The sequence below is a fragment of the Diorhabda sublineata genome, chromosome 7 (assembly GCF_026230105.1).
Source record: "Diorhabda sublineata isolate icDioSubl1.1 chromosome 7, icDioSubl1.1, whole genome shotgun sequence".
Taxonomy (NCBI): domain Eukaryota; kingdom Metazoa; phylum Arthropoda; class Insecta; order Coleoptera; family Chrysomelidae; genus Diorhabda; species Diorhabda sublineata.
This window is the reverse complement of record NC_079480.1, coordinates 27,885,027-27,957,115: the sequence shown is the minus strand read 5'-3', so window position 1 is coordinate 27,957,115 and position 72,089 is coordinate 27,885,027. Positions and strand designations below refer to the sequence as shown.

The 72,089-nt window shown below is 33.0% G+C and overlaps 4 protein-coding genes across 4 annotated transcripts in view; 2 read left to right on the top strand and 2 right to left on the bottom strand.

Moving 5' to 3' along the window:
• LOC130446669 (two pore potassium channel protein sup-9) overlaps positions 1-5,371 on the top strand; it is a 23,898-nt gene extending 18,527 nt beyond the window's left edge. Inside the window, exon 7 of the mRNA XM_056783045.1 lies at positions 5,118-5,371. Coding sequence (XP_056639023.1) covers positions 5,118-5,250 — 133 coding nt within the window. The 3' untranslated portion in view covers positions 5,251-5,371. The remainder of the gene's footprint in view (positions 1-5,117) is intronic.
• Positions 5,372-29,949: 24,578 nt separating this feature from the next.
• Positions 29,950-60,528, bottom strand: LOC130446298 (hemocyte protein-glutamine gamma-glutamyltransferase-like). The gene is made up of 12 exons (XM_056782458.1): positions 60,481-60,528; positions 54,595-54,806; positions 51,856-51,992; positions 48,488-48,623; positions 44,447-44,630; positions 42,183-42,403; positions 41,884-42,090; positions 41,322-41,541; positions 37,764-37,971; positions 35,755-35,932; positions 30,500-30,660; positions 29,950-30,387 (listed from the first exon to the last, which is right to left on the bottom strand). The coding sequence occupies exons 2-12, from the start codon at positions 54,785-54,787 to the stop codon at positions 30,100-30,102; spliced, it is 2,133 nt and encodes a 710-aa protein (XP_056638436.1). The 5' UTR covers positions 54,788-54,806; positions 60,481-60,528; the 3' UTR covers positions 29,950-30,099.
• Positions 60,529-64,434: 3,906 nt separating this feature from the next.
• LOC130447119 (4-aminobutyrate aminotransferase, mitochondrial-like) lies at positions 64,435-65,961 on the bottom strand. Its single transcript, XM_056783775.1, has one exon. It carries the CDS (start codon positions 65,959-65,961, stop codon positions 64,435-64,437), a length of 1,527 nt encoding a protein of 508 aa, XP_056639753.1.
• Positions 65,962-71,082: 5,121 nt separating this feature from the next.
• Positions 71,083-72,089, top strand: part of LOC130446977 (lysosomal aspartic protease-like) — a 9,008-nt gene continuing 8,001 nt past the window's right edge. The window contains exon 1 of the mRNA XM_056783557.1: positions 71,083-71,277. Within this exon, the coding sequence (XP_056639535.1) occupies positions 71,210-71,277 (68 nt within the window). The 5' untranslated portion in view covers positions 71,083-71,209. The remainder of the gene's footprint in view (positions 71,278-72,089) is intronic.

Below are 72,089 nucleotides of genomic sequence, written 5' to 3'. Positions count from 1 at the left end.
TTTGTCACGTGATCTTGTCTATACTCCCGATACAAAATACTTTGTTATAATCCATAATATCCTCTATAAATACCGACTTACAAATGAAAACACAAAAATATCACGAAAACAAAAAGCAGTACATCCGTCAAAAAGAATAACAACATTTTTAGGTTAACGGCAGCAATGTCAAGTTTATGAATAGGGAGTAGAATTTGCTAGGGCAAACGTCACTCGCGAAAGACAACGGCAAACGGAAAGTCAAGTTTATGAATCGACCTTAATTCAACAAATCATGTAAGATGTTAGTTGTTGTCCAATCGTAGGTACATTAAACGAAATAGTCCGAATATCTTAACTAGAATGACATTGGAATTTTCATTTAAACACTTAGAATTTGAAAATAAGGAGTAGCTTTTAAGATTTAGATCCTACCATCAACGTACAGGGTGTAAATTTGAAAATGTACTACCCGCTATAGCACCCGGGACTAACGGGAAAAGAGTCGGAAGCGTATAGCTTGAACCAAAATAATGTTAGCACTTCATATACTGATTTCTTCAATACAGGCCCTTGTTTTTGAATTATAGTCCCCCAGTGTTTGAAGTCTTCTTCTTCTTCTTCTCTAGATTCCTTTATTCGTTTTCGAGCGTCAGAGTATTGGGGTCTTAGTAGTTTTCATTCTCCTTTTCCATCCATTTTTCCACTCTTTCTAATCCTTTGCTACTTCATTCATCTGCTATATTGTTCTCCCTTGTCTTCCCCCTTTCCTGTGCTATTTGTTTTAACCAAGTTTTCTTGGGTCTTTCTCATCTTCTTTTCTCATAATTTTTTGCTTGTGTCACATTTCTTTAGTAGGCTTTTGTGGTGTCCCTCTATGATCCGTACCAGTTCAAACATATTTTAAATATTTTGGTTCCTATTTGAGTTTTTCTAAAACTATATCATTTCTTATCTTATCCATCCTCGTTTTTCCTGCTATTTTTCTCAGTTCATCTCCGCTACTTTATATCCTTTTGTTCATCTAAGTTTCACTACCATATATTAACGTGGGTACAGTTATCGAGTTGTATACTTTTGTCTTTTTTCCCGAAATTTGTCTTATTATGAGAATAGTATATTTCATTTGCTTTTGTTACTCTGTTTGCTATCGCTATATTTCTGTGAAAATTATAGATATTCAGAAGTGGTCACTCTGTTTTTGCCCTTTCATCATTAAATATTCCTCATGCTGTCTTTTTGGATTTACCACCATCCTTCTGCATTTCTTGATATCCACTTTCATTCTCAGGTCTTTTATTTTCTTTATCCATACGCATGCTTTTTCTTTCTTGAATGTATCAACTACGATCACTATATCGTCTGCATATACTAAACCCGTTTATTTTTACTGGTTCTAGGTTTTTGTAGCTAATTATTATCTCTAGTTCATACTTCTTCTTTTTTATTGTTTTTATCATCCTATCTATGACAAGTATGAATTAGAAGATGACTAGGACTATCTCCTTGTTTTATTTCCATTTCCATCCTCAACTTCGTCGATCCTCTCCTGTCTACTTCTCTCTTACGTTTTCATATATTTCGTTTATTATCTCTGTCATTTTTCTAATGATTCCTATTTCCTCAAACTGCCTCATACCCTTTTTGTAACTATTGAGTCGAATGTAGTTTTAAAATCGATGAATGTAATACGTAATTCTTCTCTCTGTTCTAATTTCCTTTCTATTGAGCATATATATTTATATATGTTTCTAAGCCAACTGAAGATAAACATATTGCGCTGTAATTTTCGCACATTCGGTCGTCTCTTTTTTTCTGAAGTGGTATCAATTGATTTATTTCCGGTCTCTGTGTATTTTGGTTGTATTCCATGCTAAGTTGAATATCTTTAGTATCCTTCCCTGACCCATTCCTCCTAAATATTTTATCATATCCGCTCACATGTTGTTTTATCCACATGCTCTTCTTATTTTGATTTTTACTATTGCTGTTGCCTCTTCCTCTTCTGTGATTTCCTCTGTTGTCCTTCTATCGTTAAATAATTCCCCTTTATCCTCGAATTCTTCTTTTCTTGTTAACATTCTACCTCTGCGGCTTAATTTTTCTTAAAAACATTTCTTCCATGTTTCTAATATGTCTTTCGTGTTTACTTTTATATTGTTTTTATTATCAGTTTGAAGTCTAATTTCGTTTCATTATTTTTTTTTCGTCTTCATAAAATTTTCAGCATATTTATAATGTATGTTTATAGTTATATGGTAGGGTATAGATTCACACTATTGCCTTGAAGCCAAGGACGTACTACTAGTAATGATTTTTGTAGGGATAATGATGATAATGAAATTATCTAACATAACTTTTTCACACCTAAAGCTAACAAAAATGTTCTTTTTAATAAAATTTCTGCATTATATATTTCAAAACTCATTGGTTTTTAATTAAGGTGCAGCCTCGCTGGCACACGTGTCTTTTTGCTTTCACTACCCATTATTTTGCTTTGCATTACCAAACGAAGAAGATACTACTTTACAGGGTTGCGAATCATATGACCAAAATAATCTAATTTACGTTTTTTTATAATGTTGATTATTTGGTTTATTAATAGGCTCGATGTTTGTAGTAACTTATCTTTAGCATTCGGCGATAAACTTTTGTCTCAAACGTTTTGAGCATATTTTAAGTGAGCGTCCATGCCTTTGTGTCGTATAAGAGGTTGCAAAAACAATGCTTCACACATACTCCAAATTTGTCGATTATCTTCAAAAATGTTTTTAATACGTCGTTCATAAAGCTTATAGTTCTAGTGTCACTGCATTTTGGACTCAACCAATCTGGGGGAATAATGGCAGTTTCATAAATATTATTTAACAAGTTCTTTAGTACTTTTATACCATTTTCACCGAGTAGCTTCTGTGGTTTTGGATGCATATCTTCTACTCCTACTGTATTTCCGTTTTTTACGCAGTTTATGGCTCTGAGCTCTTCATCTTCAAAAATAGAAAGATCAGTTGTTGCCCTTATATTTTCTTAATCTTATCTACTTTAATCTAATAGCTCTAGTATATACACTAGTGTAGCTACCACCAGAAACGAAGTCCTTCTCTCACCTTCAAACTCTCTTATAAAAACTAAAAACTCTATGATGTAATTCCACGCGGAAAAATTAGCTTGCTATTATTTAATAAATGAAAATTTATACAGAGTGTCCTACGACGAGTTAAAACTATCTGTATATGGCAAAATACTTATAGTAGAATCATGAAAATTTCTACGTTTGGGTTTTCGAATACGATCTATTCAACTAATATATTATCAAAGATGGCCGACTTCCAGTATAACCGGTATAACCGGAAGTCGACTGTAACTTTGTTATTTTGTTTGAACACCCTATGTATTAATGCATTTTTTACATCTTACTTTGTGAGTTATTAATTTTTTTGTAAAAAATTTGACCATTGTAGACCTTTATAAATTATTTTTTTACGAGGATACCCTTAAAGATATGAAAGTAATTTCTTCTCGGTTGCTTTTAGTTGAGTGACACGTACTTGAATCTATGTTAAAAAAATTTTTATTGTATACAGGGTATGTATAAAAAGTGTTCAAAGTTTAACGTCATAAATATCAGATTTCTTTATTTTAAATAGAACCACCCGGTTTTTTCTATTATAATGCATTCAGGGGTAAAAAATAAGGCAAATTTATGTATACTTTCCTATACCTAAACTTTACCGTTATTCACATACTAATAGTTTTCTGTAAATTTTTAGAGATGCAGGTGTGGTCTAAATTTTAATTATTCGTTATTAAATTGAGATGAAGCCAAATTAACGATTCTTTGAAGTATCAACAATGGACTAATGATAGTTAAATGAGTGTCGGCCTACTTAAAAAGTATACATGAAAAATTAAACCTTGATAAAAAATACAATAATAATTTGAAACCTCAAATATCTCGGAAACTAAAAGTTGGAATAGGATTAGTAAATACAATTTGATTTAATTTTTTTTTACAGACCTTGACAAGATTAAGAAGAATAATTTCTTTATTTTTATTTCTTAGTGTTTGTATCGACGGGTCAAAATAAATTTATACTACACCTGCAGCTCTAAAAAAATTTATAGAAAACATTTAATATCTGGATAACGGTAAGGATTAGGTATAGGAAAGTATACATCAACTTGCCTTATTTTTTATCCCTGAATGCATTTAAATAGAAAAAACCGAGTGGTTTTATTAAAAAAAAGAAATTTGATTTATGAAGATGACTTTTGAACACTTTTTATACACACCTTGTATAAAATACAAAATTATTCAACATAGAATCAAATACCTCTGACCTTTCTTAAGGAATCTGAATAAAAATCATTTTCATATCTTTAAGGGCATACTCGTAAAAAAATAATTTATAAAGGTCTGCAACGGTAAATTTTTTTCCAAAAAAATTAATAACTCAAAAAGTATGCATTTATCGAAAAAAGGTTTAAGACAAAATTTAATAAAATTTTACGTAGGTTTCAGAAATGTATTATTATACAGAATGTTCTATTAAAAACAACAAAGTTACAGCCGGTAGAACCAGAAAGTCGGCCATCTTTGAAAAATTATCTAGTTAAGAAGATCGTATCCGAAAACCCAAACGTAGAAATTTTCATGATTTTACTATAAGTATTTTGCCATATACAGATAGTTTTAATTCGTCGTGGGACACCCCGTATAACAGCACAGCAGGCCTGGTTTGTAGCCTCTTTTCTGCTTTACTGCTTTCCTCCAACTTTTCATCATGGCTGCGTTGCGCCAGTTCGCTATTCCCAACTTCTATATGTAGTTCTCACACGCATCTAGATATTTCCTACGTGGACGTCCTATTCTTTTTTTAGCGCCCTCCCCACTTTTCATTCAACTGTTTTTTTTTACATTCTGGCTATGCTTCCAAACCAACGCAATCTTTTTGTCCTCACCAGATATCTGATCTCTGCCTGACCATATAAACTTTCAATCTACATATTTTCGGTTTTTCACCAATCGTATCAATTTCTTAGGTACTCCAACCCGCCTTGATACTCCCCTATTTATTCGGCCATAACTTAACTGATTACTTTCTAATATTTTTATAATAATTCTATAACAATTCCAGATTTAAAATACGAAGATCATCATTGCAAATGAAACATCTACTTCCTGTTATTCCGATGAATGAGCTTCATCCCCCGAAAGGACCAGGACTACCACCACCAGCAATATACCCGAATCACAGAGCTTCGATATAACATTATTTCGAAAGGTTTATAAGCCTACATTAATCATTGTGATATAGTAACTGAACTACAATCGATTAATTAATAAGATTTGGTAATCGATATATATGTATATATATATACATACATATATATATATATATATATATATATATATATATATATATATATAAGAATGATTTTATATCATCATCAATCTAGTATGACGTAACCCTGATTTAAACATACGAGATGTGATGAAAAAATTCGGTGAATTCAAATGGAAATAAAGAAGGTAATTTAAAATTTGTCCTATTTCGAAAAAAAAAACCTTTTCAATACTAAGAACGTAGCGATCAAAAAGCACCTTGTGATAGTTCATAATATCACGATGAAGAAGAAACCGGTTGATCAATTTTTCCGGTTCTTTTCATAGTTAAGTTATTGAGTAATTAAACGACTGTTTGAAGGAACAAGTATGCTGTTATGAGAATCGATTTAGCGTATTTTTTCATCACACCTCGTATATATTGAGTAGTATAAAGCACCGTATCCTATGTTCATCGAAAGATACGTTTTATTTCAACTAACACGTAACGTATACATAGAAAAAATTCAAAATAAACTTATATCTTTTCCATCACCGGACAACGCACCGTCATTAAACGGCTATCCTTGTATACATATATTTTTTTACCGGATGGGTGGTACCTAGGAAAGCTGTCTTACCTGCGCTAGTTAACTCATTCAATACGGCAGCCATTTTCATAGATTATCACTGAGTACGGGGCTCTTTGAGATAAACCTTTGGCTCTGACGGAAAGGTTTTTTGATAAAAATTATTTAATCTAATATTAATTTGATTTGAAAAAATTGTCCTATTTCTGATAATTAAGCGGATGCGTATCGGCACGTTCTCCGTCAGTGGTAAAGGGATCAGTTCACCTGTGTAGCGGGTAGCCTACTTCGTGACTTACCTTGCAACTAATTCGTTGTTGGTTCCAAGACCGAGAAATTGAACTAACATTAAAAAAAATCAAAAACGACATTTCCAAAAAAATGTAGTTGTGCATATTGATTACGTTAATGATTACTTAAAATCATACACATATTTTATCTTTTTTTTTTGATTGTCAATCAAATAAAATTGTTGTAGTAAATATAATAAATAAACAACCTTTTACATTTCTTTAATAAAACGTTCATTATATGTACAAGTTTTCAAAAACCTACTTTTTAACTGAAAGTAACATAAGAAAATTTATATAAGTTAAATTAAAATTATATTTACAATTAACAGTAGACTTATTTAATAAAATTTATATAAATTCAATTGATATATTTACAAACAATACACTTATGTACTACAATTACAACTCCATGTTTTCATAATAAATTATGAAACAGTCAACTAAGTATAAGGGGGGTTTATTTGGACAGGCCAGGCCGGGGTTTTTCTCTGAGGGATGTTCATGATTATATCGTATTCTAACTTCTAAATGTCGATTAAAAAAATGAACAAAAATACACTGTGAGAAATATAGAATCAATATTGTTTTTAAAAGTTAGAATGGGATAAAGTGAAGTCAGAAAAAATAAAAACAGAATTTTTTATGGAGAAATATATCCCAAAATTTGGAAAATAACTAAAAAAATAAAACAAAGAATTTAAAAATGATTATAATTCTAAAAAGGGTCTCAACAATATATATTTCGTCTAATTTACAAGAATCTTGATAAACAACTTGCGATGTTATGTATCAAAAATAATTTTATAAAATGGACTGAACGAAATATTGAGATTAAATATTTTTAATTAGAAAAAATGTCAACTTATGTTAACGATTTAGTTATTTAGTTGTCATATTTGTTTTTTAACATGATTTTACTTATATACAGAAGAAATTTAAAAATTAATAGCTATAACAAAAGCAAAATCTATGAAAAATATATTTCTTTTACCTGAAATTCAATTTAAAAAAAGGCACACTTTCATATGTCCAATTTTAAAACAGTGTACGGCGTATTATACACTATTTCTTCGAGAATCACGGGAGTACAAAGCTGAGTTCTTTGGTTGAAACGATTAGTTTGGTGTCGAGTTGTAAAGTGAAGGAAAATGAGCTCGTCGGCACGCTCGCCGTCATTGGTAAAAGGAAATGAGAGCGTGCCGGCACGCGCACCGTCAGTGGGTAAGGAATCGAAGAGCGCGCCGGCACGTTCTCCGTTTGAATGGGTTAATAGTTTTGAACTGATAGTCAGAGATTAGACACGTGTGAAATGAATAATAAGAAAAAAACTTGTATTGGTATACCATTTGTACAAGAATAATCAAAAAGAAATAGAAGAAGGTAAAAGGTCATCATAAACAATTCCATGTCAATAACAGCCATATTTAAAAGAACGACGGCACTCCATTTGCAGAAAACAGGTAATACGTCCGGCAGCGTCAACACGATAATCTGGCGTGGATGACCGCACTTTCTCACACCGGAACAGTGTCCGTCGCACCGAGGGGAAGCTGTGGTGCATCCGGCTTAATGAAATTCATTGTATCTTCTGGGTTTCATTAATTATTTTGATCTGAAATTTTTTCTCCAAATAACTTTATTTTATTGAAGTATAATAAACTGGTAGACATGAAAGATAGATAAGTTGTAAGCCTTAGATAGACTGATAATAAATATAATTCAATTTGAAAATTTCTTTTCCCTGGTTCTGGTCTGAGCAGAAATGTCGATTACATCACCATAATTAATTTCGTGGACTAGTTGAGTATTAATAGACAGTAATGCAAATTTATCTTGGCCCATTCTTGGGCGTTAATATTTTTAGAGTGGAAAAATATCTTCCTCCTGAGTAATATGTAGTGGGACTACTCAAAAAAATTGCCAAAATTTACCCAATTTCTACATTCGGTTAAACATCTCGAAGACTCTTCCGTTTTTGCTAAGGAATCTTTGAGTTGATAATGGAAACCAATATATTCTTTGCCTAAAGTCTCTTCTAAAACGTCAGAATTCTTACTGTTTGGTTTTTCGGCAAGATTTTTCGACTTATTTGTATCTGTTTCAGATAGATTATTAAAAAAATTGAAATTTTCGAGACGTTTTCCACATGCACTTTTACGTCTCGCTAATTGTACGCTCAGAGTTTCTAGAATAGGGTAATAAACATTTGTGCCAACATTTTCTTGTCCAGAGAAAGGTGGTCTCTCATTTACTTTAAGTCATCTGGTAAAATTTTTCTGTACTTTTTTGCGACGATTATCATATCGATAATAATCGTGAAGTTTAAATAGCGCCTTAGCTTTTTTTTGTATTCAGAAAATTATCTGTCTCTAATGTTTTGGCTTGAGATTCTCTAAGCTTCTTACTAGCAGCATTGATATATGAAAATTATATTCCAAATGACTAGGATAACTATTCCTAAATTTTGTAATTTTCACTGTTATCTCGTAGCATCAGATCACTTTGGTCAGTTTCTCATCTCTGCTTTTGGAAATTAATTCCAGTGTATCAATTATTGCAGACCACTCTTTTTCTAATGCTTATCATGCATAATGTCAAGCAAACTAACCTGTTTGAGAAAGATTCCTAACTCTTAAATTTGTACGCTGGCTGCACCAAGACGTCCCAACGACGTGTGGATATAATGAAGAAATTGTATAGATTTTGTAAAGTAGAAAAGAAATCAAATGTTGCCGATTCTACCAAAAAAGTAAAGAGATTATTGAGATTATATTGATTTATTAAAAACTTAACATTTTACCCACAGATTAACAAGTAAGTTAAAGAATTGAATTATGATACACCGAAAAAACTGTTAACTTCATTGAAGGAAAAAAATCTCTAAACAAGAAAACCATTTTTAAAAAAAGAAAAAATACTTAAACTAAAAATTATTCAGTTAACTATTTTTTCAGTGTAAATTCCATAGAAAAATTTTTTATAAAAATTAATCTAAACCAATGTTTGAAATGGAATAGTTCTACTTTTTTTGTCTCTAAAATGATATTTCAGATAAATATAATTATAATTTACTGAAAGGGGGGATAAAGAATTTCTGGTTTTAGGCTGACAGTTACATTTATTGTTGTGTCTAAACAGGTTAAGTTAGGTTGTATAGTAAGAATGAACATGTTTCTCTGTGTGGTCGTTGGTTAATCATATTCTAACAGTTGACATCCAGCAATCAAACGCTACTACATAGAGGCTCTATCATTTCTCTGGACCTTTTGTTATATTTATGGTGAATATACAGTAAAAAGTCAACAAAGAAATATAAGAGATTTTGTGAAGGAGGTTTTTTGCTTACTTAAAATTGATACCTAATGATTAAGACAAAGCATGTGTTCCTCATAAGGTGTGCAGAAGATGTGAGGAAGATCTGGGTTTTTGATTTAAGGGTAAGAAGACTACATTTCGTTTTGACATTCCTATGATATGGCGTGAACAAAAAAATCACACAACCTACTGCTATATCTATCCTGTGGACGTGAAGACATTTAATGCGAAAAATAAGAAGACAATATCAAACCTCAACTTTGATTCAACTCTCCGTCCAGTGTCACATAGCTGTGAAATACCAGTTTGGCAACCACCTTTTAATTCAGATGACATCTTGAGTGATGCAGAGGAGTCAGAAATGTTTGCTCCCCAGAGCAAATCTGGCTCAGATTTTCTCGGATTGAGCTGAATTAATCGGCTATAGACTTGGGTCTTTAACAGATGCGGCCGCATGGCTCGATTGAAGGCTACAAAAGAAGAACCTTCCATCAACTGGTATCTCCTTTTCCTGGTACAGACATCAAGAGAGAGAATTCACTCAGTATTGGGCTCACGAAATGCTTTGAAATGGAATATGATTTATCAAAATGGCGCTAATTCATTGATTCATCCAAAACTATCCTCAATGCTCTCTTGCTGGAAATGTATTTGCATCTCTCCTAATGGGACTCAATTCATATGGAAGAAAGCTACAACGACATCAATGAATGGTTTGTATAGATTTCGAAATACTAACAATGTTGTTAGGTCAACAGTCAGCTTAGTAGAGCCAAAGAGCTATATTGGACAATAACTGACTGGACACCACGACACAGTTTAACCCTTTCATATTAAATTGGGGCTAATTAAGCACCTTGAATAGTCATTTAAAAAAAATATTGATTGTTTTAGATATATATGTTCCAAGTGCCCAAATTTATTTGAAGGAAAGTTATAAGAAGTACTCTTCACTGGCTCCGACATAAGAAAACTTTTGTCGGAGTCCCTCTTTCCTGAATCTATGGGAGAATTCAAAATAGAAGCATGGGACTCTTTAAAAAATGTTTTTGGGCAAAACCAAGGATGTCAAATATAAAACTATAGTACAGTGCATGCTGACACCGTATAAAGCTCATAGGTGTAAGCTGAGCTTAACTTTTTACACTCCCATATTGAATATTTCTCTGAAAACTTGGGTGCCTACAGTGAAGAATAAGGCGTAAGATTTAACCAGGTTGAACGTGAAGTTAATTTTGCAATAAGCATATCTTAAAACATATAAATCAGCAAAAATATCTCAAACTGAAAAAAATCTTTTTTTTGCAGACCTGTGTTATCGGAGGGGATGATCTCAAAATTTTACAGCTATTAAGTGGAATTTCTGGAACCGTTGATGATATTCATACTGAATTTTTCACTGCCACTACACCAACACTATCTGAAGCTCGTTTCTATAACCAAGTTATCGTCTTCAGAGACCTGAATTTTCTCACCAATAAATTTTCTCTTGCGGAAATTAATTTCAGCAGGAAAACGCTGTTGGCGGAAATCTTCACATTTATTCCTTGACTACTATAATATAGAGTGGGCTGTAAGAAATTGGCCCTTTCTCTTTATTCAAGCTTTTCTTATATTTAGCAAAATGTAATCCCACTCTATAGTTTAGCTGTCAAGAAATAAATGTGAAGATTTTCCCTCTGGAATTAATTTTCGCAGGAGAAGGTTTATTGGTAAGAAAATTCAGTATAAATCAGGTGAGTGAAGTTATTAGGTTTTGGTTTACCTTTAGTCTTTGAAGACGATAACTTGGTTATCGAAACACGCCCCAGACAGTGTAATTGTGAGTGTGTTGGTATAGTGGTAGTCTAAACAGTGTATTCAGTATGGCAGCTTTTGTTTCAAATCTACTTCTTTAACAGCAAATGTATAAATGTGGTTGTGATCGTCAGATCGGGGACGTATTGTACGATAGTATATTATTTGAAGTGTGACAATCAATCAATAAAATTCCAACTAAAATTAACTATTCACATAATTTCTAAATTTCAATAAAACTGGGTAATTTTGATATTATCAGAAGAAGGATACGGTGTTTTTTCTACATTCCAATAACATATACCAGTTTTTACGAGGAAAAATTTAATTTTACAAATATGCATTCACTGCAATAGATCATTCAATTAAATATAAATCTATTAAAGTGACACAATTCTGACACTAACATTTTTTTACGACTGCTATGAAAGGGGTATTTATATGACGTACTTGGTGATATATTCCTTATATTATTATATCAATATTTTTTTCATTTTAATGGCCTTTTTTTTAAAATTCTATACCTCCAAAAGAAAAAAACAAAAAACCGGAGCCTTTATAAGATCAGTTTAATATCCGTCCGGTTGTCTCCACTTCATATAGGCTGGAACACATATCATACACACTTTCAATCCGATAGTGTCCCCCGAAAGTGGATCGCTGCGGAGTTGTAGCCTGAACACACTTGTCATACACCACTCGTATCCTACTATCGTCCAATTTTGCTTAAAAGAATTGATCGGTGTGGTATCTATCGATCACACATGTACCACACGCTTTCGGGTTCTTTCCGATTAGCAACTCAGGCTCGATACATTCGCCACTTTCGTCTCGAATCAATTGAAATCGTGATGTGTTCTGTGCGCAAAATGCTCAAACATTTCAGAAACTGCGATTTAAACATGATGATAGGCATCTGGACAATTTTATTCAAAATAACGAAGGCTGCAATCTGCGTGAACTGTCTGACAGTACTGATACGATTTATATGATCGTAGTTAGATCGAAAGATGCATGACAGGTGTACCGGCCTTTAGTATAATTGAGCACCCTTATCATACAAGCTTACAGCTCATGTTCGATTTTCGGTTACACTCTCCACAACTATTACCAGTTTTGATTCGAGCAAATTCGCGAATTGTCTTATGCTGCGAAAATGTTTGAAATTAATTATGAGTCATGATCTCAAAACTTCAGTCGAGAATAGTAGTTTTTGGAAAACCAGATCTACAGAAGGAGAGTATTCCACTCTCTGACCTGATCTGCTGGACGATAAGACATTTTTCCTGAATTTTGAGGATGCCGCATCGTTAAGAAAAATGCTCAATGAGACGCGTTTCATGATGCAACGAATAGGCTGCACATGGGAGATGAGTGGGGGGCGGTTCTGAGACGTACTGGAAAAGTGTGAACTACACCGCTTGAACTCAAGCACCAATTCACCACTCACCCGACTGTACGATTGGTGTCCGATCGAAAATATGTATGATATATGTGGCCCAGCCTTAATATCGGGAACGCGTGGTGGTATGTGGAATTAAAATCATATTTTTAGGTCTGTAGTCCCTTAAACCTTTTAAGCTGACAAAAATACGACCGTTTATTTCGTAAAAAACGTGTAATTTTATACTCTTAACGAAATTGAAAGATGTAGGGTATTCTCTATTGATTTGGAATTATGGAAGTTGGCAAAATATTGATTTTACCACAATTATTAGAAATAATATGAAAACTCTACATTTGTAATTGAACCATAAAAGAATATAGCCATTATTTGAAGTTACAATTTTTTAATCTGCACAGAGAAAAATCTGAAAAGCGTAAACTTTTTACTAAAGTACAAAAAAGCAGGGTTTAGGAATGGCTTTTTAACTATTGTATTGAAGTGACCGTATCACGTTTTTTTTTATTAATTTTTGAAACGAAATGTTAAAAACATAAATATTGGGTCACAATCGGATGCTGATAGTAATAATATAACTGATTGAAGAACCCTTCACTCCACACAACAATCAAATTTATTAGTTTCTAGCGTTATTGCAAAAAATTACAGAAAATAATTAGAAATGAGAAGAAATATATCTGAACTAGCAAATAAGATAACAAAGAACAAGAGGAGAAAGTCACGAAATTTGACAAAGAACAAACAAGTATGGGAGTATAATTCGTAGTAATATGGTAGAAGCAGATATTTCAATATCAGGGAAACTGCTAAAAAGTATGACGACGTGTTTATGTGGATTTTGAAGATATTCAGTGAGTTATACGAGAGTTGCTACTCAGGTTTTGAGGTTGGAAAATAAAAACAAATATTTATAATTCAAACGTTTCTTCAAACAATTTATTTTCGATTTGCGGAAATAAAATGAAATGAAATACGGCGGATGAACCATTATTCCGTTTCGACTGTTCAAAAACGTTTTGTTTGAACTGAGCGAGAGCTCGCATTGTCATGGTGGAGAATGATTCGAACATTTCTGTCAAATAAATGCTAGTGTACCATTCTACGTTGCTCTAATGGAATGCTGGCGACATTTCCGAGAAAACAGGTGACTATTTGCTTAAAAGTACTGGAGGTGGTTGTTACTCCTTTTTCTGTGGGGGTTGACATAGCTACAGCTTTGGTATCGTTTTCAGTCAATAAACATGACCTGGTCGATTATTTAATTGCAACCTTTGTTGTAAATATGGCTAGGTCAATTATCATTGTCTTTATCAAGCATTTCAAAATTGGGGTTTAGTTCTGCTTTAATCATCCCTTGACCTCTGGCATATGACAACCCTGATTTCCACAATAGCCCGTATTTTCTGATGTCATAGCTCAGCATACTTGAATGCAACAGTTCTTGGATCATTGATAGTCAAAGGATGTGTCTACATGTTTTTTATATGCTTGCTCGATCTTTGTCTGCACTAAAGGTTGAAGAAGCAATATAAAGTTTCATCCCGTAATTCCAAGGCTTTTTTCAAATTGTCTTCACTCCGGGCACACCAACTAGCAACCGTATTCGGTTTGCATTGATTAGACATCTGCGGAAAATATTTAAGATTAAAAATCAATCAGAATGACCACATTATTTTTGCGACCAATTAATAAATTAACCCTCTAACTTAAACAGAACGTTTGATTAAAAAATAATGTTGAATTTTCTATTATATAAGGGGTAACCAATGCGAACAAATCTTTTTGATAGTCAAATATTCAAACAAAATTGAATAGTTGCGAGTGGAACTATTAACAAGTATGTTTTATGGTACAACAGCCGATTTTGGATGATTTTCACGGAATTTAACATATAGGGAAGTACGAACGCGGTTGAATTCTGAAAACCAGCGAAACACGGTTGGTCAACGTAATTCTTCATCGCCAAAAGTCAAAGCTAGTTGATTGGTACATTGCTGTTGGTTTAATTCCCGTAGAAAGTATGAATGCCAAGATGAATGCTTCAAGTTTTTGTGAACAACTCAAATAGCACAAATAGTATGAAAACACGTTCACCATTAAAAATGTCTAGCTTTATGATGGCAGTGTCAAATTTGACATAATCACATTAGTGTTGCCATATCTCAAGACATAAGTAGAAACCCTCGTACACTTGCTTTGTTAGGAAAGACCAAGCCACCAATAAAAAATTCGTGTCATTACAACAATTTTATAGGCATCGGATATTATTACAGCTCGTTCACAAGTGAGTTTGAATTGGAAACATCAATTAAAGATGGAAAAGAGAATTTATGTTTTCTCAATAATTATGAGTCAATGTAACCAACATGGTGTAGTCGCAGAAAAAAAGTTAAAATGAATTATGAAACTTTGTCTCTTTCTAGCGTTGGTATGAATGAAAAATGTCAAACTGACACGTTATTCCTCATTGGATACCTAATCTCCAACTACTTATCAATAAGAAAGGAATGGTGAAAAAATTTTTAAAGGTATTTGAAATTTCCGTACATTTTCAAGATATATATTTTCAATATAGTTCCTCATACAAACTGTGCCCCTATTAGAAAGTAAAATATTTTTCTAGGGAGTGTATATACAAGTTTATTGATGTAGAAGCTTCTTCAAATCCATATTCTGAATTCCAATTCCAATTTTAAAATAGTTTTGGAATTTCATAAGTATTTGCCACTTTAATATATACAACCAATGGTGGAATCACATTCCAGTCTATAAAATGAGACTATGAAGAATGAAATAAATTCATTACCAATCAAATTGAAAATAGGATAGGAATATCCCGAGGTAGATCGAGTTTTCGATAATATTTCCTTATTTTTAAACGGAATAATAAATACACCGTAAGAACAACCTTTAAGGGAAGACGACAAGGTTTTATATGGACGAAATCCTTCCTTAACATATTTTTATTAATATACTGTCTTTGATAACATCAACAGTTCAAAGTGACAGCGATACTTAAAGACATGGAAGTGACTGAGAAGCTTGATAATGATGTCTATGGAAAATTCTAATCACAAGTTGAAATAGATACCAACTAAGTGAACCATTCCAGATCATTGAAGGGGTGGCTCAAGGTGATGAACTATCAGCAACTCAGCTTAAAGTTACTCTCCACCCTCTCTTAAAGCATTTCAACCAATGAGTTATAATATTAAACAAGTCCAAATGAATGTGCCTATATTGCTAACATCGCACTGATAGCGAGAAGCAAAACTAGACTTGTAGTGTTTTGTTTGAGAACACATAGAAGAGAAAGCTAGAGAGATCGGGCTCATAATTAATGGAAAAGTAACTTCCAACACGGTAGACCTTGCATTAGAAAACAGAACCTTCTAGAAAGTAACAGCTCTCATATATCTGGAAAATCTGATAGACAAGAATGCAAACTCCTCTACAAACATCAAAGAGCAAATACAATCTGAATTCAGGGCCTACTATGCAAATATTAGCCCGCAGCATCAAAATGCAGATCTACATAACTCTAATTTGCCCAGTAGTCTTATTCTTCTCCTGCTATTCATTAATGGATGTTTGCGATCACTTCTGACCATTTTTTCCTCTTTCTACTGATATGAATTAATTCCCCTGTGGTTCTTATACCTGCCCAGTTATTTATATTGTGGAGCCACGACATCCTTTTCCTGTCCAATCCCCTCCTTCCTTCTATCTCTCCTCCTATCTAGAGTTGAAGCAAATGGTATCTCTCGCGTCGTATCACATTTCTCAGGTATGCAGTTTTTATACGTTTTATCGTGCCCAGCAATTTACGTTTTCTTCCTATTCTCCTAAGAATTTCTTCGTTGGTTTTTCTTGCCGTCTATGGAGTTTTCAAAATTCTTAAGTACATCCACATCTCATATGCCTCCAATCTTTCAGTGTCCAGCCTTCCATACCGTACAACAGCACGGACTATTCGTTGCATTTTGTGGATTTTATTCTGAGGTTGACGCAAAGTCAAAGTTCGTAAACACGTCTTTGAATTGCTGCTTGTTTGCTGGCTTTTTCGATCTGGCACTTGATCTCTACACATCTGATGATCAGTCTTGACATAACCAAGTTCCAAGATATGTAAATTTCACCCGTTCAATCTCTTCCCTACATTCTGGAACTCATCTAATATGTAGGTGACTGTGTATTCCAATTATGTCCAGTAGTTTTTGAAAGCCATTCATGTCATTTGCTGTCAGGACTGTCTCATCGGCATTTCATATATTACTGACTCTACTTTAAAGATGGTGAATGGAAGTTAAACAGGAGTGAGAAGAGGACATATCCTTGCCTTCTTTGTCAACTCTAACTCCATCTGATTGGTTCCAATACAAGGTTTTCAATGCAGCATATATCTTTCTAGTCTATGTTAAGTCGCCTCAGTATTTGAGCGAGTTCATGGTGTTGCAATCTGTCAAAAGCTTTTTCGTAATCTATAGAACACATAACTATATCTTTCTTCTGGTCTTAGCAGTTTTGTACCAATACTTGGGTTGCAGCTAGTATCTTTATCGTACCAAGACCCAAGACCCAAAACATCTTGTAAGGTTGTTCTTTTTTGGCAGTGGGATGGAAAGCGATGTGAACCATTTGGTTGGGAAATTTCCTGTATCGTAAATTTGTTTAAAAAGCATTCAAAGCCTTTTGCAACATAAGTTGTCTAATAATTCGAGCAGTTCAGCAGGCACTAGATCTAGCTTACCGATTGTTGTGATTGACAGCCCAGATAAACCATCTTCCAGGTTATTTTCTAATTGAGGTCTTTTATCTGCAAATAGATTGCAAATATATTGTTCTCTGCTAGCTTTTCTCTGTTCGTTGTCCTGTGTCATTTGCCCTTGTTCATTCTGTATCTTAGAGAAGGTTTGTCTTCTATATAATCCAAATGTTTATTTCACTGTTTCTTCAATCATTTATTTTTGGCCTCTCTATTTGTTCTTATTATAGTATTTTGGTACTATACAGCGGATGAAGAAGGATGCTGATAAAGTACGACAAAAAAAGATTGAGAAGATTAAAAAAAAAGTCGTCAGACAGATATGTGGAGGAGTAATAGTGAGAGATGAATGGAGAATGCGATATAACTTTAGACATATTCAACGTATAGAAGACCATGGAAAAAATTCTGAATGCTAAGGTGTACAATACGAGAAAAAGAGGGAAGTCAAAAATGTCACGGATTAGAGTCAACAGATTGTTGAGAAGACCAAGGTCTACCCAGGGCTGTAATCCCGCGTGGTAACGTAATTATGCATGTAACGGGATTATGTTACCTCTGGGGATTGATATAAGACTTAAATAAAACCGCAGAATCAAAAATGGATATTATTTAGTCATGTTATTGACTGACATTTTTGAATATAATGTTTTCATAACCAGTTTTATGAAAAACTTTCTGCTTCTGCTAACAATTGAACAACAGTCTCGGAATAGTTCCAACTTTATATTTTTTGGGATGGTTTGAAAACGCACAAAAACAATTCCAAAATCATTGGTTGGAAGTGAGGAAAAAACAATTAACAGTTTTATTAGACGGATTTGAATATGAAATATATGTCCAATAGAAATTTCATTATAATTATATATTTTAGGATTTATTTGGATTGAACAATGATGATTTTGTTATTGCAAAATGGATTTGAAGAAGAAAAAATTATGTGAGGATCGATTTTATATTGATTCAGTGAAATTTTGGGATCAAATAAGTATTATAGTAGTCAATTTGTTGACTTAAGTATCTCCATCATTTCCACTGATCTTCTTCCGAATGTGTAACCAATATTTAAAGATGTTAGCGATTTTCACTGCGTATAGAATTCTAAACTTAATAATTAATGTATATTATCAATCTATAAAATGCCAGAAATCTATTAGAATGATTCTTTAACGCTTATTCATTTTTATCTAAAACGGTTTCATACATATCTTTTCGTAAAATTAGTTATACTGTTACTTTTTCCAGAACTAGTCCTCGAAAAACATACAATATTTTAACTAGTGTTTAATAGCAAAAGCAACGGAAGGATTGAAAGAAAACAAACTTAATGTGTGCAATATATCAATACAACTATAACTCGATTTACATCTATGGGACTGGGGCCAAAAAATCCGTACAAACTGTTTGTTTTAATTTAATTATTTGTACTTTACTTTCACTATAATTACAAACATCCTACATAACTGAATCAGCAACTAGTCGGCTCTCTTTCCTAATTTTTCTTTCTAAATGTTGCATTTAATTATGAATTTGGCGTGTGCCGGAGTTTGCTCAAAACTCTTCTTTTTAATTCTTCAAGTGAATTTACTGCCTAACCTTCAGGGTATACGTTTTTTTTTCAAATTTCGACAAAAACGTTAAATTGGCATCAATTATGGTACATTAGGAACAATTCTAGACTTCTCGATAAAGGGAATATTCAAAACTCTGCAAAAGCTCCCACAATGTTCTTTGCGTAATGAGCAGATGCCATATCTGGCCAAAACACATAATTTTCGGCATTTCTTTCTATGAACTGCATTGATCTAGATCTAGGACACTGTTTTCGTATATTTTGACGGAATTTCAAGATAAAAGTATGCTGAAGAGCAACTACGAGTACATATCGCCAACCATACCAAAACTTTCGAGGTGAATTTTTTGTGTCTGTTGAAATACACTTCTGACTTCACTTCCACGCCTTTCTGACAATAATAATTCTTATCATTAGCCGTTTCACCCCCGTCAAGAGTAAAATATGACTCGTCGTCGATAATGATTTCCAAACTTTTAGTGGCGAAAACTCTATTCCTTTTGTCGACTCTCGAAATATTTGAGTGACGATTTTCTTGATTTTTGAACCACATTCTGCTCTGTTAAGTACACAATTGTTGTTGACTCTGATTTTTCTGCCCAATTTTTGCAAAATGACTCCAGTTTTCTATGAGCTGCTTTAACCAAAGCTTTTCTTTTCAATTCTGGCAAGTTTTTTGCTTTTATGCCTGATCTTGAATTTCTTTCCATCGAAATACCTGTCTTAACACGCCGGCAGATATTGTAAATTGTTTGTCTGACTATTCCCATGCTTACAAAGTGATTAACCGATTTCTTCAGATCTCCATTTTGTTCATAAAACATGGCAATTATTTTACGTCGTTCGTTTACTTATAAATTTTCCATACTTGGAACTGAGCTCCTAACAGAGACATAATGTTTCTACTTGTGATATTTGACAACTGCCAAATTACAAGAAACAATATCATTTTCAGTCAACGCCCAGTTTAATTGCTAAGCTGTTTAAAAATGTAAGGATTTTTTGTCCTCAAACCCTTAGTTTACATGACTTCGCTTTTACACGGTTTAAAAATTACAATTACAACGAATTGTGGAAAACTGCTAAATGTTTATATTTGGATGCATATACAACTCATTAAAACATTTTCGAGTCTCAGTTATGTGGCAACACAGATGGCAATAATGAGGGATTCCCCTTCCCGTATTATAAATTACAATACAAATACTTTTCGGGAACGATATCTGAAATGTACATAGGCAAAGATAAGTTGTTCATGTGGAATCAAAACAATTCTTAGGCAAGGTTCGCTAAAATATCTATTATAAATTATACAATGTCAAATTATTTCAATTGTACCGATCTGCTCTTGCCAAGCCAGTAGTAACTCGATTAGAATTATCTCAAAGTATTTTTTCTTCTGTTCTACAGGTATGCTGGTATATTAACTGATTAGCATATCTTTATACCAGACAAGAATTATTGTTTACTTCATCTAGGAATTACTATTACATATATTTTAGCTACTTTCATTACTTCGAAACACCGCTGCTCAACGACTTATTTTATTATGACATAAGCCATATATTATTAACAATTGGTCCTGCTACTCCGTGTGTGGTTTTGTTGAGAATAAGCTGGAGTACCATCATTTCTAGTTTTCATTTGAGAATAATAAATGAAGCACGATCTTCGTTTATTTTCTCCCTACGCAAGTTATACAGAGCCGTTCCTTTTTGAACTTATTATTATTATTTATCTTTCCTGTACTTGCTTCGCCATAAACTTCCACATCACTTTAACTACTTATTTTTCGTAATTTTCAGCTTCTCACCTATTTAAAGCTCGATCTCTCAATATAGATACTATCATTTAAGTGGTAATTGATTTTTCTTCCATAAACGTAAAAAGTTATTTCCATAGGTCCTTTTTTCTTATCCCTGTATAAATTTTATTATATTACTTCTTTGGCTAGGCCCTTTCCGTTCTTTATGTTTGTAATAAATTAATTCTTAGATATAGAAGACCCTTTGCGTCTGGTCTTGATGTATCAAAATTATCTGCTACAAAAAGTCTTTATTCGGTACCAATACTTTATGGCTGCTGAAATTTTCGAAATTTTGTCCTGTATAAACCAACCTATTTCCTCTTGGATCACACAATTTGGAAACTTTTACATCATAACGATGGCGTTTATTTGGAATGTATATTATGAAGGGAATCATAGCCTTTTCTACATCTAGATTTTTACCTGAAATAACTATTATTGAGCTCCAACTGACACTTTGATATCATATTCTTGATATAATACAGTCTGTCACTCGTGTATAAAGTGTCTTTATTGAAACTTGAATTCTATTTCGATAATCAAACATTTCACTATAAGCCTATATAGATAACAAAACCAAAAAACTTTGTAGGATACCAAACACTAATTCTAGCTGAACATTCTGGTAGGTCGCATTTTTAATTTTCTTCAAAACACAAACAAAAATATACAGGGTGTCCCACGACGAGTTAAAACTATCTGTATATGGCAAAATACTTATAGTAAAATCATGAAAACTTCTACGTTTGGGTTTTCGGATACGATCTTTTCAACTAAAATATTTTCCAAGATGACCGACTATAACTTTGTTATTTTAAAAGGAATATCCTGTATATTAATACATTTTTGAAATCTACGTAAAATTTTAGACGTTTGTCTAAAAACTTTTTGAGTTATTAATTTTTTTGTAAAACATTTGACCGTTGCAGACCCTTATAAATTATTTTTTTACGAATATACCCTTAAAGATATGAGATAATTGAGGCATTCCATACATAAAACTCACTCTGTATACACGAGGAAAAGTTCAACGGCGAATCATTTACTTTGAATAAAGGAAATTCCAATTGATAGTTTACAACGGTCATTTGACGGGTCCTGGTAGGAATAGTGTTCATATTGATAGCACTTGTGGTTGAATATTTCTATTTGATTAACAAAAAAAAATGATTTATGAAATAACAGACAGACTTATGCAGATTCTGTAACTACTATTATTTTACATTAACTATGGTTACGTCGTTGAAAACATTAAGGTTGTTGGATCAATCAAAATTAAAGACAATTGATATCTTTGAGGGTAAATTAGCTTGAATGAGCCATACACGGTTTACGGGAGAGATCACCTGTATATGTTTACCTGCGCAAGCAAACGAATGTTATTACGTAGAAAAAACTATTTCAATTAATATTCCGGCTTTTCTGAAGATTTCAGTGAACTTTAATGAGTGTAGTAACTATTTTATGAAAAATATGAGTTGAATATTAGCAATAACACCTGCTATTTTTGACATGTAATTGGTTAGATTTTTAGGAGATAGTCGATGAGATAAATGGTTTTACTTAAATTCCATATTAATTTTTCTTAGACGAGATCGCGACTTATGTTTTTGGGTTATTTCTTGAGTAAATTTTTATAAAATTTCAATCTGAACATATGATTGGTGAAAAGCATGTATATACATAAACAGACTGTATTGTACATACCTAATACTAAAATAGTAAAATTCGTCTACTTTTCAAAAGATATGAGTAATCAGGAAATGACTATTGAAGTTATTAGAATTGAAATTGTTTTAAATTTTAGAATCTATTAAAATTAAGTTGACCATCGCTTAAGTTTGCGGACATAGTGTGAAAAAGAAAAAATATTTCGATAGAGTTGAACATCAAAGCCAGAATACAAACTAAATTTGTTGCTTTATAAACAATAGAAAGTGTTATTTAAAATTTCAGTCTAAATAGTAAAATTTTCTGTAAAAGAAGCAACCACATATCCATAAGGTGCACTTCGAAAACAATAAACACTTGACAGAAGGTGATAAATTTCTGTTTTAGTGGCCAATAAAATTCTTGTGCACTTTTTTGGTAGTTTCGGGTCTTTCTCTAGTACTTACATGAACAAATCCATTTCCAATCTTTAACTACATTTCAGATTAATTGTAATCTAATGATTACAATTTTGATTAATGATTTTGGATTTGTTCCTTCTAGGCCACACAATACTATACTCTTATGTTCCGCTTTAAAAACCGCTTTACCTTCTTTCAGTGGTCTGCTTCTGACTCCAATGTGATGTTAAAAGGGGTTATTTCAATTTGTGTCATTCACATCACAAAAATAAAGAAAATGCTACCAAAATAACTGAAAACATTTAAGTATCAAACACCTTTACATATTGTATTGCTCACCGCTGTAGAAGTTAAATTTAACGCCATCTAGTGACACGTGATCTTCGTCAATAAACTTTCAGCAATTGAAATTGTATCGTGATTTACGTGGAATTTATCAACGTTCCCAATCGATTAAAGCGTTGTTTTTCTCCTTTGGTTAATACAAAAACTAAATAAATTTCTGGAACAAATCTTTTGGAAAGTAGATTTCCATTCCATTTGAGGTATTAAATTGATATAATTTGATCAAGAAGTATTTAGGAATTGCTGAATTTATATATCTATAAAATGTACATAGACCAATTCACAAATGGATATTTGAAATTTTAGATACGCGTACATTTTTCTTTCGTTTGATGTGATGAATGAGTGCAAGAAAAGCATTTTAATTATAGTTGGACGAAAAATGTTAGTACACCATATCATTTCGAATGTCTAATAATTATGATAACAAACTTATTTTTAAAAAGGTACTGCATTTGGGTACAAATAGTATATGAAACACGTTAAGTTGAAATTTTTTTTATTGTGCTACCGTAGAGTCCATATTAAAACATAATCAGGTAATATTCCATTCATATACGAGGATGGTCCCATAAGTACCTGGCCCTATAAAGGAAAAACAAAATCTTTTTATTTTTCACCGTAAACTGTTTTAGCTCCATACACAATGATGTTCAATTAGTTCGATACTCTTTTTATAATAAGAATCATCAAAGTCCTCCAAATAGCCATTAACTACCGACAAGCCATTTTTTCAAGTTTGGGGACAGAAAATAATCGAGGGGGCTAAATCTGGAGAATAGGGTGCATGAGGTAATTTTTTCCATTACAATAACATTGATTGTTTCACTCAAACGTTGCAATTAATTCGCATAATACTCAACGTTGATAGTTTTTTCTTTTTCAATATAGTCCAAGAAAATTATCCCAGTCACACTCTAAAATAGCGACTCCAGGACCTTTCCTGCAGACAGAACGCACAGTTTTGGAGCCGGTTCTACCTTTTCAGCCCATTGTTTTGAATGATGTTTTGTTTCGGGTGTGAAGTAATGAACCCAAGTTTTATCCATGGTTATGAAACGATGCAAATCAGCTCTATTTCTGTGAAACGACAAAATATTTTTAATTCGGTGGCTATGGTACGGTTACTTTTGTCTAGACTATGAAGACTTACAATTAATGCACGAGTTTCAACCGATAGTTTCTTAGTTTCACCCATTTTAAAATTCATAAGTTTCAATTTGCTAGAACGAAAACAATCGTATACGAATTTCACAAAAAGATATTTTGGTCCAAAAAGTATAAATCACAACACGTTCTTGCGTATCCACTAAGACTAACCATAATCATAAACACCAAAGAAAGAAAGTAAACAAATAACTGAAATTTATTTTTAGTTTGTAAGATATAATTTCGACCTTTGCTAGACAATATGAAAGAGAAATATGTTGAATTGTATTATTTTGAAATTTAATCAATAGATGATGATGATGTAGGTAAAAAATTTGACCGGTAGTATACATTTTAGTTGATTTCACTCTTTTACGTCCAGGCGTTAGGCCTTAAGCTTTAATTGACAAGATTAAATCTTTCACAAATCAAAAGACAAAGTTTTATTAAATTGTTAGTTAGCACAAGACTAAATAAGCTGCTACGAGGTATTCTTCAGTGGTACGACGAGAAATTTTATTTCATAAATTGATTCACATCTATAATCTTGACGTAGAAATTGAGAATTTTTGTTTAATAATACATTAGTTTTGTTTACGTGGCTTCATTTCCCTAGTGATTGATATCATTAAAACATTTTGATTAATACGATTGAAATGTAGTTGCTTTTTCAAAAAAAGTTTGGAATAGTTGAAAGAACTGAGTACCTTCGAAATAAGATATTGAATGTTTATAATTTTCTTGCATTTATCCATATTATTTCGTATTTTTAGCACTTAAATCTAAATGTTTACATAATAATGAATTAGTTTGGAACATAATATTGGAATTTATGTTTTATTATATTTGAAAAAAAGAATGTTATAACCTTTAAATTAGAAAGTTTTCATATAAAATGGTTGATAATATAAAAAATGATAAGACTTTTGATAAAATTTAATATTATACATAACGTAAAACGTTGTTTAATAATTTTGAGTATATAGTAATTTTTGTTGTACTTGTTGCTTGTTATGATGTATTTAATTGGGTTTTATCTAATAATAAGTTTGGAATAAATGACTTTTAATGTATGTTTGATTCAATATATTTTTATTTATTCAAATACCAGTTGAGGTAAAAATGAAGTAGCGGATAAATTAATTTATGGATGCAAGTGAAATATCCTCAAACAGATATGTGTATTATAAAACTATTTCCCTTGGTCACACCATCACGCGTGAACTGTGTTGGTTATTGTCAGGAGGTTCTTATGAAATTAAAAAATGAAAAAAATAAAAATGGCGCGGAAATTTAGGAAGTTTAAGAATACTAACTTCTAATCTTACGTTAGCTTTTAATACAATATAGAGTTTTTTAATGTAATATTATGACGTTTGACATATAATTAACAGATTGCGTGCTGCAAATATCATCAAAAAGGATGTGAAAATATTTATTTTCCTAACAAGTGCGGAAAGTGATACTTTCCCGCACGCGACTACAGTTGTCCCGAACGACGCGGAGTGCGGGAAAGTGACATTCTTCAAAGGAGAAACAACTATCAAACCACCCGGGTTTGATATCAGATGCTATGACAACCCGAGCGTGTAATTGTTACTAAAATATCAAAGTTGTTCAAAACGTCTTGGAAGTGACCGAATAAGAACAATCTTCTTCTAAATTAAACCACATTAAACCGAATCCGATACAATAATATTAATGGATTCATCCGACGAAGAACTTCCCGAAGCCATTTTGAAGGCTGCAAATGAAGCTAATTCCGAACTGTTACCTGCCAAATCCAGACTAAGGTATGAGAAGCAATACGACCATTTTGTTACATGGTGGAAGGAGAAAGGGGCCAAAACTTATAAGGCAGAGGTATTTCTGGCGTATTTTTCAGACCTAAGTAAGGTTTTGAAATCTAATACATTATGGTCCCGCTATTCGATGGTAAAAAGTTTCTCTGCTCTACAAATGACTTAAAACTGTTGCCGTCACCGTCATCGTCATCTTTATGCGACCTGCAACCGACGTCATCTGCCTTCCAGTTGAAACCAAATAACTCCACTGGACCGGCAATTCTTACTAGTCTACAGAATGCAACAAATTGTGTTTTCAATATTAATATTTATAATAATTAGTAGTTTTTAGTTAATGTTTTGTATATTATTATGTTTGTTGGAATAAAATAATTTTTGAAAAATGGGTTGGTATACTTTTTTGTATATACGGCCGTAGAAAAAATAATTTTCCTAACTCATGCGTAAAGTGTCTTTCCCGCACTTGACCGCTTGCCCGAACTCCGCTCCGCGTCATTCGGCATAACTCCAGTCGCGTGCGGGAAAGTATCACTTTCCGCACTTGTTAGGAAAATAACTATTCTGAACAACTTTGTCCTTTTAGTAACAATTACACGCCTGAGTTGTCATAGCAACTCATATCAAACCCGGGTGGTTTGATAGTTGTTTTGTGACACTCCTTTGAAGGAAAGTGACACTTTCAAACTAAAATCTTGTGCGGGAAAGTGGGTTAAACCGCACGGTCGTAGAAAAACCAAATATCGTTTAAAACAAATGTTTCTTTCGAAGTTATTTTATTGATGAAAAATACATGTAAAATAATTGATTTATTATTTTCTACAAATAGAATGTAGGAAAACTGAATTTCTAAGTGTCCATCACGGTTAGATCAGAGCAATAACGCCTAATATTAAAAATTGAATATGGAGTTTTGGTAAGTTTGCATATACTAACATGAAAGTTACTAACATAACAAGCGATATACTCGGTTATAAAGAAGAATACAATAGTTTTCTTTAATTTACAGATGAATTTTTGTTTTAGAAAATGCCAATCAGCGAAGAACAACAATGCTTTCGAAAAACAAGGCAGTTAGTAGAAAAGCCTCTTGAATATAATACTCCTGCATATCTGTTTCATAGACTTAACGAAGGCCTTCGACAGAGTACAACTGAAGGATGTGATTAAGATATTGAAAAACAAAGAGGTACCCAAAAAATATATAAGACTTATAAAAGATCTGAACACTAATACAACAACGCAAATACGAACAAACCACACCCTAACACAGCATTTCGGAACAACGTCGGGCATCCGCCAAGGTGACAGCCTTAGTTCTCTACTATTTAAACTGTTATGGATCGACTGGCAGAGACCGTAAAAAACTTGGGACTGGGATACCGCATGGGAACCTACAAAATTAACATCTTATGCTATGCCGATGACGCCGTACTCATTTCAGAATCAGAAGACGACCTACAAAGAATGTAACACGCCTTTAGCAAACTCGCAGAAAATTTAGATATGGAAATTTCAACAAGCAAGACAAAATGCATGACCATAGCTAAGGAACCTGTGCGCTGCAAGTTAACAATAGACAACACCACTATAGACCAAATCATATATTTCGAATACTTAGGATGCAAAATAACAAGCACAGGATTCCTTGAAGATGAAGTGAGGAGACAAGTGAACAAAGCAGCTACAGTATCGGGACATCCAAGCAACCAATTTGGAGAAATAAACACCTCAGTATACCACGCAAACTAAAACTAACCAGAAACTAAAAAACATGTGTGCGACCAATTATGACATACGGGGCAGAAACAAGAGCAAAAATTTCGGTAACAAAGAGGATACTAAGAATAACAGAAATGAAAACGCTAAGAACTATAACGGGTTACACACTGAATGACAGACAAAGAAATACCAACATAAGGGAAAATGCAAAACAGACGACATTGTCAGAAGAGAAAGGAACCAGCATGTTAACAGAATGATCACAGATAGAATAGCAAAAATCGTACGTAAAAACATCCCACACGGAAGAAGACCTGTTGGACGACCATCAAAACGATGTCGGAACAGTTGGTAATCAACCTCACAGGAACTACTGCAGAGAAATCTGAACTGAACAGGCGCTACGCCTTCTACACAATGATGATGATGATGATGAAAATGCTAGCAACTAGGCGTACAAACTCGAGTTTCAGAACTCGCAATGCTGCGAGTAAAAGAAATACAACGACAAATCAAATTGGCGAGCAACGCCAAGCGCGAAATTAAGTTGAACAGAATCGATGGATTCGAAATCAACAACATAGAAATGTGGCGTTCAACCCCTATCGAGTTGCATTCAATTATTACGTAGAAATCGACTATAGTTCACAGCAAATCGTTGCTATTGGACGTTGTATGTCAATATTACAAGGCATTTAAGTTTAAAAATGAAGCTCATGGTCAAGTCAAATTGCCTACTAATAAGAAATATATGGGGATCAAATCATGAGAATTTTGATTGTTATGCTATCCCATATCCCAGTACCAATATCATATCCTATTTTTCATAGGTTAGCCAACCACCTTGACCATTGGTACAAAGTGAGTAAATATGGCACTCGACGCGCAAATAGCTTACCCATACATAATTTTCCAGCCAGTAAATGTTAAATTCGTTCTTATTATATAACGATACTCCTTTAATATTAATGCCATGGTCGCCAAGAACCATTTTTCGATGATAGGAACTAGGTAACTACTGATCGTTGATACTACTGCTCCCCAAGTGCGTTCAATAATGATTTTGTCTGTAACTGTAAATGTTTGATGAATATGACGCACTGCAATTGATGTTTCAATGAAATATTTCACTACAATCTGCTTACTACTCTTATGACTAACTGTTGAAAGGATCTAGTGGTAATACATGGCGAAAGTGAAAGATTATTGGGCCTTTCATTTGATATATCATGAATTATGAAGATTTTTCACCGATGGCTTCAAAATGAACAGTACTCCTGAGTATACTGAAGATTTCTGATATTTTTAGCAATAAATTTGTTTCTTGTAATCAATATGGAACCTTCTTACACTCGAGTCGAGTGCTGCTTGCCGTAAGGAGATGCCTGTGGAAGTTGATCTTGAACTGTAGGTTGTAGGGCTGAGTAAATACGTGCCTTGGTAGCTGATTCCATAGGCTTGAATTTCTCCATAGAAATGAGTCCCGATGAATTGAAGTTCTGAGCGTCTGCAGGCAAACTTGGTGTTCATGAGCCACGTCTGCCTGTCGAGTAGGTTTTGCAATTAATGCTCTAGGCGGGATTATGTTAGATAGTTCGAAGAGTATTTGTCGTTGTAGTATCGGTAAAACAGAGTCACATCGGCGATTTTTCTTCTATGCTCTAAGCTATAAGTTGAACTGCTCTCTTCTGTATTGAGTCAGGTTTAACTTGGGAGCAAAGCTTCAAATGTGCGGCCAACATTCCAAAGATGGACGAATCTGAGCCTTGTAGAGGATTAGAAGCTGTTGCGAAGTATAGAGTCTTTTCATCTTAGAGAGGACTCCAAGTTTTTGTGAAGCTACCTTAGCTAAATCGGCCACGTGATCACGTCAGGACATATTGCTTCTAACCTCAACACACAATAAACGAATTTGCGGTGATGTGAAAATTTGATTGTCTGATCAAAGTTATTAAACAGCGAATTATACAGCATTCTGCAAGGAAGATGTCTTAAACAAAACTACTGCAAATTTGGAAGGTATATTTATTATCGTTGATTCACAATGTGCGTAAATTTAATATTGAACAAACGACAATTACCACATTTTTGTTAAAGTAAAACATATTTGGATATATAATGGAAAAAATTGAAAAATTATGAACTGATTCTGTTCATTTTTACTCTTCTCCGGCTACAACATCCACTTTTGCTGTTCCAGTTATATCCAATAATTGTTTGGATGAAAAAGTAGCTACAAGTTTCTGTTCACCTTCAGTTTTCGGAACAATGGTCGTGTCTATTCTAATTACAGTACCAGGACGAACATCAGGATGAACAATTATTTGATTTCTGACAAGTGATGCTCCGGAAATATGGAATTTGCAATCAGTCAAATTCTTTTTCAAGGGATTCACAAATTTCAAGCTGATCGATGCTGGTTGTTTAACGACAATAGTACGTGGAACCTGAAATGAATGTTAATAAGATTCAAGTTTATTTCGAAACATTGATAGTTGATTTAATGCGCGTCAAATTGAAAATGTTAGTCGTTTTCTAAAAATGAATTGTATAACTGACCTTTATTTCTATGTCAGGTTTTATAACCTGAAAATCATCTTCGTCGGCCCAAGTTTGGTTGGTTTCTGTCACAGATGCTATCGCATATATCTTCATAATACAATATTCCACCAACTTATCCAAATATTCACAGGCGCTTACATTCAACCTCAACTCTTCGGCTAAAATTTGAAAAAGTGTCCATAATATTATACAAAACTTCGATATAGCGACATAACCGTTTATTGAAAGTGAGGGACAGGATTTGTACCGCATCATTTGTCTTTCTCTAGTAAACTCAATGAGTTAACTAGCTAACACTTTTAGGAATCAATCGAATTTACCAATAGATCCCTACTTAGTGGTAGCAGTAACAGCACCATTGAGTTAAATTTATTTATTCTTCTGTTTCGAAAAATGCATTACGGCTGAAATAATAATTTGGAATCATTTACTTTGTGCTGCTTGTGGAAATAAATGTACCAACCAATTTTAACATTGGATTGTTTTCTAAAAACCATTGATACTTCCATAAAAAATTTTTAAAATGAATGAGTTATAGAAAGAATATAGAAAATTTTGATGCCTTTGCAGCATACGTATTGTGGTTATTATTTAAATTATTTAAACAGCTTAAATATTAAATTAATTGAACAGTCCCCTAGAATAAGTACTGTATGTTGAATGTAAAATGTAACTGGAAAATGTAACTGGAGAAACTAATGATTAATACTATGAGAAGCTTTGATAAATGCGGTTGGGGCCTGAACTGTGAAGAAAAGAAGGTTTCATTTTTCAAAATTTCATAAATACAATTGGAATTTACATTAAAATGCATTTAAAAATATTCAGAATTCAAAAATCTCTAGCTTCTTAAAAATGTTTTTCGTCAAGTAGCTTTTTAATCCTCAAAATGAGTAATGATCTTAAAAGCTGTCATCTACCTAGAGGAACGAAAATACGTTTACTGTTCTGTTATGATTTTTTGCTCCTCTCCCCGTGCTTATCAAAGTTGGTCACATTTTGAGACCCTTCTTCTCATTAATGTGACGTCACATGTTTTGCAAATTATATTTAGAAATTATTGAATGAAAACAGCGGTTTTGAAATCAGTTTTATCTCTATTTAAATAATTTTTTAATAAAATTAACATCAAACAATCAACAAAATAAAAAACGTGTAGTTACATCCATTCAAAAAATCAACGAAACAAAAAATATTAATAGAATTATATTAATTCAAGATATAAACTTAATAATCTGGACACCATGGAATTTGAATCCACTCCTTTAACTTGCGATAGAAAAAATCTAGCAATTTCGATATTGACTTGACAAGTTGCTTAAAATACTCTGGCAGACTGGCGTTTGACGTAGTTAAGAGCAGTCGGCCCAAGGGGCAGTTGTTAATATTATTTTCACACGCGAACGTTCGATAATTTACTAGAAAAATTTAGTTTTTGTGGTGTAACTTGTTCATGTTTTTGGTAAGTTTGAACTAATATTTTTATATACATTTTAGTAATATTAATTTTTCATTTCATTTATAGGATTTCCAATTTAAAAATGGATAAGAAAGTTGAAGAGCAACTATGGAAATGGTATAACGAAATTCCAACTGACACAGAGCCATGGATTCAGACAACATAAGTGATGCTCCGTCTGAATACAGTTTACATAATATTGACACTGAGCAATCAGATGGCGATCGATCTACTGCTACTGTCACAGAAGCGCAAACAAAAAGAGACCCATTTTTTTAAGTAAAAATCTCAAGGAGTGGCTGAAACACAAACACGTCTTCATAACCATATAACACAACTACCTGGTGTTAAAGCTATTGCCAAAGGAGCTAGTAATACTTTAGATTGCTGGAAATTATTTTCTCCAGATGAAACCATTGGCAAAATTGTTAGTTTCACGAATCAGAAATTAACGATAATGCGAGAATCATATTCGCGCCACAGAGACTGTCCATTAACTGATATCGAGGAAATTCACGCATTTCTTGGGCTATTTACTTTCCATGGCGGGCGTAAAAAAAGCTCAACACTTAAATACTTCCGATTTATGGTTTACTGATGGTACGGCCACAGAATACTTTGCGGCTATTATGTCGGAGAGAAGATTTCACGTGCTAATTCGGGCATTACGTTTTGACGACAACAATCTTAGAAAAGAAAGAGCCAAATATGATGACTCGCAAATATTGCTCGTAAAAAAATATGCACTATCAATCCTTATGATATGATATACTATTTTTTACATTAATGACTAAATCTAGTTCTTAGATAAAATCTAACACACGGCCTATCGAGTTATAAAAAGAGTAGCGACCGTTCCTGGGTTAAATTATTTATAACTGGTATAGCAGCCATTTCGTTGTCGTTTGGGTTGTTAATGCCAGGAACATTAGTTGTGTCAACATCTTTTTCATCCAACCATATAGTATCATCATCATCATCATCATGGCTTTGTATGATAGAAAATATAGTTTACGATAAAGATGAACTAAATTACTTTTTTTGCTTGTTCTAAACTTTTTTCGTAAGTTAAAAATCATAAATTAGTAGAACTAAGAACGACGTTGTTTCATCTTCGAAAGTCAATGGTCAAATAAAAACTTAGAAATCATTGCTAGACACAATGCGCTTGGCGGTATTTATCAAAGGGCGCCTAGGCAGTCGGCGCGTAACACTATTAGAGCGAGTAGTTGACACAATAAATTGATATCTTATATATCAAAAATATACAGTGCTTTTCAGATAAAAGTATCCACCTTTAATAACTTTTGTAATACTGGTATTTAGAAAAAATCCAAAAACACGTCAATTTATGTTGGAAGGGGCAAGCATTATGGCTTATTTAAACTTACTGGAAAAGCCACCCCCTCACCCCTAGCAGCATCCCCTTTATTTTTTTAAATTACTTGTCATATTTTTTATGTAAAATTTGGATACACCTCTTTGAGCTGATTTCAAAAATGTATATTACTTGTAGGTTAAAGTGGTTAGTTTATGAGATAAACAATTTTTCTTTTAAGAGCACAAATTTTACTTATTATTTACTTTCACCTTATTTGCCTGTACTAAAATGGGTTGTACAACAGTTCTAACTTTTTAATCTTCTTAACTGTGCTATTTATTCTACTTAAAAAATCCAAACAACAAAAAACTCTACTTTTTATCAAAGTTTGACATTGTCAACTAGAATTTGTAGTCACTATTGATAGTGTAATTTGATACATGATTTATTTTGTTTCTCTGAAATGGTTTACTCTTTGCAAGAAAGAATTGAAATTGTAGGTTTATACTACCAAAATAATAATTGTGCAAGAGCTGCTGCTAGAATATTTAACGAATTACATGACGGAAGACATGCAACTCATAAGTATGTAATTCAACTGATGGAGAAATTTACCACAACAGGGTCTGTTTGCAATAAAGTGCATAAGCGAGAGGGACTCGTAAATAACGAAGCAATCCAAGTGGCAATTTTAGGGCAAGTCAGCTTAGAGGCTCAACAACCCCAATCGTTGTCAACAATAAGTAGAGCGATCGGTGTTTCATCTTCTACAGTTTTCCGAGTTCTACATAAATTCAAGTACCACCCATACAAAGTTAAGTTGGTGCACGAGTTGAATGAAGATGATTTTGATCGTCGTCTAGAGTTTTGCGAATCAATGACGCAAATTATCAATAACAATCCAAAATTGTTAAACAATATTTGTTTTTCTGATGAATGCTCATGGTCATTAAATGGCTTAGTAAGTAGGCATAATTGTAGATATTGGGCTGAAAGTGATCCACGTATTATGCGTGAATTCCATACACAACATCCCCAAAAGTTAAACGTTTGGTGTGGTATTCTAGGTGACCACATTGTCGGACCTTTCTTCATCAACGGAAATTTAAATGGTGAATCTTATCTTGAGTTACTCAGGGAAGGGGTTGACCCACGTATTACAACAATAATAGAAAATGATGATAACCTTTCCGATGATTTACTGGTATTTCAACAAGACGGAGCTCCCCCACACTATGCTATGCCTGTCCGACAATTTTTAAACGAAACATTCCCCGCTCGTTGTATAGGTAGAAGGGGGCCACCTAGGTCACCGAATTCAACACCCCTAGACTTCTTTTTATGGGGGTATTTAAAAACAAAAGTTTATGCTACCCAACCAGAATCTCTGGATGATTTACGAGAGAGGATAGAAAATGAATGTCGACAATTAAATCCAGCCGTATTAAGCAATGTCAGAGAGGCATTTCAAAATAGATTATACCATTGTATGGAAGTGAATGGTACTCATTTTGAACACTTATTGTAACTTCACAATAAATAGCACAGTTAAAAAGATTAAAGAGTTTGAACTGTTGTACAACCCATTTTAGTACAGGCAAATAAGGTGAAAGTAAATAATAAGTAAAATTTGTGCTCTTAAAAGAAAAATTGTTTATCTCATAAACTAACCACTTTAACCTACAAGTATTATACATTTTTGAAATCAGCTCAAAGAGGAATATCCAAATTTTACATAAAAAATATGAAAAGTAATTTAAAAAAATAAAGGGGATGCTGCTAGGGGTGAGGGGGTGGCTTTTCCAGTAAGTTTAAATAAGACATAATGCTTGCCCCTTCCAACATAAATTGACGTGTTTTTGGATTTTTTCTAAATACCAGTATTACAAAAGTTATTAAAGGTGGATACTTTTATCTGAAAAGCACTGTGTACTATATGTTTTTGAGGTTTTCGTAAAGTAATTGCTTAAAGTTTAGAATATAATATATTTTGAAATGTGACGTCACGAAATTTAGGACCATTCCCACCCCCTTAACGTGTGACGTATTTCATGGATGGCGTCCCTTTTCGGTATTATTATATGGAGTCGAATCTTAGATGTTGACTAGTGTATCTATAAAGAGAGTGGTTGCTTTTGAGATTTCGTGGAGGATATAAAGACTCAATAATAAGAGACGTGAGATCAATATAACTTGAAAAAACTAATAGTTTTTCACAGTGCTTTCATATGTCCACTTTTTTCTATGTTTTCATCTCTTATGCTACACGACATATATTCGAATGCGTTTTGTCGAAACCAAACAATGTTGATTCTAATTAAATGTTGACAATCAAATAATAAAATTAATACTATTCAGTTAACCACGCGAGGTGCGTGCGAAAGTGAAGTAGACAAATGTAATGTAATTTTTATAAATAATATTTTCAATAAAAGATATGGCAATGAACTCATGAGCAAAGAATTCACTCACTTGAATTTGGTTTGAGATTAAACTCTCCTTCATCTTTATTGATCGGATGAGCTTTTACTCCGTTGTAGTACACGGTGGCTGCTGACATTTGACATTTGATGTGACGATACTCGGCACTTTTGTTAGTTATTCTAACCACAACGCTGAAGTCTTCTCCTATTTTAATCCTATCCAAATCCTGCGACAAACAAAATTCACCAATATTATAAATTCCATTTTTAAGCTCTAATTTTATATTGGCATACTGAATATACTGTTTACACCACCACTACACCAACACTAACAATTATACTGTCTGACGCGCGTTTCGATAATCAAGTTATCGTCTTCAGAAACGCGCGGCAGACAATGTAATTGTTAGTGTTGGTGTAGTGGTGGTGTAAACAGTACATTCAAATTGAAAAGAGATTTGTTTGCTTGTGAAAAGGAATTTTTGAATTGAATTTGCGTTATTTTGAGTCGCAAGCTCAAGTATTATACAAAGATAAAAAAATCATGTGAATTAATCTTTCCAGACGCAATAACCCCCGCTGTATCTATTTCGAATAAAGTCTGTTGCTATCGACGCCTCAATGAGATGTTTATGTTGTGAAATATGGTTCTTAAACAACACATTGACATTGTTCCAAGTTGAGAAGAAGTACCCAAAAAGTTATTAATTCCAAAACATATTAACGGATAATTTGAAAATGAGACGAGTAAGTGCCAAATTCTTTCAAGTCTTTTGATAACGATAAAAAATATTGATCCCAGTAACATAGAATGAAAAGATCTTCATACATATCACAGTAGTTTTATTGTCTTAATTTATATATAACTCTTAACGTTAACTCTGTTGATCAAGTTCAAGGTCATGATTATTATTTTCTATGATTGTAAGGGTAGAGTTTGTTCCAAGAACAACAATTATAAACTTGTCAGAACTTTGTGATAAGAAAGAAACATGAATAAAGGGCCAATGACTTTCTTTCTGATCATGACAACGTGCCATGCCACAAATCCGATTCACAAGTTTTTGGCCGTTTTCTGTGTGCCCACAATGCTAAAAAGGAAATATTTTAACACACGGTCTTTCAGAGATGCTTCCAAGTTTTTTTTTGTCAACCAAAAGGTAGAATAAAAGACACTACTCCACTTGAATTCAGTTGAGGTATTAAATTGAAAGTTTGAGAGCGGATGTTTCGTTGATCAGCCTAGTTGCCTCATTTTTATGTTATTGATAGCTAGATACATTTTATTATTTTCCTAGAGAATCGCTTGAAATATGCGGTGAATTATTTCGCTTATAACTCAATATTAATCAAGTCTTTTAAGATAATACGAGGGTTGTCTAGTAAGTTTCCGATCACATCCTGGGCCAATCAGCAATATCACCGGAAAATGTTATAAAATGCTGCTTTAAGACCGTGGGATTCAAGTCAAATATAGTAAAAGATATAGAAGAGGTTGTCGCTATATCATAAGAACGAATTTGCCATATACTGACTGAAGAATTATACATGGGTAAGTTATTGGGTGTCGCATTCTCTCTCTTCAGACCAAAACCCTTATGTCAAAGATTACTTCTTAAGCCCTACTGGTGCGATTACAGCAATAAGAGTTCCATAGGAGAAATAAATATGAGGTGAAATATTTATAGGGTTGTAATTTGTATCAGAGCAATATCCAGAGGCACCTTCACACAGTACACCATAAGTACCACTCGAACTACTCTTGTGTAATAGGGGTTTCCCCTCTTGTGCTTGCTTTTTGCATAAGAAAATAAGCTATTAGACTGATAAAAAATTGTTACTGATTTAATATGATGGTTATCTTATTCCCGATCTCCCGTTGTTTTGGTAATTCAATCGAATTACTACACTATATTTGTATAAAGTTGAATCTCGACAATCAGAGTCAATTCAATTTTTGTAAACATTGGAGTTTAATAACACTACAGATCGACTAGGGAAGCTGAGGCCACTAAATTTGGTTTTATCACTGTATGGATCATTCAAATTGAAACGTACTTGTAAAGTGAATTCAACATCTTCCATTTCCTCTGGCATATCGTAGAATCTCTTAGCCGCTTCAGTACCTCTGACGGCATTTAATAATGAGAGGCGTTCAGCTTTAGATCCTTCTTCTGCTTTATACTGCGATGTGATATCCTGACGATCTCTGTCTCCGTTGTAATCATACATAAACGGTTGTTTTGTTAGAATGAATCGACCAACACTGGAAATAGAATTTTACTCTAAAAAAATAATAAAAAACTTTTTTTGTACTGTATAATGAGCATTTAGATGACACTAGTTCAAAAAATTGAACTTTTTTATACCCTAAAAAATATATAAATATGTTAATCTATCTTCCTTAAACCTAAAAGTGTGGACAGTTTATATTTTCAAAAAAAGAACACACATTGTGGATTCCTTAAAAAGTGCATTTCTTCATTATTTTGAGTTTCCTGTTGCAAATCAAGATAAAAAGTGGCTGTAGAATCGTCTTACTCTGGGGTCATCAAGAGAAAACGTTCACTTTCCATTTGGGTCACCAATATCATGAAGAGAACCTAGTAATCATGAAATTGATTGTTACTGTTGAATTAGGAAGAAAAAGGCAAGTATTAAATATGCCGAAGCTCACTTCAAGAAAATACTCCACAGTTAATTAACCAGGCCGACTGGAATGATCTTATGAGTGATTTACAATTATCAAGATCTAAAGCAGAACTTCATGGTTCCCGCTTACAGCAATTGAACTTTACAGAGGGAAAACTGAAAGGTGAATGACAAATCATTGAAGTGATTGTGGATAATGTTTTAGGAACTAAAAAAAATCGAAGTTATGAAGAAATTCTTACCGATATATTGGACAATTTTCATAAGTTGGGAGATAACATGGCATTAAAGACTCATGAGGTTTTTCCCTGAAAAATTAGGATGTATGAGTGGCGAACAAAAGGAAAGTTATCATCAAAATTTGAGGGTCGAATGTTTTTGATGATGGAAACATGTAAACAGATTACCATTGATCTATCATAAGAGAAATTAATTAGACAAAATTTTTGCATAATTTTTTTTTTGGTTTTCTACTTAAATGAATAACAACTTTCAGTTTGAGTATAAAGGGTGTGTAAACTAGTGTAACCAATTTAACGAGATAAAAGATATGTTCAGTTTTCGAGGTCATTCTAAGCTTTCCATTGATGTTTTTCCATATCTTTATATATCATGAAAATTCATGTGAATACGGTTAAATATCTCGAAAGAAAAAATGACAATAATCAAGAAATGTCACCGTCTTTCTGCTACTTAATATTTGAGAATGTGCCAAGAAAATGTATTTCGTAGTTAAAACTAATATCTCTGATATACATTAGTAAAAAGAAAAATATTTGATAATGGTACAGTAAATTTCTATCATTTCAGAAAACTGTTGATACAAAGGGAAACTCGTGAAACTCTATTCTATCAATATATTCAATTATGATATTTCCTATAAAAGATATAACTTAATACTTCAACTATACGGTAAAATACACATGAAGTAAAGCAAGCATACTACGTAGTTTGATGATGCACCGTATAATTGTTTCTCTGAGGTACTTTTTCTTCATTTCAATCTCCAAGAAGATCTTTGACGGATTCTGCTAATTATTTCTGCTTGTCTTTTAGCAATTGGATACGCCCTATTCAATTTTACGTAGTAGTAATTTTTGAAAAAACATAACATGCAGAAATTTCATCAACATCGATTTAATTGACCTCATTATAAATTCCATTTTCTGTTTAAAACAAAGCTTCTAGCTGATAATACTGAACAACGGTTTATAGAAAACAGAACATAATTTTTGTCTGTGCTAAAATAGATAACAACCAGTGTAAAATATCTCAAATGGGTATTTTAAAACGTATAATTTTATCATTTGATTCGTCCTTTCACTTCTTATGCTTGTCTGTACCCAAACCCAACTATTTTCTCTTGTATGTGGCATCTTCCAATAGCCTCAAATCTCCTGCTAAAATTCAATATTGGAAGTCTTGGTGGTAGTCGTTCAATTACAAATTTTTCCTCTGGTTCATATTGCAGTGATAATTCAACAATGTCTGTCTCCATTGCTGTAAATAGTTGTTTTGTTAAATGAAAGGACTAACTAATATATAAAAATCCAATACAAGCATTTTACACCATCTCTTCATTGTCTTCAAGGACCTTGAATGATGGTAATGTGTGTGCAGTTTAAGAAATCGAGGCAAACTTTCCATCGATATTTTGCCTACGTAACTAATCTTCCAATGTACATACAGTTTATTAGCCAACTGCGCAATCGATTGCATGAATTCAAACGAACTCATTGCTGAGTCCGTCACGAAGGTCTGCTATTCAATATAAGAAAAGCTTTCTAAAGCCATCAGGAACTATGCGGATCAAAAGCAACAGGACTAGATCTGATCTGAGATAAGCTTAGACAAGAGTACCACAAAGAGATTTTCAATTCATGGTGCTCTGCAACATCAAGACACTGTCATTGCCATCACGAGCACTCATCGGCGATGATAACGCGTAGACGTCAGGTATCAATGAGAGAGATTCAAGCGACTTTTCCAAGAAGAAACGGAAACCACTGTAAGACAACATGAATATCGTGGAATATCACCTGGGAGGAAAAGAGAGACAAAATCATGAATGACAGTGCCAAGAGGAAATTTCAAGACATGAGGATTCACTACAACTTCCCGCTGATGAAAACAGCTCTGGAGCACGATCATCAGTCTAGATATCAAGAAGAAGAAGCACAAAGAAAGAATAGCTATTAGCTATTGAAGGGTTCAATAATCCGTCTAAGAATTTGCCTTTTCTACTGGCTTCAAAAAACACACACCTAATGAGAAATAGAAAAAAAAAAGAAGCAAAGTGCACTACTCTGAAGGTAGAGAAAAAATAACCAGACACTTCGAATAAACCTATGAAAGTAGTAATAAGAGTGAGTAGCATAGAAGAGTGATCAAGGCATCGATTTTTGAAAGATACTTTCTAGAAAGGGCGGGTTTGGACTATAGGTATGTTAGTTATGAGGTATAATCAGATTTACTTGGTCCACAACAGTGGATTTTTCTTTCTTTTCTTGGAATATTGATCCAATTTTAACTTCTATTCAAATTCTAAATCTTTTCTATTATCTAATATCGATATTATCCAATAAATTATCATCTTTCACATTTTGCCATTTTTTGCATAGTTCTAGAATGTGATTGATGTAAACCTTTTGTGGTTTAATGATTTAGTGGTTAATATGGTTTTCGATGTCTGCTGACTGTCCAATCATTATCGGTTAAAATAGTTTTTCAAGGAACAAATTTTTTGATCGTAATCTCAACTTGTTACTTGGATTTTAAAAATTAACATGTATCTGATATCATATTATTGAAAAAATTATTATAGTAGAGTGACAAAGCACTTCAAAGGAATAGGTAAGAAAACATAAATTGAATTGAAACTATCCATATGTGGAAATGATTCGTTCAATTTTAAGAAAATTTTATCCATATTCTAATTTGCTGCTTTCTCCATCTCTCACTTACTGGTATTTGTTGCAATAAATTCTCTTGAATCCCAACACATTGGAGTGATCAATTTTCCAACGCATAAGATCGGCGTTAACTGATGCCACCATAAAACCAACGTCATAATTGAATCCAACTTGCCCTTTTTTAATGGCTTCGAGAGATGCTGGGCCGCATTGAAAAAAGCCGTCGGACGTTTCTTGAGGAGTTGCATCGATAGCTTGCCAACCACCATAGCCTATAAAAGTTAATTTATTCACATATAATGATAATATTTCGTTAAATCAAAAGAAACTGTTAAGAAAGCATTCAGGAGGTTAAATGTATTCATGCAAATCTAGTTCAAGTTTTTATCATCGAAAAAGAAATTAAGTTATCAGCTTATTGGAAGTAGATTGAAAGAAAATTGATAGATTGAAAGTTGACTATAATAAGTGATGAGTTTACATAAACTTATCATATAACTAATACTGGAATAACTTGAAACTTCACTAACTTCAGTTCTCTGGAATAGAATGATCAATTATTAGTAAAACAGTGAGCGGGAGTTAAATATATAGTGAGAAATTGATGTTCTTACCCACGGGTAAATCGGGACGCGCCATGTATACATCACTCCAAACGTGATAATTCCAAATAGAATCTTCTCCTGTTGGGTTGTTGGGATCGTAAGGTAGCTCATCATTATTTTCATCGAAATATTTATCGATGGTTAAAGTGGAGTTCGCGTCATGAGCAGATACCAAGTTAGATACTACCCTCGATGGAATACCCAGAGCACGGCATACTACAAATTGATAATATAATGTATCTTGTACAATGTATGTGTTTTGATGGTTTTTAAACATCATAGAAATTTTGAATAAATGATGTACTAACTTGTTGTGCAGACACCTGAGAACACCCAACATTGACCATAGCTTACTGGACTTTGGGTTTCCAGATATTCATGTAGAATAGGTACGGATCCGGTCCAGGCTGATGGTGCAGTACCATCTTCGTAATCTCCATCCCATCTGCCGTTCAAAATACCTCCGTCATCATCGTTGCTGTTCACCATTTTAGATATCATTCTGGTCAATCGAATAGGATCTCCTCGACTGTATTAAAATAAATTTTCTTATTCACGTCACGTCAAGTAGTTATAAAATTGAGTTCATAGAAGAATAGGAAGCTTTTTCTATCAATATTAGATTTAAAAGATATAAAATGTATAACACAGCTCTCGGTTTATTCAAATATATTTTTTTTACTGCCTTGGATATCTTTGAAAATTTTTATTATTCAGTGATCAATGCGTTCTTATTTTTATGATTTTTGGATTAATAGTAATAATTTTTAGTTGAAAATTCTTGCGTACATAGAAACATGACGTGATCCTCATTATCAGATCCCCTCCCATGCAGAACAGCTGTTCTTAATTTGAAGCCAACACACTTGAATCTAGTTAAAGCTAAGGACACATTTTTAACACGTGCCGTGTTAACACGTGACAATGCGACACGTCAGAATGCGACACATCAGATAGGCCTGACACATATGTGAGTTATAAAACGTGTGTGCCAGCTGACATTTTACTGTTTTTAACCTATTAAGTAGTATCCTCGACCTGCAGGTTCACACAATACACATTCACAATCCTCCGGAGCTTATAATATAATGGAGCACCAACAAGAAGAGATGGATTGGTTACATGAAGAAGAGGAAATGGTTGCGGTTACTGCAGCATTGTTTGTGCTACAATATGAATCCAGGGAGTACTGGGTTCATCCAATAAATCAACGTAGGCACGAATGTGGTGAATATCATGTTCTGTGACCCGAAATTAGTAATGACGATGACAGGTGTAAAATGTATATCAGGAAGACCAAGAAGGAATTCGACGTGGTTTACAATTTACTAGAAAGTAATTTAAAGAAGAAAAATCCAAATTTTAGAGAAGCAATATCTCCAGAGGAAAGACTTTTAATAACTTTAAGGTAGAAAACAAAAAAATACAACCGAGAATAAAATTACCATAAATCTAGACACAATATTATTTTTGGAAAAGTAGATTAACATTTTATGAATTTGTAAAATTAATTGATGTATTATAAAAGGAGTATTTTCTGAAACATAAGTATTTGTTTGAGATTGTCGTTTTCGTTGGTCTCGGTAGTCCTTACTTCGAAAATTGTACAAAAACTCATACCTTCGTACCTCTTCTATTGTACCTCAATTAACATAAAGATATATTATGGAAACTAATATAGTTAAGGAAGCACTTTTCAGTCACGCTCATAACAAACTCGGCACAGGTAGTGAATATAACCTACAACACTTTGTAACACTTCTGACGAAAATCTGACCAACGTAGATATTGAAAACGCGAGTTGTCGGTTTCTCACAATAATATGCATAGATCTATTTAAAATAACGTAATAGATATTTATATAACACGTATTAATGCTTTTTAACACGACACATAATAAAAATGTGTCTTTAGCTTAAGTTATCACGTGCTAAAACTTTGTTTCATTTACTAATTAATCAGTCTTATATATGTATCTTGTCTTTATGATAAGATAGTGATATATTTTGTTATATACAAGATCTTTCTAAATTCATGCGACAAAAGTCAAGAGGTGATTGCTCGTATAAAAACAAAATGGGTCTCCTATAACAAAATGTCTGCAGCCCCTTTCCGAGATATCACCCTTAATATTAATTGCTCACTATATCTGAGTACCAGTTTTTTGTATATCTCAACTGAGCCGAATACCACTTCCTGAGGAAAAATCTCAAGTCGGGGAAGTAAGGTTATAACTTTTAGATTTTTGGAGCAAATATGAATATTTCTTGTTTTTCAATGTTTATTATGTAGAAAAAATGAGAGGAAATCCAACAAAACCATTGATGGTTTCATAAATCGTGCCAATTAATTTGGCCCCAATAAATAATTTATCAAGGGAAACAAAACCACTGATGACTAGTGTAATCAACAGGATATCTTACCTACTGATGACGATAATAGAAAATAATTCTAAAATTCTTTACAAGAGGTTTATTGTTTTAAATAATATTCTAGAGAAGTTGAATTGAGTGAACAAATTGTATAAAATAAGAATCAGAATTTCAAGAACTCCGTAATGGAAATGATTTACCTGATATAAGCAAGTCCAGACCTTTCTAGCATCAACTGAATCGCCGGTAAAGTACAGGTATCAAATTGTCCAAAAACCCATTCTCTTCCTTTGGATGTACCTAGAGGTCCTACCCAAATCTTACCAGTATCATTTAAAACATATTCTTCCAGCAATCTGGTCTCCGGCATATACGTCTGGTCATCTGAAATATTATATAGGAACCCCATTAGTTATTTGAGCTATTTTCGAGCAGAACAATTTAGAGCAATCATACAGATCTCCATAGTTGATAACAGAAAATAACCAACATAACCAACAAGAATAATAAATTATTTATATTTATTCTCAACTAGCTGACCCGGCAGACTTCGTACTGTCTCAACACGATAAATATAAGACTTTTTTATAAAATAAATTTAATACAAACAAAAGTAATACTTTTTTATTGAAACAAATTTTTGATTTACACATGACGTTGCTTACTTACAAAACAGAGAGTGTTTTCCTGGAATACTGGCTATTTATAAAGTTTGAATTTGATGTTGAAGACACAGTTATGATACTGAACACTTTAGAGCTTTCTGATAAACTATATTTTTTGTTTTGTTTTGTGGTGCATAAACAAACAAAGATGACGGTTTTACAAGGCGACGTATAATTGTTCATGTACGAAACAGGGAATCTCAATGTTGATTCCGGAAAGTTGCAACGACTGGCCTTGCGATTTATTTATGGTTATCCGAAGTATACTGCAAACACTATTGACACTCTACCACTACAACAACAAATAATAAGCTTAGGCGTATACTGAGCAGTTTGGCACAGTCCGGCCAGCAAGGCACAGCATATGACAGCCTCGGCATGTGTATGATTAAAACGATGTCAAAATATTTGGATTTGAGTTCCATGTCAGATTTATCATCACTACACCATCAAAGAAGAAGGAAGAAAAAGTTTGTTATGAATAACTCGGGAGACTCTTAGTCGTAATATTGTAGAACGTCATTATCTGGTCTGCCATAAGTATTTAAACTTGTCCTTTCCCTATTCTACGAGGGCCGTTTTTTTTCAACCTCCGATGGGCTATAAATAAAAGACAAGTTGGAATCATCGGTATACGCGGGATCAAGACGTCCTCTCGTCTCAGTCGAGGTTGATTGATATTACGCAGCATGATGACAACTAATTCTTCTTTCAACTGCAAATTGTGAGGTATTAATCCAGGCGATTCGAATGAATTTTAAAACTCAGTGGGATAGTTGACTACGTCATCCTGGTTCATAACGGTGTCGAGAATGGTCGCATTGAGATCCTCGACATCTTTATTTTTCCCCACCAATATTGCTAGTTTCTGGAAAAACACGATGATCAAGCTCCTCTTTCGAGTTTGTGATGTGACAGAAATCTGTCCACTGAGACATTATTTCCAATGTCTAACAACTGCCTCGCAAACACATTTGCAATTTCATTTCGTTGCAAAAATACTCGTATGCTAGGAGTAAAGTGTCACTAACACAAAAGATCAACAAAAAAGAGCACATAACTTGAAATTTCACTATCACAAAGGATTACCGAAAGTTCTCGCGCACGTAGCGGTAATGGTCACTCACAAAGTTAAAAGCACTATTTGTCTGAGGTATCGATCGACATGGAGGATGGATAAACATTTTAGTTGGATGTCCAATGTCAAATATTATGATTGTGTTCAGAAATTTAGTTTGTGACAAAACATCATATTTAATTTCGAGCGTTTCCATATTTATTCACCTTCTAAAACTTCTCTGGACTGAACCACAAATAGTTTAAGACCGAAATTAGTCAAATCGCTTCAGCCGCAGTCGAGTTTCGAGTTTGTAACGAACAGCAATTCATTTATATACAAGGTGTTTCGATATAGCACTCCAATCTCTTGGGAAATGATATTGGTAAATATAAGAAAAAAAGTAAGTATAACAAAACTTCCAAAAATGCTTCGTAGGCGAGTTACAGTGAGCGATAGATTTCGTCCGAAGTTTTATTTGAAAGTTTAATGCATTTATCAAGCATTTAAAACGTAAAACGTAAAAAAATGTATTTTGAAGCTTAGTTTTTTGTGTTTTACGTCAGTTAACGTAGAAACTATCACAGTTACAGATCTGAGACCTATTTTATTCAATTTTTCAGGTCGAAATATGTATAGACCAAACAAATTTACATGACAATTTCAGATCCGAGACATTCAAAGGAATCTGGGCGAAATCTATGGCTCACTGTAACTCGCTTACTAAGCGTTTTTGGAAGTTTTGTTATACCAACTTTTTTCCTTTTTTCCCGAGAGATTGGAGTTCTATTCCGAAACACCATGTATACATAGATGAATGTAGGTTTTTCAGAGTTCTCAGTTTTTGCGAAAACGTCAATATCGCATAAAAAATGAGAATAAATGAAATTAGTTGAGGATTTAGCGTATCTTAAGTGGATTTGTTTCTAGAAATCCAAATAGTCATAGATTACCGTGATGGCCAAGGAATTAAATATGAGGAAAGCCACTGTAGGAGGTATTTCTAGAAGTTACAATTACTATCTATATTCTAATCATATTTAATCATAAAAAGTCTCGAAAATAGTACAGGAGATTGAAGCGGTTTTTGGTAATTGGTAGTTGAGAAATTAGAGAAATTCGTGACTAAACCCATGAAATATTACTTGTATGTACCTACATGAAATTCTATAATCGAAGCAGCTCATGTGGCCGTTAGTCATTGTGGTTGAAAATGAAACTTATCGAGAATATGGGAACATAAATTTAGAAATAATCAATATTATTCTGTCAAACCGATAATTATCGATCATTGATTACCACTACGAATATTATGTCTATCTCTATCGTGCTATGAATTTGGTTCATTGATTTGTCACTGAATTCTAGCTTTATTAATTCTGTCTGATTTAGCGTGTGAACGCCTCTTTCTTCACTATAAGGGTTTTATTTTGGGATACAATGATATTAAATCTGTTATAATAGAATGTTGGTTCGAAATATTATTTTTTCATGAAACTTACCAACATTTGCGTATTATTAAAGTTTTACATGTCTCAAACGGATAATTACTTTTCGGGAATCTCGAACATGAAACAATTATTAAGCAAAAACAAAACTTAAAAAAGGCCAAGAATATGACATGACTTCAGATGCACGTAGTAATTGATATAATTATACAAATGGCATACATACTTTTATCATGTATAGAGTCGCCCAGGGAAGATATCATGAGGCTACTAAAAAGTAACTCTTTTTCTTTCCCAATTTACCTGGTGATTTGTGAAATTAACCATATATTTTAATTGGCTATATTGTTCACACAGCTTATATGATATTTTAAATTTTGGAGTACACTACTATCAAGCATTCGACTGGTATTAGTTAAACTTAAAGATTCCAGGATCGGCTTTGGAAAAGTTAATCAGGGATTCATATTGAATACTGCACCCTGTATAATATATTTTTCAAATGCAATGAACGTTTTCCAGACTACATAAATAACCAACGAAACCGGCATATGCGACAAAATTGTCGCATTTTTATTTAAGTTTAATGAAATATCAAATCTTTTCATATACAGAACAACCACAATGACTTATTGATTGGAACAAATGTTATATGCATAATAAAAAAAATACAATAATTGCAACAAAATAAAAATAATTCAAAGTAGATTCCCGAAATGGAACCCAGTAGACTTCTACACATTTTGCCGAATTTATGCGATTTTTGTCATTTTGGTTGGTCTATTTTTTATAAGAGTGTGACAATATTGTTGCTTATGTCGTTTCCATTAGTAATTTATGTAGTTCAAAAATTCATTATAGCATTTAAAAAAATATTATACAGGGTACAAAAATACAATACAAATACCTAAAGCCAGACGTGGCTTTAGGTACGTTAGCTAATACCATCCAAAAGCTTCATAGTAGTGTACTGCACTATAACCAGTTTCTAGTAGCTCCATGATATTTTCTCAAGTGGTAGAACTATGTGAAGTTCCTCATGGCTTATCCTGTATAAGGAACTATACTTACGGCAATTCCAAGGATTACAAATGAAGTAGAGATCTCCTTCGTAATTAAAAACGGTTGATGGTTGATTTGACGTCTTTACAGCTGTATCAATCCTAATTGTCCACAAACCAACTGGAATACTAGGTGGAGAGTATACCTAGAATATGTTAAATAATATAGTTCATCCAATATCAATTCCAGAAGACAGTTATGCGACAAACAATCAATATTTCACAAATACGCACGGCACTCGTACCAAATTAAAAAATTAAAAATTATGTTAACCTTCCGTATAAAATTCGGTAAACATCTAACAAACCATCAATCCACGTGGACTCATCATCTCCGCTGTTTACCAATGAAAACATCGAATCGTAAACATAAATGCATTTCTATTGGCCGAAGCTGTATGTACACAATTTCTTCGAAATATTCCTGCCAGGCAGCTTGCAATAAGCATTGGCGTTTATAAATTTTTCTAAATAAAAAAAAAATATGGCATTCTTGAGACTATGGGCGAAAAAAGGCAATGAAATTGTACAGTGTAGTAAGAATAAAGACAGGTACAGATTTAATAATAAAGATTTGGTTTACAAACAGCAATTCAGCAATCAAAGAAAGTGATTAGACATTCGAAGTAATGCATAAACATGTAGCAGATTATCCAGAATATAAATATACCAGTTTAGAAAAATTGCGTCAATTTTTGTCAGCATGAGGTTTTAAACACAAAAAACGGATGGCGATAACCGAATATTCAAGGATCGTTCGATGACAAGATTATTTACGTCAGATAAAACACATAATTTATCTATATAAAACATGGTTTGACGGTCACGATGTATTAAATTTCGCTTGGGTTGACAATAGTAAAAATTGCTGTTTGAATGGACCATTATAATAGTACACGTTGAAAGCAGAAACGGTTTCGTGCCTTATGCTTCATTAATATTAGCTAAAAACTGTGCAGCTGATTATCATGAAGATATGACAGCAGAATTATTTGAAAAGTGGTTTAATAAACAGCTTTCACCTAACATTCTACCACAGTCAGTAATTGTTATAGACAACGCCTCCTACCACTCGCAGCAACTCCTCAAGATAGTAGTAGTAACAAAGCTTGAATTTTAGCTTTTATGCCTGAAAAAAATATTCCTATTCCTTTCAGTGATCGTAAAAAAGGCCCAACAAACCAAGAATTGCTTACTATTACTGAAGGTCTGAAGCTAGAGACAATTTATTATATTGACTGTGCAAAGATCAAGATCAATATCCTTCTGAGACTACCTCTTCACTATTGCCCTATAGGCAACCCTATAAAGTTAATATGGGCAAACGTAAAATCAGGATTACGAAAATGTAATCAGTCTCCAGAACTGAGTAAAGAGGTTTTAAAACTCATAAAGAAAGTTCTAGCTACAGATCGCCAATAACTTTGGAAACACCGTGTTGAACATGTTATCAAAGAAGAAGATGAGTATGTGGTATCACTCTCTTTGACTGGAAGTGTTTCAAAAACACATTATAAGGCACTACAAGTCTCGCGAAATAAATTTTTGATATTACTCCTGAACAGGAACAACAAGTATCCCACTGATAAGCTCAACATCGAAGCTGAAGTATCAGGTATCCATCAAATATATCATTTACACGTCAATTTAAGACAATATTTAAACCGAAATAAATTGCAAGCACGAACACATGGCTATGAAACTAGGAAAAAACAAAAGTATGTTGTATGAACAAGAACATTGGACAGAGAAGTTATTTGTATTTGGGGACTGTATTATAAAACAACCTACCAGATGATATAAAAAAAAAAAGAAAATGTGGCAAAAAGATTGAAGACTGCACTAAAATGTTACATAAGGAATAGACCAATAAAAGATTTTCACGAATTAATTGACAGTTCTTGATCTAAAAGAAATTGAGATCCTACATTGATTGTAATGACATAAGTATTTATACAAAAATTATTTTATGTTACGTACAAACTATCATACAGATATTTTCTGGGGTTATTTATGTGTTTATTGAAGTAAATGTATATTCAAATATTTCAACTCAATGTAATTGATTATATAATCTATTTTTATGCTAATAAACAGTATATAATATCGACAGCTGATCCTATATTGTAATTAAAAGTATTTTACATAATTTTGTTGCGGGACATTATAAAAACTCATTTTCTGTTTATCTATTTTGTTTAAGTTAACATTATTGATAATTATCAGGTGAAATGACTATAAGTTTTAATATAGAAGAAGAAATGATGTCGGCTTCCAATATTCACTTTGTTTATCAAATAATCATACAAAAAAGAAAACTATAATATTTGAACCAAACGTTCAGCAAGCTCTTTGACCACCTTGGAAAATAAATGGTCGCAATGTATTTCCAACATCTCCTTTAGATTCAAATTTCTTCCCACATAAAAATTTCGTCATTGATTTGAATATATGTTCGATCTCCCTTTCTGAGTATGTGATTTAGTAGTGTTGTAAGAGAATCCGCTTTCGGTTAACTAAACCTAAATATTTCACCATTGATAGCTCCACCATCTGGAATGATTTCGATGTAAACTCAACCTTCATAATTTTACTAGACGCACAACAAGACTTTCCACTCGAATCGACCTCTATTTGCGACTGATCCTGGTAATTGCCCTTTGTCTAACTAACGATTATCCATGTTCGAATTGTTTAGATACATTCATTGCTTATCGCAATTCGTCTAATAAAACGATCATCTTTCAACAGGACAAGGAACTGTTCACACATTTCCACTTGACGTTTCACCTGCATCTCGGTTAATTAGTGTAGCACTTTTCGACAACTTTTATAGATCTCAACTAATAATTTTAAATGTCGATGTATGGAAAAATCTCCTCTAATGAAACGATTGAATCAACGATGTGTCGATCTCTCATCAACTGTGACGCTTCCTTCAATTTCACTCATTATTCTTGCTACCACGCTGCTTTAAACTTTCCAATATTGTTTGAGCAGTACAATAATTCTATATTTATCGCACTTCATACTATTTATTAAGAAAAAGTACTATGTTGTCAATAAACAAACAGAGAATAATTAAAAGATAGTGAAGCAATTGTACTCTTCATATAATTAGAGACTAGCCTTATCAAGTTACGACTTTGAGACAGAGACATTTTCATAAATGAAAAGCACTCTCTGTATTAAAACTTGATACTATTTTTCCAATTAACTTTATTTTGACTTATTTCTCATGCGAATTCCTAGTAAATTCGATTCTTTTGAAGTTGCATACCGTTTCACAAATTATTAGGAAGACAAAACCTCGAAATCGTCAAGTTTCATAACTTGCATTGTCCAACAGTCTTTTTTAACAAAATAATCTACACTTACCTCCAAAATAAAATTGGATTCTTTCCCATCCAGAACGTTAGCGAACCAAAATGGCTTCTTATTATCAATGGAATACTTTTTAGAAGGATCAAGTCTAAGTACTCCAGAAGTGCCTTTGATAGGATGTGGTGTTGGACCTAAAATTTTATTTGACATCTTCTTATTATTTTAATTCTACCTACTTCCTTTTTTTATGTGAAAAGTAAACACGAGAAGAGGATAAGCCCTGTCGAGTAGTGCCTACAGTGTGGAGATGCCTATGGATATTGATCTTGAACTGTTCTAGCTTGTAGTGTTAGAGGAATATGGTTTCGACGTCTGCATATGAACTCGGTATTCATAAGCTACATCTGGTCTTAGTTCCCCAAGTTTCTGGTTAACTCTGGATCGCCTATAAGTCAAATTGCTCTTTTCTGTATTGAATCAAGCATCCGTCCACAGAGGATGCTTGGAAGCCGAGCTCTAGATGTGCGAGCAATATTCAACAGTTGGACAAATCTGGGCCTTGTAAAGGATAAGTAGCTGTTGATGGATATATAGCTTTTTCTTCTTAGAGCTAGCTCCTAGTTTGTGTGAAGCTGCCTTAGCTAAACTAGTAGACAGTACCAAATCCTGAGCTTCAATGTCAGCTTTCTTTGTAAAAACAGCAGCTAGAATCGTCGCTGCATTAAACTTAGATTGCTTCCACACTCCAGAATGTTTTGAAGATCGGTATTGATGGTGGTGATCTGTTGCTGCCTATGGATTTGGATATTTAATGGGACAGCTGATTTGATTAACGTGTGCTATCGTTGGCGTAGATCGGGTTTGCTGTTATGTCGAGTAGATCGTCAAGAGAAAGAGAGTAGGTGACCAGATGCATCTCTACTAGAGTTGATCTCAAATATTTGCGAGGTGTGCTCATCGATAGTAACCTGAATGGATCGGTCTTTGAGAAAGCTACTGATACAGTCGATAAGTGAGGACGACAAACCGAACGAACTTATTCTATTTATAAGATTGTCACGTCAAACCCTTAATCCTTCACTAGTGCTGTACTAAAACAGTTACTGCTGATTCTTTCAAAAATAATTTTGAATATTTTCTCGTATTCTCTTTAGAAATATTTTAAGGGTCGTGTTTCCAAGATCTAATTTTTTTGTGTAATGTTCAAATATGAGGTCACATTAATGGAAATTCTTATTTACTCCTTCACTGGTGCTGAAGCCTGGCACTAAAAGATTTGAATGCGAAATAATTTAGCATCTCTTTTTTAGTGTTCTTTTCAGAAATACTTTTCAGGTACATGTTTCTAAGACTTTGTGAACTGGTCTAATTGTAGCTACAAGCCTAATAATAATCCTCGTTGGATGAGATATATGAGATATGATGATATATGGGATGGATAATACGCGACAAAATAGTAGGTTCCTTGAAGGAAACATAAATTGACTTGCGTTTTTACAGTGCCCAAGTAAGTTTCTTCTATTACCCTAATAAAGTTTCGAATAATAACAATAACTCTGGGCTCCCTTATAATATAATATGAACATCTCAAGATTTGAATTACACGTTTATTTGTCACATAAATGTACCACAATCATATGTCAATGAAAAAAAATTGACACATCAGGTCTCCCTGTGACATCGAAACATATTTTCTTAAAAAGTACAAACAACAGCAACATATATAGATATTATTACTAAATATTGAATGAATACTCATAATTTTTGTGAATATTTAGTTTCTGGAATGCCTTTTTAATGTCTTCAACAATAATCTTTTATCATTCCTGGACTCCATTTCCCTCGATAGCACTTTCCATTGAGGAAATGATCTCTCAGCTTGTTCGCCACTCAGATTACCCAAATTGTCCGGAAACAAATCTAAGTACATGAGTTCATGATATGTATTTTTAAAAAAATATCACATCCCAAAGTTTTTTAGTCAGTCCTTGTGATTTTCAGATTCATGATTTCTTAGAAAATATGTACATAAGCTGACCATGTATCAGCGAATGCAGAGTGGATCTGCTGAATGTATCAACCTAAGAAAGAACAATCTCTGAATACTAACGGGAGTTAACTAAAGTCGCGGAGCTCCTAGTAAAAAGGGGGTGCAATTATGTGTGATGGTGAAATGTAATGATTAGTCCATCACTTTTTGTGATTATAACAACTGGAACCAATCATTTGGAATCCAAGCAGTCCTTATCACAGGATAAGAAAGCAAGACATTAGTAGACATATAGACAAGTATTTAACGCAGTCACTAGCATTTCTGCTGCATTCACTCGCTAAGAGTCGTGTTGAGAGCCTCGCGAGAGTCTTGAGCGGGTATTAGGCCAACCCATTTCGTAGATCCAAAAATCAGGCGAATTTTTGCAAGTTACGTAATTATAGTTTGAATTGGATACCATCCCACGCATTCCTTGTTATCTGCTCAACCAAAATTGTGCTATAAAGGATATTATAAATATAATATAAAATATAATTCTTTCATAAATTATCATTATTATAAGTTAATCCGACTACGGTAGTACGATTATGATTTACTATTCCTCGTACTTTCCGATTGAACTATGACGGGATGAATTTAATATAATAGAGCTGCAGTAATGCAGGCATGCAATGGAACAACTATCAAAGTAATACATAGTTGTTAGTAGATTGTAGAAACTGGGTGCGAGACTGTTTTTACTTATATATTCATAAGATAATTAGTATATCGCGATAAAGTAAAAATAAAACGATAATTACCGTAGTTGAATGCAATTTTAACCATATCCTTGTTAAAATCAAAATCTCTGTTAAATCTAACGGCGACTGTGAACTTTTGTCCCCTTCTTAGAACAGGTATATCTTCCTCGTTAACCAATTCATATTGGTCGGTTTTGTGTGATTTAGAATTTTCCTTGGGATATAAATAAAACATTTCAACTTCTAACGCCATTTTGATTACGTGCCGCTCACTAAAATAAAAGAATAAATATTAATGTGATGATTTGTCACTTCTGTGTGATTTGATTATAATACTGGAACAGATCTGGTGGACCTATCTTCTGAAGAATCAATTTTTTATTAATCGATTTGCTGACGATACCCCTATAGATTGAGTCTTTGGCACACAGATTAAACTATTCTCCTTGCAAACCTTATAAACAAAAAGCACGGATAAATCAAGGTGGTAGAATTCAATATCCGTCACGGGATATAGTTATAGTTACTTTTTTTGGAACAGTCATAGCTATTGTACTTTCAAGGAAAGCTGCTGGAATAGTCGTTTCCATTACTTTTTCGACAACTGTCGTCATCGTTATCTTCTCTGAAATTACTGTTAGATTTGTTATTTCGTAGACTCATCTTCTATATTGCGCATCAGTTGTCATTAGTTTGTCACCATTAACACCATGCAAAAAATTCGGTAGTGTGTAGATGACTTGGAAATGATGCTGTGACATAGAAAAATTGCTCATAGGCGTCCTAGTTTCTGAGTTACAGGTCTTTAAAGTTGCGCAATAAGAACTTATATTTCAGTATATTTACTAGATTATACATTCGAACATTAATGAATTTTCAATGGATAATTACGTATGTCCGTATGTTTAATACGATAAATGATTCTACACTACTATCTGAAGGCCAGAGATGGCTCATTCCCAATGGGTAACAATCCGTAACATGGACAGGGACAACCTGTACAATCTAAAGATAGCATCAATTTTTCAACAAAAAGGTATCTACTCTTTGTTTAACTTAGGTCGTGGTACATGCTGAAGAAACCGTTATAAAAATGATCATAAACTGTAATTTTTTATTGAAAACACGATCAACCATTTCTAAACGAACTGCACACTGTTGAACATTGTGGTACTTAAATAAGGAAAAAATTGAAATGGAGAAAAATTTAGTCGGTTTCAATCAACATCGGTTTTGTGTGGATAGGAATAGCTGGTAATATTATGTGACATGTTGTTCATGCACGATAGAGCCCTTCCCCACTTCGTGAATAGGGTCAAAAATGCTCTTAATGATATTTTTTTCTAATAGGTGGATTAGTCAGAGAGGTCCATTTGCATGACCATCACTTTCCCTTGATTTAAATATACTGGATTAATTTTTTTGGGAATATATTGAAAATTTGGTATATGCAACACTATACACCAAGTACGAAATGATAAATACAATAAACTTCCATTGTGGCCTTATAAGCCAGAATCTTGAAGTTCAATTAGAAATGTTTGATTGTGTATTCTCCTGTATACCTTCTGTGAGTATTTTCAATGAATAATTACAAAACATTTTTCAAAAATATTGATAAATCGATTAAAAAATTCATTTTTACTATCTTAAGATAATACTGGTTGTCCCTGTGAAAGTTACGGATTGTTAATCATGAGCCGCCCCTGGCATTCAGATAGTAGTTTGGAATTATTTATTCCATATTTCATAGGCATACGTAATCATCCATTAAAAATTCATAAAGTTCAAATGTGTAATTTAAAAAATAAAATTAAATATAAGCTGTGATTACGCAGCTTCAAAAGCCTATAATTCAAAAACGACAGGCCTAATTTTGCTTTACAAACTATGGTCTTGTGTGTTTGTAATAAAACTTAACGCTACGTTACGGTCATATTTGATCCGTGCGTAAGCAAACTTATAAAACATACGATGGTATGACAGCATACCCCATAGATTGAGATGAGGAGTTAGAAAATTTACACGAAAAACCCGATGCCCCCATGAAAAACTCCTCGAATTATAACATCGAGGCCCGCGAAGACGTTCTCGAACAACTGGAGAACGCGCGGTCCCACAAAGAAACAAGGGGTGAAAAAGTGGAATTTTTGCTCCTCAAGAGCCCTAGAGATCGAGGGAGATACTTAAAATTTGATACTCGTCATAGTCCAAATCCGGATGTTGGGGAGTACAACAATGAATGATAGAATATTTATGATAGAATACTATTACGTTACTCTAAGTTCACTTATTTAGACCGCCATACAGAGGGGGTGAGAAAGGAGCGGGAGTTGGGAAGCCCAAATAGGAGGTAAACGGAAATCGTATAACCCCATTCTTCAAAAGCAGGAACCACGAGCGTTCATTCAATTATAAAGTCCTCCGATGTCTATTTGTTTCCGATCGAGCCGCTTTGGCGCGTGATGCCCTAGACGGGAAACCGCCCTGGGGGGAAGATCTTCAGCCAGACATTGCGTCAATAGAGTCTGAGTAAAGGGACATACTCGGAAGTCTCCCTGTTGTAGCTAACGGACTAATCAAACATCAGAAATGAGGAAATTTCCTGGATCAGGAAATTACAGAGTCAGAAATCCTATGAACCATTAAGTTCAAATCAGGGGCGGCTGGTCCAGATGCAGTACCATCTAGAAAAGATCCCTGTGAAAATATTGGTTCTTTTATATGTTATGTTTCTCTTTGCAATTACTCTTGAGGTACTGAGAAAAAAATTTTTACTACATACCATTATTTCCATGTCATCTACTCACTTCAAAATTTTTTGCATTAAGTCTCGATACAGTACAGTCATAATTTATTTGTGCTGTTTACCAACACATATGTTTTTCAAATAATAGTAAATCAAGGATGATGAAAATAACGGTTTGAAAAACAGTAGTAGTATGATTTGGTAGCTTGCTTTTGAGATAAAATTAATTTAGAAGAGTTGTAGATGCTTAAGTAAGTTTTTAGTTATCCTTTTTTGAAAGATATGTCATTCCTTAAGAAAAGTGAGGCACGATCCAAAATCAATAAATGAATCAATCGATATCAAATTTACTCAACTATGAGAGACATTTTGAAAATAAATATTAATCTTTTAATATTAATATATTTTTTTTAAATAGACCAATTAACAGTCACGTTTTATTTAACTTACCACTTATATTAAATTCGTTGTCACTTGGAGTACGAAGTGGAAAATTTTCATTCAAAAATAGTAATCTCAATTAATTTGATTTTACAAACTTCGTGGTAATTTTTTGTAAAATCAATCATTTGTATAAGCTTTCAGCCGAACGGGATATAAATCTCATCAGGGATTGAATGAAAAAGCGAATTAAAAAAATTGTGAACTCTGAAACTATTTTTAAACTTATAAAATTGGAAAAGATAGAATGTAGAAATTAAGTAGAGTTTTTGTAGTGAATATTGGTAATGATTTGAATAATATATGTAGATGAAGAAATAGTGGTAACGTGTAAAAAATAGTTGAAGAGTGAGTGTAGAAATTTTTGATCTTTTTCCACTGCCCTTAAGCTGACTGTATACGAGGATGGTTCTAGAAGTACCTGGCCTAATGAACACTATTCAGAATTTAGGAATATAGATCGCGGCTCACAAATCAATCAATGTCTTTTCTAAGTAGTCCTAGAAGTAACTGGCCCAACAAAGTAAACACAAAAATTCTGAAAAAAAAATTTATTTTTCAACATAATCTTCTTTTAACACTTTTCCAAGTGAGTTCAATAAGTTCGATACCGTTTTTATAATAAGACTCGACAAGCTCTTCAAAATAGTCATTAACTGTCGACATTACCTCTCCATTGCTGAAAAATCTTTGGAAAACGAGCCGTTTTTTCAAGTCTGAGAACAGAAAATAATCGAGAGGACTAAATCTGGTGAATAGGGTGCATGAGGTAGCAAATCAAAATTTAATTCATTAATTTCGGCCATTGCAATAACGGATGTGTGTGATAGTGCATTGATCTGAAAAAACAACACTTTCTTCTCAGCCAAATGAGGCCGTTTTTGCTTCATTTTTTCGCTCAAACGTTGCGAAATGTTCGCATAATACTCGTCGCCCAGTTTTTTAAGACAGTCAATGAAAATTATATCACGCGCATGCCGAAAAACCGACGCCATGACCTTCTCTGCAGATGGAACGGTTTTTGCCTTCTCTTTGGAACCGGTTCTCCCTTTTCAGTCCATTGTTAAGAATATTCTTTTGTTTTGGGTTTGAAGTGATAGCCCCACCAAAATTCTATTGTTAATAGCAAAGGAACAGTCTCACCCAGAGTAGAATCTAGTTCAGCTTTGATATTCGTTGGGCTGACGCCTTTTAAATGTAAGTATTATATTCACTATCGCTATAGATGGCTGCCAAACAAATCCTAAACAACATGGCGTCTTCAAACTTGGAACTTATGCTGTATAGATTGTACACTTTCTACTACAGTGGTATTTTTCAAGCAACTACCGCCATCTCTAGGCCAGATCAGGTACTTTTGGGATCATCTTCGTTCATAAAACTTATTTTTTTTAATTATAAAAATCTACTTATATGACTGATAAATAATAAAATGGAAATAAAAATAAATTGGAGAATGACCGTGTTTACTTTAAAAATTCAATATTAAGTGAGAACACACTAACTATTTTAGTGAATTATTGAATGCTTGCATAGAATTAATCGCTTTTATACCTCGACGATCGTAAAATTAGTCCTGGTATGTTTGAGGTATCTCTTGCACTTCGAGCAAATCTTTTATATCACCAGATCATTTTTTAAGAATCTGTGTAACGAATTCATGTTTTGAATGAATTTTATTCATACCATTTTCGGGTGTCATCTTTTTGGCGGTTCATAATAAGACTGCTCAATTGAAACTGAAATAGAAAAGATGTAAGACTACTTCATTCTGTAAATACAATAGTACAATTAGGATGTGGATGTGGATGTTTGTCCTCCTTCTTCTTTTACTATCCATTGGGGAATGTTTGCGATCACTGGCCTTTTTATCCTTTCTCTGATGGTATAAATTGTTTTTTCTGTGGTCTGATCCCCGTCCAATTTTCAATATGGTGGAGTCAAGATATCCTTCTGCTCAATCCCTTTCTTCCCTCTATTTTTCCTTCTATCTAGAGCTAATTTCCCATGTTTTATTGTGCCTAGCTATACATGTACTCTTTTTATTCTTTTCAGAATTTCTCCGTTGGTATTTTTTGTTGTCTATGGTACTCGCAAAATTTTTCGGTAGATCCATACCTCAAATGTCTCTAATCTGTTCATGGTGTTAAGTTTAAGTGTCATCACTCTGAAAAATATTACTGCTTCCACTGACTAGAATATAGTTGGTCGTTTTTCATTTTCTAGACAACATTTTAGAGGTGCTCACTCTATTGTAAGAAGATTCTAATTTTTTAAAGATGAAAATTGTTCTCTTTAATTTATCGTACTGTGATTGAAGGTTGGATGAAAGTGAGATTCGAATCACCTGATATTAGTTATTCCGAGTCCAAACCAAAACATATCTACAAACTTCAATTTTTTTTTGAAAACAGAATTTAACACTATGTATTCTAGTATCAGCATGTTCTCAAATTCCTCCCATAAAAATAAATTGTTTTTGTTTCCAGTCCGGTAATTTTAAATTGAAAAACCAATTATTTAGAGAATTTGAAGCCTACCAACCACAAAAAAAAGTTTTCCAAATTTATTGGTAGGATATTTGAATTTATTTCAAGGATATGTTAAATAATCCAATAAAAAATTTAATCTATTCTTCGAGCTTAAGTATTGAATTTTTTACAGAATTTGGTGAGTATATTAAGTAAAGTATGTCTAGCATTGGATGAATTTTGATTATTTTTATTGAATTATCAAATAATACAAAAATATTTTACCTCACAAAAATCACCCTCACTCAACCGTACTCTTCGCAAAAATAACTTATAGTCTTAATATGATAAATATAATACTTAATCAAATTCATTAATTATTTCCTGAGTATAAATATATCCGGTGAAAACCCACAAATTTAACCTGAAGTGAGTGAAAATTAATTATGTTTACTGAGAATATGATAGCGGACAGGATTTCGTCGGTAATTTGCTTGATAGTACACGGGATATCTAAATTAACAATTTATTGTTAATAATAATAAAAATATACAGGGAAATGGACATGAACATATTCTTATTTTTGTATTTTCTCTCCAAAAATTATATTCCACTTCTTCTAATATACCCTTTCATCCACGATTCTATTTTACTTGAATTGAAAATTTGTTTTCATCTGTGTAACTTTATAAGTTCCATTATCATTCACAGCTTTATGTGAAGTAGGAGTAGGAGAACTTCATGAGGAAGTACAAAAGTTTTATACCACAAGATGTACTCAATGACTACCAGAAAAGAAGAAATAAAAGCCGCCATTGCGAAGCAGAACTGCTTAAGCATCTTAAGCAGTTCTTGAAGCATCTTAAGAAATATTGATTATTTTTCGTGTAATATTCTCTATACCTAAATGCCACAATTTCGGAGTTATAGCTACATTGACAGTATCTCCAACAAAGTTACAATAAATATTGTACATTTAGATGTCTACGATTGAATAAACTCGTTTAATTTGAATATTCTTTAATTAATATTTTGATGTGCTGATATAAATCTCGTAACAAGGTCTAGTGTCAGTAAGTTAGTGAAAAGTTTAACGAAATTGGTTCAGTAAAATATTTTTTGTAAGCCCATGCCCATGCACGTAATGAGATCTGATAACATACGCGTGCGTTTTGAGAAGAAAACTTTAACTTCTTGGTTTAATTGAATTACAATTAAATTTTTATTTACGTAACACTTAATTTAGTCTATTTACATAAATTTAGTCAAATAAAAAACATAAAAACTTTTAGCATTAGCAAGATATATTTGGGATTGAAAGAGTGATACCCCTAAATGTAGGCAGCACATTATACAATTTCTTTAAAAATAGGATACGTTTTCTTAAGTAGAATGCATGAATGAGCGTAGAAAAAGTATAGTACGTTAGACGAGTTTTAAGCCCATTACGCACTTATGAAATTTTTCACTTCGTGCGTAATGAGTTACTTTCAACTCTTGTTACGTAATATAATATATCCAAATCATGACGCAGAAAACCTACAAGATAAATCTTTAAATGTTTGTGTCTTGGTTTTAGAAAACATAGAGTAAAAGCGATTACAGTAGGTGCTCAAAATGTTTTTTGCAACATCTCTGACGCCTAAACTCTTCTTATCTCTGTGGTAAACCTATCTTTTAATTCCTGAATATTGACAGGTTTTGTTTTATGAACGATGTTTTTTAAATGACCCCCATGGTCTAAAGGAATCATGTCGAGTGATCGCGGGGGCCATTCGATAAAACTACGTCCTTCAATCCGTCTTCAGGGAAACACATTATTTAGGTATTGCTTCACCACACACGCATTGTGAGGTGGGGCACCATCTTGTTGTAGCCAAATATTGTCGTTTGTGATATCGTTATTGTGTGAAAATTTCTAATAATAAAGTTTTTTTTCAACGTAATGGAAAATACTTGGATTTGGAAATATCCAAGCCAGCTCAGGTATAATTAATTCTATTTTTCAATAAATCTAAACACGCCGGACCATTTAAGTCACTCTCAATGAAAAAGGGACCAATTATTTTGTCGCCTAACCATGATTCCAGCCCATATAATCAGTTTTTTGATATATTGGTTGTGGGATTCATGCATCCAACGAGGATTGTTACGTGACCAGTATCTACAACTTTACCGATTTACGTAAAACGTAACATTACTTAAAAAATTTGGATCGTTTCGATTGTAACATTTCTCCATCATTAGGTCTGCAAACTCTTCACGTCTATCAAAATCGTCATCTAACAACTTTTGAACCAACGTGTTACTTTGTATGGATGAAATTTATAATCACGTGAAATTTTCATCACGGATGTTTGCGAAACGTCAAGTTCCCTAGATATTTGTCTAGTACTCGAGTGTGGATCAGCTTCTAACAGGACACAAACATCTACAGATTTGTTTTCAGTTGATGTAGTTTTTTTGCGTCCTGATTTAGATAAATCTTTAATTGAACCAGTTTCGTTAAACTTCTTTACTAATTTACTGGGACTTCGGTTAGGATATAAATTATTAAAGATATTATACGTTTCTTGTTGGCTTCTACGCCTATCATCATATCCTAATATTATTAAAATATCAATTCGTTCTTTTTCAGATAAACGATCCATTGTTTACCACTTTCAATAAATTTCATCAATAATAATTTATTGAAACGTCGAATTTGTTATTGTAGCAAAGCCATCTAAATATATTATTTTACCTTCGGCGGAGATAACGCAAATGTAGCTATAACTAAATATGGCATAAAAAATATTTAAGAATTTCAAAAAGCGCAAAAATGTACAGGGTGATCCAATTGAAATGACAACGTACATTATTTTTCCAGAAAAAGGAAAAATCTGATAACAATTTAAATACCTCCATGATACGGTTGTATCACAAGACCCTTATAAAAATTTTCGTTTTTTTGCCTCTGAGAGTAATGTACATGATATTACTATTTAGGTATTGTACGCCATCGATATCGTTCTCAAATTTATCGTGTATTTGGCTTGTGCTCTCTGGTTCTTCTCTTTTCCGCTAGTCACCAGAATTACGAACTGGGAGACATCTGTTATTTTTTTATCAAATTTCAATAGAAGTGAGCAACAAAGTGAGAATACGAACTAATTTTGTTGTTTTATAAACAATAAAGAGTGTTATTTGAAATTTCAGTCAACCTCAATATTAAAATGATATACCTGTTTAGGTACTTTTCTGAGATAAAAACAACCACACATCCATAAGGTGCACTTCGAAAACAATAGAAACATGATAAAATTTGTAGTGTAACAAATAATGTAGTTGTTGAAATACCATTCTAGTGGCCAATAATACTCTTGTACATTTCTTTTTCAATTCCGATACTACATAAGTTTCGACATCATGTCTGTTTACTTATATTCACCATTATAAGCTCTTGATCTGTTTCTGTTTCATTATGTTATATTCCAACCTCCAAGTAGTATTTTTCGCCAATTTCCATATTCCATAAAGTCCGTCTACTTTCGGAGGCTCTATCAGTATTATTTTGAGCATTGAAGCGGAAAGTAATTTGTGATTTTCTCGCCTTTTTTACGGTGGGGTACAAATTATTAAGTATTTTTTGGTAGTAAAAATGGAAACCAATCCCACCATGTGCGATTTTCCAATTAAACCAATCATTATTCTGCCAGAGTCTTTTCGGTCTGGTAGACTGGTGGGTAAATGCGATTAGTTAACAGATTGTTTTATTTGTCTATGGCTTTTCGAACTTATTAAATTATTTAATAATTTAAAATGACTATCTACTACTAATTATAATGAGCACTGTAATTGGTTATTGAAGCTTGCGGTTATTATACTTTTATGTTAAATAGATAGCTTATTAGTTTTGAAATTTATTGCAAAATTTGTGTGTGTATATTGTTGATAACTGCTCGATAACAATTATTAAACACCTAACATCAATTATGGAACTATATAAATATCGTGAAAATCAAGCATTTAATTAATATAAAATTGCACTTATTATTTATGACTTCAAGTTATCTCAAAAAACCCTTTTCATAAAAAGATTTTGCACTTTTACGTTCAAGAATTTTTCAGTGTATTTAGCTTTCAGAATATATGAAAATCAGTTGAAAAATCCATTCAGCGTTTTTGCTGCACACCATGTACTTATATAACAAGAAAATATACTTGACATTTTTTATTAACTCACATTTTATACAAAATTCAACATTTTTGTTTTGATCCACCAACTTTTTTAAGAACTTTTCTAAGTATATCTAAATAAATATCGACGTGATGTTCTTGAAATACCAAAGCTGGTCTCAACCGAATAGATTTGTCACCACAACCACCCGCTTGGACTCCATTTTTCTTTAATTCTTTTATTATGGCATCTCTTGTTTTCGGACTATTTCCATCATAAGCGACGAAAGTACCTTTACCCCGAACGGAATGTATTATATCAGGAAATTCTTTCTCGAGATTTTTCAATCCACAAATTAACTTTTCACCCGATTTTTCCACTTGATCGAGTAAATTTTGACATCTAATTATATCTATTATAGCTTCCAGCAATATTATTTTTCCCGGATCTCCCATCCACGTATTAAAAATTCTGCTAGGGTGTTTCGGTTTAAGTTCGTCGGTGTAAAAGTATCCTCCGGTTTGTAACTTTTTACTGAAAGTCACCATGTCAGGTGGACACGGTAAATCAAAATATTCGTGGCACCAAAATCTCCCAGTAGGACCCCCACCTGTTTGTACTTCATCTATTATCAAGTAAGCTGAATTTTTTTTGCAAATAGATTGTAGTTTTTGAAAAAATTGAGAAGATGCATGGTTGTCACCACCTTCCGATTGAATAGGTTCAATAATAACTCCGGCAATAGGTGCACAGCTTTTCTGTTTTTCAAATAACTCTTCGATCTGTTGCAAACATTTTTTATCTGTCTCTTCGTTTTCACGACAATTTTCCTCCAAAGGGTATTTGTATTTTGGGTAGGTTGCAATAGGCCAATACCCGAAAGAAGGGAAATCTAGTTTTTGAATAGGTTTTGAGTGGGTTAATGCTAGAGTTCCTAATGATCTTCCATGGAAACCTCCCGCAAATGATAATATGGAAAGATACGGCGATCCCGGTGGCTGATTATTTATACAAGATTTTTTTTCTTCTTCTGTAAAATCTTGACCGCATCTCTCCCTCATCTTATAACCTATGAATGCAGATTTGCAAGCGTTTTCATTTGAACAAGCTCCACACATCATCGTTTGAATATTAGGGAGATTGGGAGATATACCTTTTAAAACATTTTCCAGTCTACCAGGCCAATCTAATCCAGGATAAACACCTAGTGCTGGACGATTCACCATAGATTTCAAATTGCATTCATCCTTAAATAAATCAAGCAGCTTTGGGTGATTATACCCGACGGGTATAGTCGATATATTCGTGTACGTATCCAATAAGATATTGTCGTCAGCATCTATGATGTAATTTCCTATCGATTTCTCGTAGTTTACTAAATATTGAATTGTACCTACCATTTGAAAATGTTCTAGTTGCTTTATAAGTTCTTTTGAACGCGGTCCTGGGATCTCAGTTTTCACACAAGGACCTTCTGGTTCGCCTGGAACAAGACTTTTATTACTAGAGCATTGGCCAGATCTCAAGCGACTATCTTTTAAAAGAGGGATATTATTAAAATCGATGGAAGGTAGTTTTTGAGATATAAATTGTGGTATGGTTGCCATTTGAACTGGAAATTTGTTAAAAACCGATAATAATTTCAATTAGAGGCAATCACTATAATTTTCTGACATTACTTGACAGATTTTAATAAAGTTATGTCAACAATGTCACTTTTAGTGAATGGCATGGTCTTATAAACAGGTCTTGAAACCGAGATTAATATCTACAGAACAGCTTGGTTCTCATGTTGTCTGAGTTCTAAGAGTTTGAAATAACCATGGCGCGGTGTTGCTATTTGGATGGACGTGGATGGGATAGAGATGAAAATTTCTATGTAAAGCATACAACCTAAAATCAGCGTTATACAGTGTCATATGTGGTTCTGTTGAATTATTTTGTCCTTTCATGTTTATTGTAATTCGTTTCAACGTAATTATTCAATTTTTCGTTAGTTAGTTCATGTAAAAATTCATGCGAAGAAGAACTAACATTCATAGTTGAAAAAGAGGATTATTTGTGTAAATGAAACTTGTTCGATGATAATCTAGAATAGTTATTTGTATGCCAAGGACTGAAAGTGCTTCTTTGTTGGATGGGTCGCGGCGTACACAACATTTTTTAGAGGATACGTAAGATCCAAAACTTTTTCAATTACACTGAGGAAAGAAAATAAATAATAGAAAATCATAAACATTTTATTTGTTGAAGAATATAATGTACTTAATGATATTTGCAATGTCAATAATAATTTATTAATAATTTGCAAAAAATAATGTTGATTGTACCTCCAGGATAATTATTAATATTTATTGGGTTGGATGCAGGTGGAATATGTATATTTCTACTAGATATTGATGGAATCTCTGTAGATGATAATTTCAGAAAATTAAAAATTTAACGTTATGCAAAATCACCGAAACTGTCAACGTCAACATTGAAGTGGCTAGAGTCACATTTAAGGAAGTTAAAGTTGTCTACTCCAGACCGTCCCGAAATTGTTTTGCAGTACGGATCTGTCACTTTCACTACATACGAGGATGTATTGATATCTAGTTAGCCTAGACCAGTTCCATGCATTTACCAGATTTGGCTCCGTTCGACTATCATATCTTTCCTCAACTGAAAAAAAGTTGAAAAGGTCGTAAATTTTCTTCCAACGAGGAGGTAATAAACGCTGAGGAAGTCTGGTTTGCAGCGCAAGAAGAAATATTTTTTTTGGGAGGTCTAGAGACGTTGTATGTTCGCTGTGATAAATGTATTCATTTAAGAGGAGAATATGTTGAGTAATAAAATATTTTGACATTGAAATTTTGTTTGGTTCTATAGTAGGCTATCCTCATAGAACACTCAAAACGCAACTTTCGGTATCTAAATGAATACAGAACGAACAACTTTCAGATGGCGTGTCTAAAAAATAATTTTTGAAACGAAGAGATCGTAAAAAATTCAATGATAACTTGAAAACACACTCTTTTGAAATCTCAACAAAGTAATATACTTATTTAATGAGCATTTGTTACTTTTTAATAGTTTTACCCATTAATTGCATTGAAAAACATTAGATTTTATAAAGAGAGAATTCCCGAAAATGAATGTGGACTAATTTATTAGAAATATGCTATGAAAGAACGAATATTTCAACTCGTATATTACTTTCCAGATAATATTTTGAAAACTAAATTGTCGAATTAGGCAAAATTATAACAAAATTTTGGAGGGGTTCAAGAGCAATGTACCTTGGAAGAATCAAGGCTGAAACATTATTAAGAAAAAGATGATCTAGAGTTGAAAAACAACCTAGACATATATGAGCAAGAGCTAGTACATGGAGAAGAGGAACATGAAATTAAAATTTGATACATTTATAACAAGAAAATACTAATATGAGACAAAAAACGTAACCAGCAACCATTTCTTTCTATCATATAGAAATGGAAAATGTACAAAACAAGTTTGATGGTATAAACACTTTTCGAGGATTTCATCGTTAATTACACAATATTTAAGTTTACCGTATCGTGACGAATATATAAGTCATCGGCATTGCTTCTAATTGATTCGGGTGGAGACATTCTTCAATTAAAACAACATGGAGGATGGAGATTCACTGCTGTTGCCAAAGGGTATGTGAGCAATACCTTCAACACAAAAACAAATTGTTCTCCACAAATTTTGTAAGATACCAATAACAGCAGTATTTTAAACCACTACTCTACTTTAAACTTATACATCATATGAGAATCAAGAGACCAGTTTGACTGTTACAAATTTTCATCACTTAAATGAAAGGAAACTTTATCTAGTTTCGTGTGTAGTTTCGTGTAAGTATTCGAATCTCTTCCTCCCGTACTGACATCAACAATTGCATTTCTAATTAGATCACTCAAATTAATTGTTATCTCATGAGGCTACGAAGTTAGACCTGATGACGTCTGTAGACACAAACTTTTAATGAATTTGCTCCTATATAATGAATTTTTGAATTTGTTCTTTCAGTGGTTAACTGAAACAAAATTATATTCTGTCAATTCACTTTCAATCCAATCATTATGTTTTCGTTATTAATTGTCATTTACGAAAGAAGCTTGATTGATATATACCAAATTTTTATTTTATCTTCTGGTGTAAGGCTGTAGAAAAAATAATGTATGCAGTATGTGCCTGAGAAATTTTCACTTTACACACTTATTGCTATTTTTTAATTACTATTTATTTTATTACTAATTACTAATTACTATTAATTAATTCAATTATTGAATAAGATAACTATTGAAATTAGAACAGTGATCTATAGTATGTTTACACAAGAAACCCTACCATTTAACTTACCGTATAGAGCCATTTAAAACTTATAAATAAAATGGGGAACGAGATAATTAATAAATAAGTCTCAGTGAACAAGTTTCAGTAGTCCAACAAATAATTCGGATATTTTCCAGACAAAGAATCAGTAATCAGATTTATTGTTTGTAAAATTATTATTACTAGAAGTATTTTTTTAAATATGATTCATTTGAATTTGTGCAACGAATTGTTATAACTTGCATGACTTCAGAGATTTACGTACAATACTGTGACATGTTTATTTCGTACTATTATTGCAGCAACCTGCTACTTCTCAAACAATAATGTTAGATTGTACCCTGTCAGAGCCGTAAAAGAAGATTTAGACTTCCATGGTATCACGTATTTATTATTGCTTCACTCCCAGCTTCATACAAACTACAATGATTCTTGGGTTCTCATTAACCACCTTCACAGATCCCCAAGAGCTTAGACAGCTTTCACTTCGGAGACAAATCGCTTAATGGTCCTTCATTACTATTGTTGAAAGTAGGAGGATGGTCCGAGAAGTACATGGCCCAACAAAGAAAAAACTAAAATATTGGAAAAAAATAAATTTATTTTTCAACGTAATCTCTTTCTAGCTCCATACTCTTTTCCTAACGTTGTTCAATACGTTCTATATTTTTTTTATAATAAGATTCGTCAAGCTCTTCAAAATATCCAATAAATGCCGAATTCACCTCTTCATTGTTCGAAAATCTATGACCACCGAGCCATTTTTTCATGTCTGGGAACAGACAATGATGCGAGCGGGCTAAATCTGGAAATTAGGGTGCATGAGGTAGCAATTCAAACTTTGATTCATTACTTTTGGCTATTGCAATAACAGATGTGTGAGCTGATGCATTGTCGCTCGATCTCTTCGCTCAAATGTTGCAATAAGTTTGCATAATAGTCGATATTGATAATTTACCCTTTTTTAAGATAGACAATGAAAATTATCTCACTCAAATCTCAAGAAACAGACGACATGATCTTGGAACGGTCTTTGCCTCCTTTGGAATCGTGCGTAAGAATTCGGTTTTATTTCTGTCTTTTTGTTAAAATGTGGATATGTATATCGATCTTATTTGTTATAAATTTTTGATTTAATGATTTTCGTTTTCGTATTTCAGGCTCCAAGTAAGACGATTGGGCAGTCATTGAAAAAATCATTCCGTTGCGTTCCGGACAAACAAAAAAATAACTTACCCAGATTTCCGAAACAGTCCGAAAAAACTTTGAACTTTTCCCCTTTTTCATGTTGATAAATATTTCGATTGGAAATAACTTTGATTATATACAGGGTGAATTATTATCATAACGATCGATAACTATATATTAATTAGCAAAGTTTGTTGTAAGGTATTTTTGGAACGTCATGTATTTCGAGATAAGTTTTTTGTTTTACGATTCTTCACAGAATTTTATAAGCTATAACTAGTAATTTTTTATTTTTTACAGGGTGTTGAAATATAAAATATAAAATAATTTTTTGGTGCCACTCGTATAAGAATATTCATCGATTTATAATCCAAAAATTTTCTATGATATTTTCTTTTTATGTAGAGTGCTGCTTAATATAGCATAATAATATTATTGAAACATCCTGTATTTTGAGTTAACTTTTTTTCGTTTTATCAGACACTTTTTTACGGGGTGAAACGACTTCTCCGGAACCCAATTTGCGCACACCTTTTTCATATGCGAATTTTCAGTTAATATGATCGACTACTCCAATGCTGGGCTTCGCAGTTCGTAGAACCTGGTTTAAACTCTGCTACCCAATATTTTACTATTGATAACGCAGGAGCACTCTCACCCATAGTAGAATATGGTTCAGCTTTGATATTAATTGAACTAAGACCTTTCAAATAGAAGAATTGTATCACATACCGATAACCAATTTTTCCATGTTTACACATTCACTGAAAGAGTTCACTATTGGAGGCAGCCAAACAAATACTGAACAGCATAGTGTCTTCAAACATTGTGTACTCTTTAATACAGTGGTATTTTTCAGGCAACTACCGCCTTCTCTAGGTCAGGCCAGGTACTTCTGGAAGCATCCTCGTATGCAGGGATGTTGTTTGGTTGTATCTGATGTTAGGGAAAAGCATATTCGTTGAGATATTTCATTTTTTCTGCTTTTCAAGTGTAAATATATACATTAAGTCTCACATAAAGGAAAATGGTAACCAGCAATTGTAATTTATTGAAACATAATCAACTTTAGCAGTACACTTCAATTATTCAATAATAGTTATTATTATGAAATTCCTAACGTGTAATCAGATAATGATTCTAAAAGGTACTTCATAAATTGAAGATTTTTGAATATTTATCGCGATTGAATTAGATAAATTGAAAATACGTGTTGATTTCACGTATCAAAGTGAATACCTGAACTAAAGGGGACGGGTATAAATAGAAAGAATAGAAATTCACTAGATATTTGACAGTGTGATAGATAACTGTTACAGTATGGTCAAATTATATAATCTACTATTACTTTTAGTTATTGTAGCTGCTGCTAGCAGTGAACTACACAGGTAAATGATATTGTTAATAATGGTTACGTGATAATGCCGAAAAAGTTGCAGCTAATAATTTCAGAAAAACATATTTTTATAGAGAAAATAAATTGAAGGAAGGAATCGATTGCATCGATCACATGAAATATGTCGAAGATAAGGAGTCGTCACTAAAAATAGTTTTTGTGTTTTTTATGTTAGCTTTAGAAATCTTCATACATTCGATTAGTTTCGTTTTTGGCATATTTACTTCACTTTGTTCTCATTCTTCTTATGATATTCTTGAGACATATGGTAAGTTGGATTTTCTTTATCTTTGCTCAAATATGTCATCTGAATTCAAATTCTTAACGTTTTATTATCATTTTTATAAACTAATTATATTTCATAAAAATAATTACAAGTCCTGAAGGTATTTTTCTCATTGTCTTTTTCTATATTTAATCTTTTAGACAATAAGAATCCAACTAATCTGAAAATATCAATCGGCACTTTTAGTTTGATTTAGGCTCCTAGAAGTTTGTATACTAGATGTCATCTTTGGTTCATCCCTGTTTCCTCGTAATCTTCTCACTTCACTCACGCAAGCGTAAATGGATTAATTATTCTTCACTTCGAGGTATGAAGGTCTGTCTCTTAGCGAAATTGTTAATTCTATTTTCAAAGGTATCTATGTAAATAATCGTTTCGAATAAACCGAAGGACACCTGCAATATTCTTGTATACCTAACTGGAAAATGCAGAATAAACGTTTTTCTGCGTTTAACCTTTGCCTGAATTATATGTAATGTTGTAAAATCGAAGAAATTAATAGAATTAGTTCTACTGAG

Bases quoted from the DNA above. Each gene is read 5' to 3' on its own strand.
- LOC130447119 (XM_056783775.1), bottom strand. From the start codon at position 65,961: ATGGCAACCATACCACAATTTATATCTCAAAAACTACCTTCCATCGAT.
- LOC130446298 (XM_056782458.1), bottom strand. From the start codon at position 54,787: ATGGCGTTAGAAGTTGAAATGTTTTATTTATATCCCAAGGAAAATTCT. The intron at 51,993-54,594 runs GTAATTATCGTT...ATAAAATTTTAG, and splicing joins TAAAATTGCATTCAACTACG to GTCCAACACCACATCCTATC. The intron at 30,661-35,754 runs GTGAGTGAATTC...TTCAAATTTTAG, and splicing joins TAATCTCAAACCAAATTCAA to CCGAAGAGTTGAGGTTGAAT.